Below are 50888 nucleotides of genomic sequence, written 5' to 3' on the forward strand. Positions count from 1 at the left end.
TACATGATTTAAAAAAAAATTATATTACCTCTACAGGCTAATGTATCGGAGATTTTAATTTGATAACGCGAAGACCAATCGGGGGCGCCGTTCGTGACGTGACGTTACAATGTTATGGTTTGCACGCTGGGTTTCCCAGATTATGTTTTTTAATCTCTCTATCATTCCGCTGATAACTAGATCAAATGCAAAGATTCACATGCTCACAAATCAAGAATTTCCACTTTTAAGTTACGCGAGGATATTATGTATCATGTAGTATTCAAGTTGCATATGTTTTATGAATCTTATTTGACTAAAACGAGCTTTTATTCTTACCTGTCAGCTTTCAAAAAGTTCGGGAAAAATAAACCGGAAATGATATACGGATTACTTCCCATGAAACTCGAATAATCTCGCGAAATGTTTCTAAAAATAACCGGTCCGATTTTGGACCGGTAACATAAGCCTGTACCGATCCCTATATAGAGGGTATGCGATAGATAAGGGGAGGTAACCAATCTACGTTACTGTGTGGCGTTGCCGTCACTTCCTTTTTTTGTTAACTACTACTACTATACTACTACTACTACTACTACGTCTACTACTACTACTAATATTACTACTACTACTACTACTACTACTACTGCTACTACTACTACTACTACTACTACTACTACTACTACTACTACTACTACTACTACTACTACTACTACTACTACTACTACTACTACTACTACTTCTACTACAACAACAACAACTATAACTACTACTACTACTACTACTACTACTACTACTACTACTACTACTACTACTACTACTACTACTACTACTACTACTACTACTACAACTACTACTACTACTACTACTACTTCTACTACTACTACTACTACTACTACTACTACTACTACTACTACTACTACTACTACTACTTCTACTACAACAACAACAACTATAACTACTACTACTACTACTACTACTACTACTACTACTACTACTACTACTACTACTACTACTACTACTACTACTACTACTACTACTACTACTACTACTACTATCACTTCTACTACCACTACTACTTCTACTACTACTCGTACCACTACTTCCACTACCACCAATAGTACTACTACTACCACTACTACGATGTCTGCGATTACCACTACTGGTACAACAAAACTAGCGTTAATCACATTGTTTATAATACAAGGCGATGGAAAGCAACATTTATCCACTCACTGAGAGCCCGACGGTCCGCCAGTAGGACAACATGATGCACACTCGTTTCGTGCGAAGAATCCTCAGTGATTCATGCTCTAATTAGTGTATTTGAGTCTATCGCCAAGCAATTGTAATAGAGGCCATGACAACTTCAACTAATCAACTGTTTCAAACAAACATGCATGCAGCCAATGCAAAATAATATTTCTTTGCGATCTAGACCAGTGAGATGCAATATCTACAAAAACAAAAGGAGACACCAAACCCAAGATTTCAAGTGTTTATAAAACGTTCAAAAAGGTACTCATTAAATCGATAATCATCATCATCATCATCATCATCATCATCATCATCATCATCATCATCATCATCATCATCATCGGATACTTATAAAAAACAGCCTTTAACATGTTATCTTAATGTAAAGCTTTTAGCAATATAAATAGCACACATACTTATGTTTAGTTTAGCGCATGATTTATATAGTCCCCAACGTTATGTATAGTGTATAAAGATGATGACATATACGTAGTTACGATGATATTCGTAGTTACGATGATCGTAGTGGTTATGATGATGATGTTGATGATTATTCTTTTCCTGCTTCTTTTGCTTCTTCGTCTGTTGATCATGATAAGGGCTACTTCATCTACGACGATGATGATGGGGAGGAGGAAGAGATAGAGAAGGAACCATAATACAATTGATAAAGTTTAATTTTAATTTATAACTTCTTGATTATTTCAATGTCTTTGTTGAAAAAAACTAAACAAATACAGAACCTTTTTACGGCAGACGACTTGTCTTGTTGATATGCGAAACATTCCCGTGTAATATATATACAATGTCATAGTACTGTTTGTAAATGCTGGCAAACAGAAAACAAACAAAGTAGAACTCACAGAGTGATCATTTGATCAAAGTGAGCAAACACAAAACCACGGTTTGATAAGCCGATTTATTTGCCAAAATAACAAGGTGATATACCAAAATATAAGCCCGTCGTAAAAAATGGACCAAAGTGGATAAAATTCATTTTTGATTGTTTTGAAATTAAATTTAAATTATATGTAAAAGAACAAATTTGGCAAGTTTGGTTAATATTCTGTGTTTTGTGAAAATCAAATGCGTTTAGCGATCTAAAGAGATCAATTGTTTTGTATAGTGAAAGTGCAATAACTCTGAAGTGTCTTGCGCGATATGACTGTTTATCGAATTTGACTCCATTTTAATTCGATTAACATTTGTCTAACGTTTGTTGGAGATTCGATAAAAACTGTACGACATGGAAAACAGAAATGGCGAATAATGCATTACTTTATATTTTAACAAATGGAAATTATTCAGAAGTAAATGGTGAGTCTTGGCTTATTACCAAATTTAGGCTTGATATATCTGGATTTAAGAGCTTTTTTAACAAATCACATAACATATGTACAATATATAGAGGATATTTGTTGGATTCGATGATATTTTATTTCACGAGTGATCATATAAAATAATATTGTATGTATTTTTTATGATCACGAGTGAAATAAAATCGATATACCATCGAATCCGACAAAATTTCTTTTTATTTTATACTTTTTTGAAAGTTTATTTTAATTGTAAAAATGTTAAACTGGATAATTTCGCAGGATTTATGACGTCATTTCGTCGAAAAAGTGACGTAATTATACAGTAAAACAGTAAAAATATCGATATTTTTCACTGTTTTTTTTAACTGTTTAAAACAGTGAAAAATCAGTTTCATTTCACTGATATTTCTCTATAAACCACCGAAAAGCATAAAATAAAAATAGGCATTAAATTATTCACTTACTTTAAATAAATATAACATAACGATACACAGTTCTATACAAGAATAAACGAACATATTATATTTTCCGCTGCAGAACTACTTTGTTCATGCATATGTACACGTTCAAATATTCTTCGTCGCCGAGATTAGTCAATAATACAATGATCAATGTGGTCTGTTAACCCTTTGCATGCTGGGAAATTTTTCGTCTTCTAAAAAGTCGTCGGAAGAATTTCTAACATTAGCATTTTCTTTGATTTTTTTTCCAAAGAATACTATCAGAATAGCAAATAGTTTGAATCCTGATGAGACGCCACGTTCTGTTGCGTCTCATCTGGATCCGAACTGTTTGCAAAGGCCTTTACAATTCGGTTCCAGTGCTGAAAGGGTTAACGACCATTGTCAATTCCAGTTATCAGTGCAAATGTCGACCGAACCAATCCTCGCTGTGTACACAAGCAGGTATAAGAATTTTGAGCTGTTCAACTTATCACTAAATACGTACAATGCATACATGTTTATATAATAATACACAGATTATAAACAAGATAAAACATCACAGCATCATTTTCTATACATCGTATATACACGTTTACGCGCAATGATTTAGCTTAGCAAACGACTTTTTCATGGGCAGGTACTTGTTTTAAACGTTCCCGTATCCTTCCGCGCTGCACGCGGAATAGTGTCAATGCCGCACGAATGCATAAGTCACATTAAAGGGGCCTTTTCACAGTTTTTGGCATGTTTTGAAATAAGTCATTAAATGCTTTATATTGAAAAATGTAAACATTGGATCTTAAAAGCTCCAGTAAAAAATCAAGAATAAAATTTAAAATAGGAAAAAAAAGTAGCCGCAACTGGATTCGAACCAGTGACCCCCGGAGTTCTGGAGTAACCTGGAGTAAAAATGCATTAGCCCGCTCGGCTATTCTGCCAAGCATACTTGTTTAAAGTATTTTGTGCATTATATATGACATCTTCGTAGATTCACAAAATTTAACGACAACAACAGAACTCTCCAAATTATTCAATCGTTTCGCGTTGCAACGCTTTATAATTTTTAGGTTTTTAAATCGTCAAAAGATGAATATATTGGCTATATTAGACCATGGTAAATGTTCAGTAATACTGTTTCCTCACTAATATCATAACTAAAACGAAAATTTGCGAATCTGAAACAACTTTTTTCAATTTTGTCAATTTACCAAACCGTGAAAAGATCCCTTTAAGTCCCCCACTGTCGCTCATCATGTTCAATTTAAACTTTCAGAGTGTGCTTATTCGGTTTACTTCTATAGACATTATTTGAAAATAGGCTAGGGGTAATGCACACTCGAAATTTAACGTACGAAAGTGTATTTTCACTTTCATTGTTTTCCTCATACAATCTGTGCATAACTAAGTAAACATTAGTATGCAAAATAGACGTTCATACATTGTAGACAATGGGCAGTTTTCTTCAGGGTATATTTTAGCTAATACGCATTCAAAGCCTTCAAAAACCAAATAACTTTGCAAATACTACTTTTGGATTTCCATTGACTTTGAAACTAGGTTCGATAAGGATTTTATCAATGAAAGCAGAGTTTTTCTCTCTTGATCTTGTTCTCGTATGAACTCAACGATCAATCGTTGGACAACAACGTCTGGAGATTCTGTTAAAGTATCAGTACCATCCGAATTGCCGACGTCATTTCCGTTCTCGCTATTCGAGATCACTGCCTTTGAATCTTCCGGTTGAAAAGCCTCGTTATCGCCGTTTTCGTTGAAAGTGTAAGGCTTTTCCTGTAAGCGAATTAAAAACGACTGAAGGCAAATGGTACAATTATAAAAATTAACGACAAATTTTGGCACATGCAGATTTCTACAATTATAGAGGTTGGTGGGTTATGTGTGCGTTAGTTACAATAACGACCTATAGAATCGTATTTTACATCAAAGATGTCATAAATACTATACATTTATCCAATGTTAATAAGTACGATATATCACTTAAATAAATTTTTGTTTCTAATACGTTCATACTTTTGGTACAAAACAATTCACGGACATCGATGAATTGACATAAGTAAGTTTATCATGAAAAGTGTAACCACAAACATGACGTAATCAATTATTCGAGAACTTGTTAGACCCAACATGTTAGTCCTATAATTAGGTTGCCATTTATTTGGATGCTATTAATGCAGATAACGCTCCATATACGTGATCGTAATTATTTTGGTAATATACACAATTTATTTTACCATTTCTCTTTATGACAACTTGCATTTAAAATCAGTATGTAAGTCTACGTGTATATGTACTAAAATGTTTAATATTCGTTCGTAAAGAAACCAATTGAAAGATAGCGACTAAACGTTTACTTACACCATCTATATATTTACAAGTGATGCAACATTTGTCCCGTTGGGTGGAACAAAGTTGCATTCGGCTTGCGTAGAGGTCAGAGCCAATACGTCGTAGTTCGCTACAAGTCACTGTTAACTTTCCGTAAGTTGTGAAACTATCTGTGCATTCTGAAAATGACGTGTACTTTTGAAATAGCTGTAAATGAAAAACAACTAAAGAATATTCTGACCTATTTTATTGGTAACATAAACGTTTTTATTTATCCATAAAAATGCCGTCATAATCGGTTTCATAAATATCATTAGTAAATTTAGTCAAAGTAAACATAAAGTGAATATAAACTGTTAACACCAAATAAACAAATAAGTCGCGTTCTGAGAAAACTTGGCATAATGCATGTGCAGTAAAATGTCATCCCAGATTAGCCTGTGCAGTCCGCACAGGCTAATCAGGGACGACACTTTCCGCTTTTATGACATATTTTGTTTGAATTAAGTCTCTTCTTATAAAAAATTCAATTTATGCGTAAAGTGTCGTCCCTGACTAGCCTGTTCGGACTTCACAGGCTAATCTGGGACGACACTTTACGCATATGCATTATGCCCAGTTTTCTCAGAACGCGACTCAAATTATTTTAATTGTGCATTATCTGATCGGACACAGTTTGGACCGTCCGACTCTCCGACAAAGGATACCATCAACATAAATTCGTACGTAACCAAGATGTTCCTGTTTAAGACCTACCTTCGCCTTCGCGTGATGATGGTGTCAGGATGTTAACTATTGCAACTTCATGAGTAGCTACTGTTTGTTCCGTTACAGCCTTGAATTGATTAAAACATGATTGGTACAATTAAAGTGAACATACAAATATAGCTATATACAGATGCCGTTTATAAAATCTTTATATATGAGACTCACTCTGGGAAAAAAAAGCTTAATGCAATGTGTAAAGTGTCGTCCCAGATAAGACTCTGCAATCTGCACAAGTTGATCAAGGACGACGCATTCCATCTAAACTTGATTTTCATGAACACAAAACTTCCTTTAAACATCATCATCGTCATCATCGTCATCATCGTCGTCATCATCATCATCATTATCATCATCATCATCATCATCATCATCATCATCATCATTATCATCATCATCAGCATCATCATCATCATCATCATCATTATCATCATCATCATCATCATCATCAACATCATCACCATCATCATCATCATCATCATCATCATCATAGTCATCATCATCATCATCAGCAGCAGCAGCAGCAGCAGTAGCAGCATCAGCAGCATAAGTATCATCATCATCATCATCATAATCACCATCAGCACCATCATCATCATCATCATCATCATCATCATCATCATCATCATCAGCAGCAGCAGCAGCAGTAGCAGCATCAGCAGCATCAGCAGCATAAGTATCATCATCATCATCACCATCACCACCATCATCATCATCATCATCATCATCATCACCACCACCATCATCATCATTATCATCATCACCACGACCATCAACATCATCAGCACCATCATCATCATCATCATCATCATCATCATCTCATCATCATCATCATCATCATCATCATCATCATCATCATCATCATCATCATTATCATCATCAGCATCATCATCATCATCATCATCATCATCATCATCATCATCATCATCATCATCATCATCATCATCATCATCATCATTATCATCATCATCATCATCATCAGCATCATCATCATCACCACCACCACCATCATCATCATCGTCATTATCATTACCATCGTCATATCATCAACATCATCACATCATAATCATCATCATCGTCATCATTATCATCATCACCATCATCATCATCATCAACATCATCATTATTATCATCATTATTATTCCCTTGACCGGTCTGGACGTTAGGGGGGGGGGATGAGGGACGACGAGACAGAAATCCTTCTCCAGTGTCAGATTTGCTATGTGCTGCTGAGGGAAATTATCCATTTAAGTTTATACACATTGAGAATCCTTTAAACAACAACTTTAAAAAGAGCGGAAAGTGCCGTCATTGATTAGCCTGTGCGGACAGGATTGACTAATCTGGACGACACTTTACACACATGTATTACGATCTGTTTTGCCAGAGCGAGGCACATATGAATGCACGACATTATTTTTGAAGGCTTACTAAAAAAGGTATTATCTGTACAGACAAGTACCTTATGTCAATTGTCTAAATGGATGAATTTTAGTATTTTAAGCAAGAAAAATAATAATGAATTACATTTGTAATGGTATTATATTAAACAAATTGGTTTCCTGTGGAAAAATGTGTTAAAATGTATTGATTACTATTTCATGCATTATTATTCACTTGAAATTAAATATTTTTTTATCTCTAACATAGTAACTTGTTCAACAATCATCATCTTGTATTTCATACCTATTTTTATTTTGACAAATATATAACCATGTAGGCAGCAATAGTTTATTTTCATTGAATGCCAAATCCACTTGCTCAAGTACGACCGTAACTAAATATCATTTCACTTATATTTCTCAACTACGTTTAACCCATGATCACTAGTGTCCTTGATTTTATTGCTTGTTAAAAGGGCCTTTTCACGTTTTGGTAAATTGACAAAATTGAAAAAAGTTTTTTTCAGATTCGTAAATTTTTGTTTAAGTTATGATATTTGTGATCAAAAAGTGATACTGAACATTTACCATTATATGCATCTTTTGACGATTTGAAAACCTGAAAATTATAAACCGTTGCAACGCGAAACGATTGACGAATTTGGAAAGTTCTGTTGTTGTCGTTATATTTTAGGAAACTACCAGGATTGCATATATAAGTAAAAAATACATCCGCTAATAGCATGAGCACGGATTGTCGAGTGGTCTAAGCGATAGACTTGTTACTGCAGGACTCCAGGGGTCATTGGTTCGACCCAAGTTGGGCGTTACTTTATTTTCCTTTTTTAAATTGTATTCTTGTTTTTTTTACTGGTGCTTTTTAGGTCCAATGTTTAAAATTATCAATGTAAAGCATTTAATGACAGGCTTCAATACTTGCCAAAATTTGTGAAAAGGCCCCTGTAAGCATTATGCCGTATCAACAGAAGATCCTTTGTTTGCCAAAAAAATGTTATTTTAAGCAAGATGTCCGTTTCAGTACGTCACCTGTACATGAAAATAATTGGTTTGGTCCAGTTTGTAAAACAGCTCACAATAGTTATTTGCATGCCCTTAAGCAATTCAATTTAGATAAGTCGCAAGAAAATCGTATATTTTTATGTGAACGTAAAAAGCATTTTAAAGGTATTATTCGGAATAAGAAAAACGCAAGTTACAAAAGGAAAATGAATGAGACTGAGGATCTTAGAAGAAAAAAACGAGAGATTTTTGGAAACACTTTAGAACAAAAACAAAAAATATACCTTTAGATGATTTTCCCGACTTTTTTTTAAAGAACTTAGGAGGAAATTTTTTAATTGTGAAAATGATGAATCTGAGTTTTTTAATGAACATAATAATTTTGATTTGCCGAATAACGTTTATCCGGAGCTTGATAGACCTATCTCTGTTGAAGAAATTGTTAAAGCCGTTAAACTACTCAAGCGGAACAAAGCCCATGGACTTGATAATTTGTTGAATGAATACTTTATAGAATCTATTGACATTTTAGCTTTGCCTTTGAGTGATCTGTTCAATAAGATAATAGACTGGAGTTTTCCCCGAAGCGTGGACAGTCGGTATTATTGTTCCATTGCACAAAAAGGGCTCCGAGTCAGATGTAAACAACTGCAGATGTATTACACTTGTAAGCTGTCTTTCTAAACTGTTTACCTCAGTTATTAATAAGAGTTGAACATGTCTGCCATGAATATAACATTATTTCACGCCCAATTCGGATTTCGAAAAGGACGTTCTACTGAAGATGCAATATTTATACTTCAGTCATTAGTTCAGAGCTATATGTTGGAAAAATAAACGTCTGTATGCTATTTTTGTCGATATGTTGAAATGTTTTGATTCTATTTATAGAAACGGTCTTTGGTTGAAAATATATAAATTGGGAATTCAGGGTAAAGTTTTACGAGTTTTTAGAGATATTTATAACAATGTTAAAGCATGTGTTAAGTCATTTTCTTCATTTTCTGATTATTTCTTATACACAGTTGCTTGCGCCAATTGCTTGATGCCTTTGCTGGCTCTATTATCAATTATGGAGCAGAAGTTTGGGGATATACTTAGTCAAAAGAATTAGAAAGGCTGCATCTAAAATTCTTAAAACGTCTATTAAAAGTTAGACTTAATACATGTAATAATATGGTGTATGGCGAACTTGGGAGATATCCGCTTTATATACATAGATATGTACGTATACTGAAATATTGGTTTAAGCTGCAGTCAAGCGACAACATCATTTTAAAATATGTATACAACGAAGCCGTTAGATATTGTGAAAAGGGTTGCACACATTGGGTATATAATATTAAAAAGATGTTAAATGATTATGGTTTTTCAGATGTATTCGAAAATGTGCATGCTTTAAATATGAAATCATTTTTGTTTGTATTTAAATGTAGAATTGTTGACTCTTTTAAACTTAAATGGCACAATGCTGTGAACGAAAGCTCTATGATGGATATGTATAGGCAGTTTAAAACATCTCTAGTATATGAATCTAAATATTTTACCTAAATCATTAAGAGCATATGTTTATACGTTTATGTAGATTACGTTTATCTGAACACCCTTTGAGAATTCAAACGAGTAGATACGCTAGAAATGTAGAGGAAAGATCTGTAAGATACTGCATGTTCTGTGTTTTAAATGACCTTGAGGATGAATATCATTTTGTTTGTGTATGCCCTATGTATAATGATTTTAGAAAAAAATACATAAAAAACAACTATTTCTGTGTTTTTTTGTATCTAACATATTTTTTCTGCTTATTTATTTTTTGTATAAAATCACGTGACAATATATACGTGCGATTGTCTATATATAGACGATGTTCTTTGTATAAGTCTTGAATAAAAAATCTGTCTGTTTGTCTATCAACAATCGAATCCCCGTACGAGAAGGCACACTTAGACTTACATCCGAATTAACCGCCTTGCAGGAGGCGCAACAACGCGTGCTGGAGTTGGCGCACAGGCGTTCCCTGGCGGCGTAAACGCCCCATATCTGGTCCTCTGGGTAAAGGCTGGTCAGGTACTTGCAATCACGTGACCCGTCAGCGATCCACACACCCTCGGGCTGGTCCGTACATGTTTCTGTCATACCAATGCAGTCTCAATTTTATTTAATGTATCAAAGAGAAATGTTCTTACAGTTGAATATTTACGGCACAAATTAGCAACTGACAAACGATCTTTAGCGATATAAAAGCTTAACTTAAACTTTTTTCTCGGCTTTAAGTTCGAAATACTTAAAGCCTCTATAACGCTCAAAGTCAACGAAAATTTCGTAAAGTATTTCGTAAAATAAAGTTAACACCTAAACAATCAGTGTTCCTTATAGCAATAGCCACAATATCAATGATAGATGTGGTATGATTACATAGATTTGTGTAGATACAAAATGCTCGTTTTTATTTATTTGTGACCCAATTAATTCCATTATTATTTCCCGCGAATATAAATATTCATACGATACACGAACACTAAAATGGTACCATGTTAGTGTTCATGTGTCGTATATATATATATCGTTGCGGGAAATCAAAATGGAATTAAATATGCAAAACAATAATAAAAACGAGCATTTGTATCTACAAACATCTATTTTACCAGACCACATTTGGCGTTGAAATTTCGGCAATTGCCATAAGGAACACTGCTTTTTAATAGTCTAACTTGATTTTACGAAATAGTGTATGAAATTTTCGTTGATTTTGAGCGTTATAGAGGCTTTAATATATTTATCGTAACCACTGAATTGATATCTGCCTGGTATAACGCGGCCTGATATAGTTTTATCTCACGTCAACATGAAGTTATTATGTCAGCAAATATTCGGAGATAAGTCACATTACTCGAAGTTAACTTTAAAGTCATCAGTTTTAGTAAAAATATAATCTGTTTCAACAAATTAAAAAAAAATACCAATACCTTATATATTTTACAGATATAACTCGTAAGTGCTCATGCGTCATTATTAACGCGTCAGACATAATTTTCAATCCCGCTAAAATGCATCACCGGAGCGATTGTGTCATTATTTCTTTAAAAATGGGGACGTACAGGTCTGTTGATCAGAAAAACAGATTACTTCCCTATCGTTGTGTAATAGTATAGGCTCGGTACTAATAAAACAATAACTCGGAAAGCCTCGCCGTTATTTCATCCTAAGCACCACCTGATATATTACATAATGATAGGGCGTTAATATATTATTAAAGGACGAAAAATCTTATTGAAATGGTTGTGACGATATTTTTTTATTCAGTATAAACTGAATTGCATTATAGATATTTGTCTGCCATTTAATAAATCACTGGCACGCATGCGCGCATTGCCGACTAGGGACATACATTGCACCATGGACAAAAATTGCCCCTGATATTCAATTCAAATACCGAATAGCAGGGACTGATTATTGTTCTAAAAATGAACACCAAAGCACATGTTTAATATCAAACTTAAAAATGTCTTCGATCTAATATAAAGCACATAATAAATCAGAAAACTATTTACACTCACCTGCGGTGACAGTTGGGTCAGACGTGGGTTCAGTGACAGCCTTTGTCTGAAACTATCAAACAAATCGGATCTAATAACGCGTTACTACAAAAGAACAAGCGATTGTAAATGTATTATGTATCGTGCTTATTTTTGATGGGGAAGTCTCGACAAGTTCAGCAAATGTTCAGAATATTAAAGAGAATAAATAGCTTTTCACAAATGGAATTCACAAGTTTAAGATAGTAACCTTAGAATAACTGATCAATAAAAAAACTAACTAAGTTTATGAGTGCCATTCTTGTATACATTTTAGTACACACATCCTTTTTGCAAGAGTGAAATTGTATCGCGTGCTCATGACAGCACTTGCAGTTGACCTGACATACATCCTGGAAAGGGCTTGATGTTGATGACAATGCCGTTGCTATGCCGCTATTTTAAGCGTTACTAGTCTAACACATCCAAGAGGTGGGGCAAATAAGGTTATTGGTTTGTAAATTGGTTTCGCAAAATAGCTGTCTTTGGCGTCAATGCTTAGTATCCTGATTATTTTGAAAACAAATGAAGTTGTTATTTTAGCAGCTATATGTCTTGTCATGACTGGCGGACTATCTGAGAGTATATGCATGGCTTTTACCCGGTTGAAACATGAAATTCTTTACATCGAAGGTGCCGAGGTACCGATCTTATTTCAAATTAAAACATTGTTTCATGTTTTATAACTATTGTTGTGTTTTGCATAAAAATGGGTGGTAAAACGTTCACATATTTCGTCATCAAAGGGAGCTTAATGCGAGTGATTAAGTAAGTAAATCTACGGCAGTTGTCTTCTTTATTTATTGATAAAAACACAAGGTGCTCCGGAATTGTCACGCAGTTAACCCGAAAAGAAACAGCTGCAAACTTTGAGACTACAAATACAATTTCTCTCAATGCTTAATTCTAACTGTTCGTTGTCTATAGTCTTCATGTATAATGAACGGGTTTATTTTATATGTGGCCATGCGACGGTATCATAAAAACTTGTGAACAAGTTACCGCATGAGTTTGTTGGTTAATAATTTTACATAATTTAGGCAATTAAACGAACCACGGGACAAGCAACGCAAGAATATCCATTATCGGATCTCGAAATTATAAAAGTTGTATTTTTACGGAAAATTTAATTATACCAAGAGAAGCAATATTCTGTTGGTAAACATAATGGATTATAATTGAGCTATATTATCTAAAAGGATCTTTATTAATATTTTATCTTCAGTCTGAAAATCATTTTTTATTTTACTGTTTTTATCGTTATTTGTGTGTATATTTTTCATTATCGCTAATGTAATTTATTGACAACTGCTTGAAATCATGTAAATCGATAAAAAACACGACGAAGGTTTTAAATATTACATATTTACACTTTTTCTTAAATTGAAACGTATAATTATGTCTACAGATGTTTCAATCAACACGATCCCTGAATAAAATAATTAACTGCTGCGAAGCATGTGTATTGAATGTCACTGTCCGGTTAAGATTCCGTTCTATTGACATATTTAGCGATATTCGAAACAATCTAAAGGTCCACGTGCCAGTATGTTTTTATAGATGAGAATGGCTCTCTTGGATAACGGGGAAAATCCACGTGCGTAAAGTGTAGTCCCATATTAGCCTGTGCAGTCAGCATGGACGACAGACACTGTATGCCTGATATGGATTTTGGATTAGAAGAGACTTGGTTTAAACAAAAAAATACAATAACAGCAGAAAGTGTGATCTCTGAAAGCTTATATGGGACGACACTGTACGTGCGCGCATAAAGTCCCGTTTTTTACAGAGCGCTGCTGGCATCTTTATTTTCTAGAAAATAACTAATGACAATATATTTCTTTTTGTTTTTTCACTATTGAATTGAAGCACACTTCCTTATGCCATTCTAGACATGTTTAAGATTCAAAGTCGCTTACCTTAAGTTTACTACAGCTTTTCGCGCATCCACTAGCAAATCCGTTTTCGCAGAAGTAGCTGGCACTCTTCAGTGTTAGTCGCTCCGCGTCTAGTAACCAGGCACACGTACTTCCGGGAACAGTGCCGTCGACGCCGCTGAGACACTGGTCTGTGCATGTGTCTGAAATGAAAATATTTAAATCTTTGCGCATGTTTGACATAAGTTTAATATAATATGCAAAAATATAATTTAATCAAACACTAAGCGATATACATGATAGTTTAGTATGCTAGACTTGTATCGAATTTCTACTTCACATGAATGGTTTTACGCTGTGCTTAGAAGAACAGATTAATCAGTTAAGGTAAATTATAAAGTACCCGGTCCACTGAATTAAATGCATAACGCTGATAAGGTTTCATTTCTTATGACGGAAAATGTGTTTATTTTGCTTAAAACTATTTCGTTTAACAAAGATTTAATATGATAATTTTCGAAAGCTCTTGGGGGGGGGGGGGGGGGAAGAGAATGTTTACTGTACGATTTAGCTGAGATGAATAACATGTTATATCGTGTATATAGACAATGCGAAATAAACCACTACAATGCTAATCTTTACCATAAGTCCGCTTTTCATGATTTACGTTAAGTTGTTCTTCAGACAACGCCTCTGGTTTTAAATGTGTTGAGTGCAAGTGGACTTGGACTTTGAGATGCGAATGACATACCGATAAAACGACGTTCTGACAATTGTAAGTTACCTCGGAAACTGACTGGAAAATGAAGTATGATTAATGTATGGAGAAGCAAGCGACTTCATTGTAAAATATACTTTCAACTGAATTTTACCTTGCAAAGACGGACCATTTCTGGCGCTCGTCTGAGGCGAAGGAGGAATGGCAGCCGACGTATATTCAGGTGTTAGCGCAGCCGACGTAGATTTAGGTGTTAGCGCAGCCGACGTGGATTCAGGTGTAAGGGCAGCCGACGTAGATTCAGGTGTTAGGGCACCCAACGTAGGTTCATGGGTTAGGGCAGCCGACGTAGATTCAGGTGTTAGGGCAGGCGACTTCTGAAGATACGTAAATGGCTTTATTTGAGATAATTTTCAACCGACACACGATCAGGTTTTCAAGTATCTTTATCGAGATAAATATACATGAATGGTATGATTATGAATAGCTTGCTTTAAGATATATATTTCATTACGGGTTTAGAAAACGCTTTTTAAAATACGCTTTTGTCATCTGAACTATATAATGTCGATACCAGGATATAAAAATTTGCAGGGGTATAAATGCTAAATTTTACAAAATACAGTCTGATTATGTATCGCAAAAGAAAAATCCGATCGTTATTTCACCACATGATAAACAACGCAAAAGAAGACCCGATCTCAAGAGCCAAGCCTAGTAATCTATTATTTTGTATCCGTTATTGTGATCATCGTTAGATTAACAGAATTTACATTCACATTAATACATGTGTGCATATGTTCTTTCTACAATTAAAGTAAAATATGACACATCATATATAGTGGGAAATTTAAACGTTTCAGCAATATCCTCCTTATAAAGGGATCTCAACTTCATTCCCAGCCCTTCCGGTTCACTTACCTCGCCCCCAAGAAGGATGCGACAGGAAGCGCAACACCGCGTACTGCGATCGGCGCACAGGCGCTCCCTGGCGGCGTACACGCCCCATATCCGGTCCTCGGGGTAGAGGCTGGTCAGGTACTTGCAATCACGTGACCCCTCTCCAAGCCACACACCCTCTGGCTGGTCTTCACACGGGGTTGCTACAAACGATCAATTTAATTGAAATTTATGTATATATTAAATAAGTAACATAATAGTTTGTCTGTGGTATATCGGCTACATGCATCATTTCGGAGTTTTGAGAAATGTGAAGAGGGATGAATAGAGTAGTTTGAGGCGGCTGTATATCTGGCAGCTCATAGATTGATTCTTGACATCGTATAAAGCAAGGATTCAGTCTTAGGATTAAAATTGTTGGGGTGTTAAGAGCTGTTGCCCGCGTCCGGTAGCCAACCCTGGCAGTCCGGATAGCAGGCAGAGCGTCTGGTACGCGCACTGAGAACCTAGGCGACGCGGCTACAATCCATGTTCCCGGAAGCTTTTGTGTTTGATTGATGGTCATCATGCCGGACAGGTCGAAATTCCTCCCCCGCACTCCCGCACCCCCCGCACCCCCGCACCCCCCCCCCCCCCAAACAGCACAAGACCACGCCAAACATTAAATATACATTTCAATATATATATATACATAAAGCTGGAAAGTATTAAAACAATCGTCCCAACTTTCGTGAGTCGCATTGTTAATTTGGAAGGAGTGCTGGCAAACGCTCCTTGTCCTTATTTTCTGCAGCCACAGGCGCGAAAGGACCTCATAAACATCGATATACACACACTTGATAAAACTTGTGCAATAACTAACAGCTGCAGCATGAGTCCGCTGGCCAAACAAAGTTCGGATCTTTACAACCCTAAATAGTATAAAGCAGCTGGGTAATACATTGGACTTGATTAAGTCTCCTTAATCAAACGACTGTTACTGTGTATACATATTCTAGAATATTGTCCAACAAGCATGAATATTTGTCTTTAGGCGTCTGTCGCAAATGAACTGCCGTTAAAAGGCTGCATTTCTATAAACCGATGAAACCGTTAGCCATATCAGATTAGCAAGTAAGAGGCATTAAGTAAATATGGAACAAATGTTGACCAATTGCACATTAAAGTATACTACTATGATGAATTAGATATTTAACTGAAACGATGGTATCAATAAAGGAGCAAACGACGATTATCGTATATAACTTCTCGTTAAGTCTCTTGAAATTCAAAAAGGTATTTTCCGCGTCGATTTGTTTTCAAGTTTCTACCTTTCGTTACCTTTATCAACAGCCAAAACGGAGTTTCGAGACATTTCCCGCCAGTAGGCCCGAACGAATAAATTATATTTCTGCATTGGCCATTTAAAAAATCATAAAGACTCGTTTAGCAACGATGCTAATCAAACGACGAACATGTAGCTATTGAATATAATTACTTATTTATAAATACACTTCGAAAGGCTGTATACTGGCTTTTTTAAATGTTCATTTAGTTTTCACATTTAGAATTTATAATTTTCATTTTCACATTTCTTGTGGTTTTAAGCGCAATCTTAAGTTAATAGACCGTTTATAGGTTATTTTCCGAATAATAAATAAGACGCGACTTGTTGACTTGATCAAATCAAAAGTTACCTGCTTGTCATATTCCGCTGCTTCTAAATAGTTTAAAGTTTTATATAAACTGTGTAAATAATATGCGACAACATTGTTCGGGATGGAAATTAACGTATTATGTCCGAATATGCGGAGTGCACAGGCTAATCTTGGACGACACTTCACGCATATAGATAGATAAAATCTGATAATATAGCAATATGCTCTTTATTGATTCAAATATGTGTGTGACATTATATGTTTTGCAGTTTTAAATGGGTTCATAAAATATATCAAAATTGTCTATACCTTAACATAAATTAAAACATTAAAGCCTCTATAGCGCCCAAAATCAACAAAAAATTTGTGGAGTATTTCGTAAAATAAAGTTAACACCTAAACAATCAGTGTTCCTTATTGCAATAGCCACAATTTCAACGCTAGATGTGGTATGATCACATAGATTTTTGTAGATAGATGCTTGTTTATATTTGTTTGTGACACAATTACTACCATTTTAATTTCCCGCGAATATATCTATTCATACGACACACGAACACTAATACCATTTTAGCGTGTATGTGTCGTATGAAAAGATATCGTTGCGGGAAATTAAAACTGAATTAAATATGCAAAACAATAATAGAAACGAACATTTTGTATCTACAAACATCTATTTTACCAGACCACATCTGACGTTGAAATTTCGGCAATTGCCATAAGGAACACTGATTTTAATAGTTTAACTTTATTTTACGAAATATTGTAAGACATTTTCGTTGATTTTGAGTAGTTATGGGGCTTTTATATACTTTTTTCATTACTATTATTCGTTAATTTTTCATTATATATACATGTATTTTATAAAATCAAATCATTTTTTATAGTTCTATTATATTTAAGGTACTTTCATTATTTTTTAACTAAATTAGAATAATCTGACATGTAATAAAACAATGAATTGACTTACGTGATAACGATATCGCCGGAATTAAAAGCAGACATATCATCCCTTTCCCAATCATGGTTAATATAATCTGTTAAATTTAAATTTAATTTAATTTTCGTAGACGAGTTTTAGTTTCTCTCTTCACCGAGCACGTTTGTTTAAACAGCCAGAGAAGATTTGTAAATGTTTGAACACGTTTGGCTGTTATATAGACACGGGACTTGTCCGCTTTTGCGTAAAATTTGCACACGTCGCGCAAATTTATAGCGACGCACTTGTTATTTATACTAGCATAATGCGACCTTGCCCAGTGGCAAATATCGACATTGTAATGCAAGTTTAAGCGGCACATTATCCCAGAGTAATCTTCGTCCATGTGCGATGTAGTATGAAAAGCAGTCTTTTAGCAAATAATTATTTAAAACACAAAACATTTACATGCAAACATAATTGCCATAACGATCACGCTCAAAAATATCGAATATTACGTAAAATAAGCTAACCAATACAAAAATCATTGTTCCTTTTAGCAAAATGCACAATTTCAACGTTAGACGTTGTCTGGTAACATTGATTTAACGAGATACTAAATATTTGTTTTTATTTTTTGTATCACAAATAATTCCATTTTTATTTCCGCGAAATATCCGAACATTTACGGGCGAACGCGAGATTGGATTCGGTCAGCGTCGGAAGCATGACGTATACGACTTCTTTCTTATCAATGATATTTTCCCTGTTTTTATGTTCATCATATTTTTAATCGCGACCCTTATAGTATGAACAATATTTTTTGTGCGCATGCCATTGTAGAAATTCGTTCAACCATTCTAGAATAAGTCGAACAGAAGGTATTGAAATAAATAGCGGCTGATACCGACTTGTTTAATTTGAGCGTAATTAATTTTGCACTGTTTTAGCAAACACATTTTCTTCAACATTTTTTTGTACCACTTTATTTAAAACAATAATTATAGCAACATATTACATATGCGTATTAGTAAAATAATTTTATTATTTTTATCGTAACTAAAATATAGACTTACAGAAGTTCGTAGGGTATTGTTTTAAATGTTTAATAATTTGAGTCATTTTTTCGATGAAGATCTGTATGTAACATTATAACAATTATACTTACATTTTATTTAAAAAATATTTAAAATTAAATCGTGATGAACAAGGCTAAAGATAACTTAAAAACGTCCCTGAAAGCAGCAGTAATATTTAGGTCAATTTCATCAAAATGGGACACAAGTTGCTGCAAGCAACCGTGGTTTTGATATTGAAGGTTAAGAAAATCTACGTAATACTCGCGAATAATGTAATGATTACCGGAGTGAGCATTGTATAAAGATATAAATGTTTAACGAGGCTTAAACCAAGTTGACCACGTGAATGTGCAATCACGTTTTTAAACTTCGTTTAAGTATACTTTATCAGCCGGAACATTACTTTGTCAAGTTTAGTTGAATTCCGTAAAGGGACATCAGTAACGTTTTGCCTAATGTATTTAGACAGAACATACCCTTTAAATTCCATCAAGCGAAACGCTTTTTATTGATAATAGGAAAATTTTTGTATAAACATAGCGTTTGAAATAGGCTGCTTCTAAAGTGACATTTTTACTTTTTGGTAAATTAACTTCATTGAAAAAAGATTCAGATTCGCTATTGTTCGTTGTATTTATGATATATGCGAGGAAATAGTAATACTGAACATTTACCTTTTACTCGTGGCCACGAGTTAACTAAGTCGGGATCTCGAGATAGCTAAAATTCTCTCCTCGTTTGTTTAATGCGCCCTTTTTACTTACTGCATTGCTCTTTTTAAATTGCACTCCTCTTTTATTTAGTTTTGCACTCCCCTTTTTGTGTCTCGTGGCCTCGACCTAGTACCGCGAGGCCACGACATAGCTAACTCATGGCCACGAGATAGTAAGTCGTGGCCACGAGATAGAAAAAAAGAGGAGTGCAATGTAAAAAAGAGGAGTGAATGTCACCTGTATGCCACCGTGCGAATCGACTGAATAATTTGGAGTTCTGATACCGTTTTAATTTGTAACATTACGATGATTGCATATATCAGGTATAAAATACTCTACTCACTGCAGGAGCGCGGATGGTCGAGTTGTTCAAGAGCTATACGTTTACTCCACGAGTCAGTGTTTCAAGCCCAGTTGAATATTACTTTTATCTTTCTTTAATTTAATTCTCATTTTACTGGAGCTATTTGGTTGAAAGGTTAACATTTATTAATTTAAATTTTAAAGCATTCAATGACAAACTTCAATACATGCAAAAGTCTGTCAAAATTTTAACAAAACCGTTATAGTTTTAGTGGTAGCGAGTAAGATTTACTTTGAAAGGTTCAACTCCCGGGAAAGACTATATTTTCCGTTTACTTGTTATTCTTGCTGTAAGTAAGGCTGTTTTAAATATTGTATATGTGTTGGTAAATACAATTAATTGCATTTATCAAAAGAACAATGATACAAAACTGTGCGGATACACCCATTTAAAGGGACTGTCAACCACGACGACGAAGAAAGAAAAGTTTGAAAAATACCGTATTTTTTACAGTTATTAGTTTATATTGATTAAAATATCACGACTGGTATATGCCATTACTTGAAAATAAATTGTTAAGTTTTCATATGTTCAGTATATTCGGTAATAAATTGTACTGGGTATGTCTACAAGGTAACTATCAGTTAACTATAAATAACGCCAGTAGATTGATCATCATCGTCACGTGGTAAATTCAGGAATGCATATTAGTTTAGTTTAAACCTATTTATTTTAGCTCGATTGCGTCGAAAGCCTTAGGCTTATATAAACGCTTTCGAGTCCGTTTCCTGGGCCTAGAACCAGTACTTGGTGTCTTTGGGGGAGATCTAAAGAACGCTCCCACGGTGGGGATCGAACCCGTGACCTCCCGGTCGCAAGGTCATGAATGCATATTGTGCATGCGTAGTGAATTGTATATATTTTATAGTGTTATTGCGTTATTTATAGTGTGTATATCGTTATGTAACCTTTTTTCGCGCTGTACTTTCGATTTCACATCGCGAAATTTTATTACCGAATATACTGAAAATATGACTTTTCTTCAAGTAATGTATTATACCAGTCTTGAAATTTTAATCAATATAAACTAATGATTGTAAAAAATACGGTATTTAAGAACTTTTCTTTTTTCGTCATTCGTGGTTGACAGTCCCTTTAAATCAAAAGTCAAGTATACACGTGAATATTTTTTCTACAACTAGTATAAACGTGTTACTACTTTGAATATCAAGTTCAAGTTTAATTCTCATTTCATCGCCCCCTGTCGACTAAAGCATCTCACGTGATAACATTTAATAACCAAACGATAAGAAGGTTACGCGCTACTCTGAGCATGAAGATCACGTTTATTTCTTATTAGTTTGATCCCCGTCGACAAAAGCATCTAACGTTATCATATTTCATACCATTGGACACAACTGTTATTCGCTACTATGAACATCAAGGTCAGGTTTAATGCTCATGCGCTTGATCCCCGTTGCTAAAAGCATCACCGGACAACGCCTGTGCATTACATCCCTCATTATAGAGCACCCAACTGTGGCTATTTCACGGCGACAATCATTAGTGAAGTCCGGTTAGCGCAGTGGTTGGCGCTTCTCGCCTAACAACCCGGGTTCAATTCCCGTTCCAGAATGCATTTGATTTTGGTAAGTGTTCACAAAACCGGACAGGTGGGGTGGTCATCGGGTACTCTGGCTTAAAGGAGCCTTTTCACGGTTTGGTTAATTGACAAAATTGAAAAAAATTGTTTCATATTTGGAAATTTTCGTTTTAGTTATGATATTTGTGAGGAAACCGTAAAACTGAACATTTACCAAATAGCCTTTATATGCATCTTTTGACGATTGTAAAACCTGAACTTTTTAAAGCGTTGCAACGCGAAACGATTGAATAATTTGGAGAGTTCGGTTGTTCTCGTTATATTTTGCGAAGCTACGAGGATCGCTTATATGAAGTATAAAATACTTCACGACTTTTAAATGGAAGGATGGCCGAGTGGTCTAATGCGCAGACTTTTTACTCCAGGACTCCAGGGGTCAGTGGTTCGAGTCCTACTAAGGGTAACCTTTTTTCGTTTTTTAAATTGTATTCTTGATTTTTTACTGGAGCTTTTTAGATCCACTGTTTACATTCATCAATATAAAGCATTAAATGACAAACTTAAAAAAATACCTAAATCTGTGAAAAGGCCCCTTTAACCCTACGCCCCACCCCTCACAGCACAAGACCAAACACACAATCGTCCAGTTAAAACGAATGGCTGGAAATGTTAGCTATACTTAAAAATGTGTCCCAACTCTCGTAAATCAAATAGTTGATTCCATAGGAATACAGCCTCAGGACATTTTATTAGAAAGAATTTTCTTCTCAGCAGTAAGGATGCAAAAAATTGTACATTAATAGAGAAAACATGGTTTGTGTCGCGACGGAGAAAAATCATCCTGTGTTGCTTGTACATCAACCCATTTATGCCTAGCGTCTAGAAAAAAATGCATTGGCAAACAGCGTAGACCCAGATGAGACGCCGCATGATGCGGTGTCTCATCAGGGTCTGCGCTGTTTGCTTAAAGGAATTTCTGTATGAAATATTCTAAATATAGAAATAAATATACTAGACTTCCCTATTTTTGTAGATAAATTGATCCAATTTAGAAGGATGGGAGAGTCCACTAGGCATAAATGGGTTTAAAAGCTTCAGGAGTTTAATTTTTCGTCTTCGTGCTGAGTCGGATGAAGTTCTTCCGTCCGTATCTAATCTTTATCCAGTTTACCGCCCGGTAAAATACATCTCTTATTCTTCAAATCACCTTAGTATGTTTGGTCTTTAAACGATACTAAAATGGTATTGTGTTCGTTTTTATTTAGATCATTTATTATTTATTTGCACTCAGAACTGATTCTACCACTATAATAAAAATGCAGTAGTCGCAGGTTTATCGTGGACGACACTTTCCGCCTAGAATGGATTTCAGTTTAGTGGAGACATCCTGTAAATGAAACATTTCATAAAACCGAAAAGTGTCATCCATGATTACCGATCGCGCTAAGTAATATGTTGGTAACTTCTGAAACAATCTGGCCTACATTTTTTAGTGAATTAATTTTACATTTCGCCCCTTGAGTACGATAAATTGTACAACGTCATTCACAATGTATGGAAGATATTTAATTTTCAATTAACGACGCTATGCCGTTATGACAAACTTTTTTCATACCGACATTTAAATCGCGTTCACGAGTACAATCATGCGAACAGATGCCGCAAAAACAACTTGTTTTCAATAGCTCCTGACCCATTTAATGTTTAGAAAAATACCGCCCTAGAAAGTATACAAAACATAATTAACTTGAGATCATATCACTTATATATATATATATATATGATTTTATAAGTAGGCATAACTTTACAATAAAAGATTTAGAGCGCTTTAAATGTTTTTATATAAATTAGATGGTTACTTTGAAAAATGATATCGTAACACATAAATTCGCGAGGCGTCCCGTTTCAAACTCGTTTTTCTCAATCGTTTTTTTGTATTATAGACTTCGCACCGGACGTTAAACGGTGTAAAAATAGTTAATTATGTTAACTGAACTTCACAACTCCTTTATCAAAACGTGGGTATGCCCATTAATATTCGCTCATAAACAAAGGACAAAGAATCGACTTGGCCTTCATTGGTAGACGACAGGATATTCGTTTTTTATGACTCGTCTAAGTTCGTTATCTTTTCTGAATGTATGAAAGATGTACACAAGTTTGTATTTTGACGTCATTTTAACCGATATTATTTTTATGTATACGATCATAGTATCATCCTTTTATATCCATATTTTTCAACTAATATGTTGCGCACATACAGAAAACATCATATTTGGTACATAACATATTTTGCACATACAGTTTTAACACACTTAAACAGGAATAGGAATTAGCAAGGGTCAACTAGAATATGTCACTACGTGTTTAATAACCCCTAGATTTTCTTCAAAAACACCCAAAGTATTTGAGAAGAACTAGGGTTGTAAACTATAGTCAACATGTTAGTTTAAATCCAGGTGAGGAATTAGCGAAGAATATGTTCTCATTGAATCTCTTAAATAGATAGGTACATATGCCTGTGAATGAATTATCAGGAATACAGAAAAACAGGTGAAGAAACCATACATGTGAATAACATTATTTAAGGAAAACATAATCATAGTGAATTAAATAGCATTAATACTTATGTTACTATATATATTAACAAAATTTACTCGAATGCATGTGATTATCGGTCAAAGCAAGGTGATTATCACGTTTGGCCCTGCAGAGCTAAATGAGGATAATCGATAATCGGACCCGAAGCTACATTTTGTAAAGCACGTGCCGTTATGGCCAACGCGTTACGAAATAACAAAATGGCGTCCACATTCAGTCTCAGCCAACGGTGATCAAAACAATTAAACACAAATCAACGAAAGAATCGAACATAATGTTCACGACACGTAGCACACAGTTTGGATAATACGAATATCGATTGAAACTGAAACTCTTCTGTACATTAGATATATGCCTCTATTTGTGCAGCCTTTAACATGATTCATCGAACAGCAAAATTGATAGTTAAAGAAACACTTACCTCGACAACTAAAATCCGATGTTTATAATAATAAAATAAAAACGATGTGCTATTAAGTCCTTTTTGTTATTCCATCCGTAACTTTATATGAGACATGGCTAAGATCCACGATGTCCGACGACAGGCTCTCAGGATTATGCATGATGAGAGTTCACAGGGATCTTATCAACACCATCAAGAGTATGGTTATTCAAACAATCATCGAGAAATTCGGCAGAGACCCACGTCGCCTTCACTTCCTATTTAGGAACTGAATAAATGTTAATTGATTGACATCTCCCCTCGATTTCGCACGAATGAATCATGTTTAAATGGTATTTGATGTTCGTGTGAAACTAACTAGGGGTCATTCTGACCCAAATTGTTCAAATCAGGAATCATAATTGTACACGTATAGATTTTTCCATATTCAACTTTCCTTTTCGCTCACCGATTTTCCAGGAAGAGGGGGTGGGGGGGGGGTCAGCTGACCCCATTTGCCTTTCCGTGCGGACGCCAATGCTCTTGGAGAAGATTGTTCATCGCTACATTGAACATCAAGGTCAGATTAAATGCTCATGCGCTTGATCCTCGTTGCCAAAAGCATCACCGGACAATGCCCCTGCATTACATTCCTAATTAAAGACCACCCAACTGTGGTTATTTCACTGTGACAGTCATTAGTGGAGTCGTGTTCTTAGAAAACTGGGCTTAATGCATGTGCGTAAAGTTCCATCCCAGATTAGCCTGTGCAGTCCGCACAGGCTAATCAGGGACGACACTTTTCACCTTAACTTGATTTTCGGTAAGGAGGGACTCCCTTGAAACTAGAAATACCATAAAATCTGAAAGTGTCGTTCCTGATTAGCCTGTGCGGACTGCACAGGCTAATCTGGAACGACACTTAACGCACATGCATTTTGCCCAATTTTCACAAAATAGGACACATATACATCTTCAGAGCAACAATTTTGGGTGTGTTTGGGAGTTTATGAGGTCTGCTGCACATTAGGGTGCATTGTGTAAGGAACCAGACTGGGTACCGACACTCCTATATAATTTACTTTTTAGGGTCAAGAATTTTGTATTTTAATTGATTTTCCTGGTATATGTATTTTTACTGAAATAATTTTTTTGCGTGGCCATGCACTGTGTGTGGGGTGGGAACGGAGTTTCCGATGGAAAACTCCGCCTGTCCGGTATGGTGTCCATCGACCAAACTCACGTGCGTCGGAAACGGGGATCGACTCCGCGTCGCATTGATGATATGTGTACTAATCTCTTAGCTAACTGGACAATTCCTCCGAGAAACTGTCCGTTCAACCATTGGTAAGTCAGGTGAGAGAAAATGATGTTAATTTTGCGATATTGTAGGACAGAATTGTGGAACCTGGTCATTGATCTTACACAATGACACCGACCACAACTTTTAATGGGATACCTGTAGTAGACACGATGTTTTGAACTTTGAGAGAAAAAAATACAATTATGCTAAATGCCATCTCAGACGCCGAAAACTGATCGTGCCCATTAACAACAAAAACAACAACATGATACTATAGTTACAGATAGTAACTTTATTATTAGCAAGAAGACAAATCATGCACAATTGTATCGATAAGTACGTGTTGCTAAGCATAGTGTGGTTGGCATTTACTATTTGAAGCATCTTTCCGAAACAATTATTAATGCCAAAGTGCGTGGTAATAAATGTGGAGTAATTAATATATCAGTCAACTTTAGCAATTATTCAAACAAAACATTTTATAAGAAAGAATTTTCTTCTGAGCAGTTAGGATACAAATCAAAGCGCTGTAGGCACTGAAGGCCTGGGGCTTGATTTAGTGTGACGTAAAATGCATTTAGGATGTATTGTCCGAATTTCTACCTTGGTCCGAATATATACGGACTGGCCTTATCGGTTAAGTGAGAAGGTCACAATGTACCAAAAGATTCCCTACATAAATTCAATGTAAAAGCAATAACTTTAACAAAAAATAAAGTCAAACTTTTGCGCGTAGACACCCCCATAACCATACCTTTTCTTAAAGAGCATTCCAAGCCGCAATGATTTAAACAATAAAAAAGATAGGTTATCCAGTATATAAGAAAGAACTCATTGCGAATCAGCGGGCACTGTTTTATGGCCATCTTTTTACCGGCATCACTCCAGTTGAGGATGGTTTCCCGCCAACTGTCAAAGTCTCATGTAGTCTCCAACCTAAAAGCAAAACAGTGAATGTGTAGTATACAACAATGTTTTCCCTACCACATGAACACAGAAATATTCAAAAATAAAGTCATGGCAAGTGCCCGTACAGAGAATTGTGTCATCAAATAAATGAAGTTTTTGTTTTTAGAGGGTATAGCATTGAACACCAAAAGTATTTAGTATATTGTAACCAGGAAGCTCAGAGACTGTAAGAAAATACAATATTTGTGTATATACTACAGTGTACATAGACGGCGGAGGACGACACGATACTGGTGGTGGGAATGATAACCTTTGTTCAACTCTACAGATCTGGTAGAGGTTCGTCTACATAGGCGCCTTTAGGCGGTGAAGATTTACAACAACAACACCAACAACAACATGGCCGAAAAAAACTGTTATTGTTGTCGTCAAATAAATCACGTTCAATGGCCTAAATGAGCTTTCTATTACATAAGGCCCAGTCTCACTATGATGCTGGGGCTCTACCGGATGAACCGGGGCTCGACCGTAAAGATATAGATGAGAGCACAATAAAACTGAAACAACCCTGTTTTATAAGCAATAAAATCGGACAAAACCGACTTTAAGCCAGACAAATCCGGAGCAATGACGAGCAGATTTGCAAAAAGCGAGCCAAATTAGGCCAGTGAAATAAAAAATAAAACTGGATGAAACAATTAAGACAGGTTTTCAATGATCCAAATGTGTTCGACGGATTAATAATTTAAGTCCTACGATACCGGTTGTATAGTGGGAAAGGATTAAATGACACAACACGCTGTTTTAAACGGTAAAAATTGTGTTTACTTCTATAAACGTCGGCGAAAGATTGTCTTTAGGTCAAAACCAGTTTTTTTTATTTGTTGTCTCGAAATTAGTTCAAAATAGTAAGGACTTTGGGTATTTAATAACGACCGATTGAAAACTACTAAAGGGACGAATACAGTAGCGCAGATTTATGCAACAAAAAACGGCCATTACTAGTTGTGAATGGTTTATATTTCTAAATTAAAACAAGGTATATCAACAGATCAGCAATTTTATTGACATATCTGTGGTTAAAACAAACATCAAAATATGTTTTAATCGTCCCATTTCTAAAGTATATTCCGTTGTATTTCCAGAATATTTTTTCCAATTATGCACGAAGTGAACAGATGCAGCAGCCGGAAGTCATGGGTTCACAGGTTATGTCATTAACGGATAGATACCCTTATAAACGGGGCATTCACTAGTGAAGGAAGCAAAGGAAAAACATTCAACAGAGGTACCGGTATATGTACTTGTTGCTAGATGGGCATAGATGGGCGAGACAAATAATTGAAAACATAATTTCCCGCAAGTGCTCTGATCTAGTTCAGAGCAAAGAGCAAATTCCAAAGTACGTACATAACTACTCAATGCAAAACGGAAGAACACGTCATCCGACAAAGTACAAATAAATGTTGACGACAGCTATATCGTGCTCTTTTACAAGTGAATTTCCCAATGCCTTACATATCGCGTTTTGTTGCAAATTTGTTACCATATATGGTTGTGTATGATAACAGTTTGTTTTTCGTATGTAGAAAGTTTATTTAAATTTTAGTTTAAACAGTCCGCACAGGCTAATCAGGGACGAAACTTTCCGCTTTAATGGTATTTTTATTTTAAAGGAAGTCCCTTTTTACCAAAAATCTAGTTTAAGCGGAAGGTGTCGTCCTAGATAAGCCTGTGCGGATTGCACAGGCTAATCTGGGACGACACTTAATGCACATGCATTATGCCCATTTTTCTCAGAAAAAGACACATTCTATTCAATGCGCTCAGATGTTATCAGCCGAAAGCCGCACTTTGTTGAGTCCGTTTTCTGGGTAGAACCAGTACGAAATATGTCTTTAGAACGATCACTCGAACTTTCAAAATTAGTGATTGCTCTATGATCACCAAAGCCTCATTTTCCGACATCTGGGCCTATTGTATGTGCGTAGTGTTAGATTAGTCTGTGAAATCCGCACAGGCTAAACAGTCGTCACTTTCCGTGTTATGGAAATTTTGTTTTAAAGTAAGTCACAGTGAAATCAAGTTTTCGCGGAGATTTTCGTCCCAGATAAGCGTGTGCAGTTACGCGCACAGACGCACATATATAGTCCAGTTATCCCAGAACTAGGCTTAGGTGATCGCATGGCGGACACCACAGGTGTTGGGCGCATGGCCAAGTCACACACACTATTAATATGTCTTTTAACAACTTATTTTTCATCACTTCGACAACAAAATTATGATACAATAGCTCATATATATTAATGATTTTTTTTGTGTAAAAGTGATGAAAAATGTTTATGACATTGATAGTGTTTTCATGGTTACGCAGATTGACATACTTCTAGGCGTTTATCCCCAAAGTTATGTTTAGATTAACGTCAACATGTAAAACACGCTATTGAGGAATAAATATCTGTTGGTATCGACGATCTATTAAAGGGGCCTTTTCACTGATTTTAGCATGTGTTGAAGTTTGTAATTAAATGCTTAAATGTAAACACTGGATACAAAAAGCTCAGTTAAAAAGAATAAAGTTAAAGAAAGAAATAAAAACACCTCAATCGGACTCGAACCACTGACCCCTGGAGTAAAACACCTCAATCGGGCTCGAACCACTGGCCCCTGGAGTAAAACACTTCAATCGGACTCGAACCACTGACCCCTGGAGTAAAAGCCTGTCGGTTAGACCACTCGGCCATCCGTGCTCAGAGAATCAGTGATGTATTATAAACTTTATATAAGCAATTATCGTTGTTTCACAACAGAAATCTACAAATCATTCAATCGTTTCGCGTTGCAACCCTTTTATAATTTTCAGGTTTTCAAATCGTCAAAAGATGCATAATATGGATATTTCAAAGCATGGTAAATGATCGGTATTACTATTTTCCCCACAAATATCATAATTACAACGAAAATGTGCGATTCTTAAACATTTTTGTTATTTATTAAATTTACCAAAACGTGAAAAGTTCCCTTAATTTGTTTATTTATAGATCTTTGGTTGGAATATGTTCCTGGTACGGAATCCAGATAGGGCCAAGTTGAGTGTCGTCTGTCGACCTTCGAGGTCGACACACGACATTCAAGCGACATTCTCTCGACGCTCTCTCGACGCGCGACAATCATGCGATAATCAATATGTAAGTGTCGCATTTCGCGCTGAGTTTTAGAAAGAAAAATATCGCACAACATCTTGACTGTCGACTGATTTGTCGCGCGTCGTATTGTGCGTCGAGATAATGTCGCTTGAATGTCGCATGAATGTCGTGTGTCGACCTTAGTGTAAACATATTTTATTTCCAAAATAATCACAAAACTACAAAATATACCTAGGAATACAACTATTTTGAAAAAGGGTAGGACCTTAAGTTCTAACAACATTATAAGTGGTCTTTCCCTGTTTTATTATTAACATTACATGTTCGTGACGATAGCGTGATTTTGTAAAGCTCTATATTATATGGTCAAAAGTACATTTGTCATAAGACAACAAAAAAGGGCACAAGTAAAAAAAATTAAAAAAAAAATTATTTGTAAAGAATTAGAAATATAACTCTTTTACATAAAGTACAACCTTAAGATAGTGAAGTCCTGTCCAAGAAGAACAAAAAACACTATGCGCTACAACAACATTATGAAAAAACGCTTTGTCGTAATAAATATCTGAACATTTTTAAATATGAAGCAGTTGGTGTCATTATCTAACTTGTTATTACCAAACAGCATTGTATTGCAGTTTATTTGTTCAATTGCATGAAGGCTTTCAAAAAGAGTTGTACGTTGTAAAGAAAAGCGTGGACAATTAAAAAAGAAATGATACACCGATTCGACTTCTACAAATACACATACAGGTGAAGGTTCTAAGTGATTAGTTTACAAGTGTAGTTTCAAGTCGCTACAGTTATTCCTTAGTCGAGCATGTAAAATGGACGATTTTCTATCACCTACATGAAAATATAATGGAGTTTCGACATTTGGGAGAATTAATTGTTTCAGTTTAATTTTGAATCTTGATAGAGAATCTAATAATCTTATGTCGCGAGGTAAGTTGTTCCATAGATCGATAGCCGACGGGATGAATGAACGTGAAAACAGTTCCGTTCTTCTAGTAACTATTACATAATCATTTGCGTTCCTCAGGTTTCTAGCACAATGTTGAAAAACAGTTACTGGTAGTAAATTTTGTAAGTAGTCTGGAAATAAGCCATTGTTAGTTTGTACATATGTATTAGTTTGAGATACTTCCTACGTTCGGCTTAACTATGCCAGTTGATTTCTGAATACACGTTAGACAAAGAAACAGATTTTATGAGACCCTTGACTATTCTTGCCGCTTCATTTTGAATTTTGTTTAACATTTCTTTTTCATAAAGCGCACAGCCATCCCAAACGACACATGCATACTCAAGTACTGGTCGAAGGTGAGAAATATATATTTGATTTAATGTTTTTCTAGAGACCATGTATTTAACTTTTCGCATAATTCCAAGTATTATTGATGACGATTTTACTATGTTAACGATATGATCGTGCAAGTTACCGTTTGAGCTAAGCGTTAGACCGAGGTGTTTGTGGTTTTCTACAAAATTGACCGGTACATTGTTAAATAAAAGATGCGGTTGAGGAACAGCATGGTGTGATGAAAATAACATAGCCACGGTTTAATGTTGATTAAAATATACAAGCCATTGTTTTGCCCAGTTACTAATAACTTGTAAGTCATGGTTCAGAACAAGTTCAATGTTAGACATATTTGAGGAAGTACAAGAGAGGGAAGTGTCATCAGCAAAAAGGCGGGCAGTACATTCAAGGTGCTTGACTATGTCGTTACATAAACAAAAAAAAAATAATGGGCCTAGAACAGATCCCTGTGGGACACCGGCATTTAGCTCTAACGTTTGAGATATTGATGCACCAACCACGACTTTTTGAGTGCGAATCCCGAGATAACTTTTGATCCAATTGAGTAAATTTCCATCAAATCTATTTTGTTTTAGTTTAAAGAGTAGTCCAGTGTGCCAGACGCCGTCAAACGCTTTGAAAAATATCACAGAATACCATGCATGTTAGTTTCTTTTCATCAATACCTTTCGTTATTGGATAAAAAATGTCGATTAATTGAGAGACTGTGGAGTGACCTTTTAGGAAGCCCGACTGGTTGGAGTATATCAGTTTGTTAACAAGCAGATGGTTATATAAATGTTTATAAACAACCCTCTCCATCAGCTTGCCTACGCAACTTAACAATGATATAGGACTGTAGTTGGATGGATTATTCGATTCCCCTTTTTTTAAATAGAGGCATTACTATCGCTTCTTTCCATTGAGCGGGATAAGTACTTTCGTTAAGTGATTTGTTAAAGAGGATACAGAATGGCTTAGCTATAGAATAACACGTTTTTTAAGGACAATATGACTTATAAGGTCGCCACCGACGGCTTTATTGGTTATTAGGCATTATATAACGCCTATAATTTCTGATTCTGATATGGACAGGTTATATAATTTTGCGTTAGAAATATCAATGAATTGTGGAAGAATACCGGTCGAGTCATTCAACGACGCAATAGAGGCAAAGTATCTGTTTAAACAGTTGGATTTGTCAATGTCTGACAAATAAGGTTACCGGCAGAGTCCGTTGCCTGTAAAGGTGGTTTCGAATTCGGATGAGAATTTGTTTTTATAAGTTGCTTAAGTGTTTTCCAATATTTTTTTGGGTTTGAAGTGGTCAGTTCATGAAGAGATGTTTCTAGATTTGAATAAAACTGTTCTTTTGCATGTTTTATCATGTTGTTAACCTTATTTCGAAGTTGCTTATATTTATTCCAGTTAGCAGTAGTAGGATTGTTTATAGATATATGTTTTTGTCTATTTCGTTTACGAGCAATTGTTCTTATAGATGAGTCATACCAGGGTTTGTCATTAGGGCGCACTGTTACAAGTTTATTTGGTATACAAAGTTTCATCAGTTCGATAAGTTTGTTTGAAAATAGAACAGTTGCTTCATTGACATTAGAATCATGGATAAATTCCCAGTTTGAACATGTAATAAGATTGTTAAGTCGCTCAAAATCGGCATATTTTTACAACCAAACGTTTCGTTGAATCGGTTTGCTGTTTATTAAAGGAGTTGTAACATGAATGGCAGTAGCATGGTGATCACCTACGGTTTGAGGGATAGGTATTACTTCACTGTTCAAGCATGAAATGGTATCCGAGATTATTATCGGATCAATTAGTGTAGCCGTATTTGCGGTGACCCTTGTCGCTTGAGAGATAACGCTGTGCATATTATACAGGAATACTGATTGAAAGAGGTTAGAATTGTGTTTAAATTGGTCTTCGTTAATGTCCCCGAGCATAATGACGTTCTGGTTTAAATCAAGCGCTTTATCAATCATGATTTCAAAATCATTCCAATAAGTAACATCAGAATTAGGCGGTCGGTAAAAGCAGCAAACCATAGTAATGAAATTATGCAATTTAACTTCTAGCCAAACTGAGTGTAAACGAGGATTTTCGAGGTCGAGAATACGCCTCGATAATAATGATTGTTTTACATAGACAATTAGGCCGCTTGAATGACTCGAAAAATCCTTACGAAATAATGCGTGATTAAAATCATCAATTAAGATCTGCTCGTCGGTGATAACATCGGTTTCCGTAAAACACATTATGTCAAAATTTAGTAAATTATCTTTGATAAATTCAATTTTGTGGCGTATCGGTCTTATATTAAGGTTAAGTAGACCCAAGGTACCGTTATGAGGGCCTGGATTAGGTTCGACATCACCAGACTGAAGTAAAATAAAACTAATAACATCAGCGCATACAGCAATAATCGCATATACTTACAACGACTTTAGGTATTTGTTAATTGCTAACTGCGAAAATCTTAGCAGACTCGACAGAAATTGTATCATTACATTAGTAAAATTAAAACTGATAGTATATTTATGACGACAAATCCTTACACTTGAATTAAAAATTCCAACAGCCACTCGGTATTGAGTAACATCATTACCCATTTGGAAGTAAGGTTAACAATACAGGGGTTTTAACCAATCAGGCTGTAGAACAAGAGAAGTTGTAAGCGACATAGCCCTAATAAATCACTTGGACATGACTGAGAAGAGAGCATAACATACTAGAAAAATGGTGGTTAGAAAGCAGAATGAAATGTTAGAAAATAAAATGAGCTTTGTAGTGCTACTGCTACTACAACTACTGCTACTGCTACTGCTGCTACTGCTGCTGCTGCTGCTGTATTGCTGCTGCTACTGCTGCTGCTACTGCTGCTGCTACTGCTGCTGCTGCTACTGCTGCTGCTGCTGCAACTGCTACTGCTGCTACTCCTTCTACTGCTGCTACTGCTGCTACTCTTTCTACTGCTGCTACTGCTGCTACTGCTACTACTGCTGCTACTGCTGCTACTGCTGCTGCTGCTACTGCTGTTACTACTACTACTTCTACTACTACTACTGCTACAACTACTTCTACTACTACTACAACTACTACTACTACTACTACTACTACTACTACTACTACTACTACTACTGCTACTGCTACTACAACTACTGCTACTATAACTACTGCTACTACTGCTACTGCTACTACTGCTACTGCTACTGCTGTTGCTGCTTTTACTGCTGCTGCTACTGCTGCTGCTGCTATTGCTGTGCTACTGCTGCTACTGCTGCTGCTGCTGATGCAGCTTCTGCTGCTACTGCTGCTGCTGATGCTGCTTATGCTGATGCTACTGTTGCTACTACTGCTGCTGCTACTGCTGCTGCTGCAACTGATACTGCTGCTACTCCTTCTACTGTTGCTACTGCTGCTACTCCTTCTACTGCTGCTACTGCTGCTACTCATTCTACTGTTGCTATTGCTGCTTATCCTTCTACTGCTGCTACTGCTACTACTAGTGATACTGATGCTACTGCTACTACTAGTGATACTGCTGCTACTGCTGTTGCTGCTGCTGCTTCTACTGCAGCTGCTACTCCTGCTACTACTACAACTACTAATACTGTTACTACTGCTACTGCTGCTGCTGCTTCTACTGCTAGTACTGCTGCAGCTGCTGCTAGTGCTGCTACCGCTGCTGCTGCTGCTACTGTTGCTGCTGCTACTGTTATTGCTGCTTCTAGATGCCGCTATTTTTACTAAAGCTAAAACAGTTACTGTAACACCGCGCTTGTAGATTAAAAAATTACTCCCACACCGGTCGACACACGACAACCAAGCGACATTATCTCGATATATCGCGCGAGTGTCGTATTGAGCGTCGAGAGAATGTCGTACGTCGAGAGGATGTCGTGTGTCGACCTAGTTATTTTTAGGTCAACAGGCGACATTTTCGCGATATATCATATTGACTGTCGACTGGTTTGTCGCGCGTCGAGAGACTGTCGAGAGAATGTCGAGTGTCGCGCTCGAAGGTCGACATACGACATTCAAGCGACATTCAAGCGACATTCAAGCGACATTCTCTCGACGTTCAATACGACGCGCGACAAATCTGTCGACAGTCAATTTTTTCTGCGATATTTTTTTTTCTTAAACCCAGCGCGATATGCGACACACAAATATTGATTGTCGCATGATTGTCGCGCGTCGAGAGAATGTCGCTTGAATGTTGTGTGTAAAACCTCAAAGGTCGACACGCGACACTCAACTTGGCCCTATCCGGATTCCGTACCAGGGACATATTCCAATCAAAGATCTATAAATAAACAATTAAAGGGACGTTTTCACGTTTTGGTAAATTGAATAAATAATTTTTTTTAAGAATCGCAAATGTTCGTTGTAATAATGATATTTGTGGGGAAATAGTAATACCAATCATTTACCATGCTCTGAAATATCCATATTATGCGTCTTTTGACGATTTGAAAGCCTGAAAATTATAAAAGGGTTGCAACGCGAAACGATTGAATGATTTGTAGAGTTCTGTCGTGATACAAAAATGATTGCTTATATAAAGTTTAAAATACTTCACAGATTCTATGAGCAATGATGGCCGAGTGGTCTAAGCGACAGGTTTCTACTCCAGGTGGTTCGAGTGATTGAGTTTTTTTCTTTAATTTTATTTTTGTTTATTTTTAACTGAGCTTTTTGTGTCCAGTGTTTACATTTATCAATATAAAGCATTAAATTACCGGTACATCGTCGATACCAACAGATATTTATTCCTCAATAGCGTGTTTTACATGTTGACGTTAATCTAAACATAACTTTGGGGATAACCGCCTGGAAGTATGTCAATCTGCGTAACGTCACTTGCTGAAAGATCGTTCGGATATCACAGTGATATAAACCAACCACGAAATATCAATGAGAATGTTTATTTATAGATCTGTGTTACCGACAAATATTGACGTTAATCTCTCGCGTATTGTTCCCTTTTTAATTTACGTGTATACCTATAAATCCATAGGCGCGATTTTTTCGTTTTCGATATTCATAGCAGCTGATGGAATTTAACCCGATTAGCAAAACCAAAAATAGTTTAATCTTATAATATCAATAACACTCAACTTGGCCCTATCCGTATTCCGTACCCTGATGTACCCGAGCGATCTGATTGCAAGTGACTTAATGTGTACTATGTATGCACATAAGAGGATAATAAAAAGTATTGGTAACGGACAGTTACTGGTACATAAGGTCATAATAGGTCAAAAGGTAATTAGGTCATAATAGGCGCCACGGCTAGACGTTTCTTTCAAGTCTTTATTACATGCACTAGTCTGGTCAAAATCTTTAGCGGGACAATTAAACGCCTAAAGGCGTAAATGTTATTGTTAGTTTGCTAAAATCAAGTCTATAGTTGATGTGCTATTTCAGGGTGCAGAATCAACGGGGTTTTCAGGGGTTTACACACGGGCTGGACAAAATGTAATCACACCGTTAAGAACTTTATTTTTGCAAATATCTCAAGTTATTGAAATACATGTGCACAAATCTTTAGTCCATAAAAGACAGTTTTTTTTTGCACTTTGTGCCTATGTCTAAAGGTATAAGAATAAATTATTGAATACGTCAAAATCGTTGTCAAAATTTCACGTTCCGCGAAACATAACCGTGCAGAACAAATTGAATTTTGAACAAGAACACAGGCTAATTAAATAAAGTAATTCTGATGTTTTTCACATTGCCATATGCAGCATAAAACCTGCCTTTTATGCACAAGTTGAAATTCTTAAGAACAATGGTTTTACAAAAGTAATTTGAAGGAAAGCACCACCAACCGTCGTGTGTAAATCCATTAAAGTTAAAAGGGGGAACGTCAATCTGAACGCATCGGACAGTGGGCTACATCACACCGTCTCTCTGATGTACGTAGGCGGTCGTCATATTGGATTTGGAACTACTTTAGAAAACAAGATGGCGGCCCCCTCTTAAAGAGGAAAAATTAAAATGTGTGTTTTTAGCTCGTCTTTTTCAAGATAACATTCTGTAAGTAGTAATTTAATGTAGATCTGTGAATTCCCACAACGTACTTAAAAACTTGTTAAAATTTTAAGATGCCATTACTGACATACTGATAGGAGTACGTTATAGTATTGACATCGAGTAAATTTAAAAATTAAATCGACTGTTTTCGTTATATTTTGTGAGATACGAGGATTGCTTACATAAACTTGATAAAGTATGAAACACATCACTCATTGTATGAGCATGGATGGCCGAGTGGTCTAAACGGTAGACTTTTACTCCATGGGGTCAATGGTTCGAGCCCCTTTGAGGGTTACTTTTATATTTTTATTCAATTTTATTCTTGTTTTTTTTTATTGCAGCTTTTTAGATCCAATGTTTGCATTTATCAATATAGCATAGAGTCTATAATGAAAAAAATAACTTGGGGAGTTTTTATGTTATAGTTAGATTGTGTGACTTATCAATTTAAAGTATTTAATAACAAACTTCAATACATGTGACGTCTAATCTGTGAAAACGTCCCTTTGAAATTGCTAGTTTTCCTCTTAAATGCCCTTGTATTTTAAGATAGAATACTTTCCTCTCCAGAGGAAAGAGGCATGGGTTTGAATCCCATCGGGGGCTTCAGAGGATGATTCATTTTGAGACAAATGTTAATATTTGCTTTAGTGTATCCCAAAATTAACTTATATTAAATATATAACTGTGAAAGATAATTCAAAATAATGTTTGTTTCTATATACATTGTGATCCATGGACATGAACATTCAATTATGCAAGAAACATGTATGATTTTAGGGAAGAATACGACAGCAAACTTAGAATGAACATTCATTTTAGATTGTTAAGTAACTAAAACTATAAATGTTGTAAAACTTGTGTATGCCGTCCTTGCTTCTGGATAGCAGAACAGTTAAGGCATAAATAATTACTCTTTTTCTTTAGAATCAACATTGATGCATTATTACTAAAGCAAAGTTGAACTTTTTAAAAACTCGAATTGGGAACTGAATTTTTCATGTTCGTTGCTTGCAATTTACCGGTAGTGAACATTATGTTACTGGTGAACAAATGCCTTCTCTCTTTACACTTAACAGGGAGATGGTGTTTTTCAAAAATATCCAGGTTAATTTGTATAAATACTGGGTAAGTACTCGTAACATATTTATACTTTATATACATGTAAGCAATACATTTATGATGATGACATTATGTGTTTCGCTGTAAATTTACAGAGAAAATTTACTACAGCCGCATGTCACCAGAGTTGTTAAAAGGGCATTTAGACAGTATTGTCCCTGACTTTTGCCCATTTTGACATATTCTTATAAACAAGAGGGCCACGATGGCCTTGTATCGCTCCACTGCTGAAAAAAGGCTGAAACAAATATTCTCAGCATGTGCAAATACTTAAATATAGGCCCTATTTGAGCACATGAACACTTTTGTGACCCCTGGGCTGGGTAAAATTTAACCCCAGGGGCATAATTTAATCAAACTTTGTAGAGGACTTCGATACCTCACTACTTACAAAATGATGTAGCCCTTGGTCCTAGAGTTAAGGATAAGAATATGTTAACAGTTTTCACAAAATAAGCAAGATATAAGCGTATAAAATGTTCAATTTTGTGACCCCCCCCCGGGGCAGGGTCAAATTTGATCCCAGGGATAAAATTTGAACAAATTTGGTAGAGAACTTTAAGATGTCACTACATACCAAATTTGGTAGCCCTAGGCCCAATGTTTATTGACAAGAAGTTTTTGTAAGCTTTCACAAAAAAAGGCTCCATATAAGCGTATGTTCAATTTTGTGACCCCCAGGGCAGGCTCAAATTTGACCCCAGGGGCATTATTTGAACAAACTTGGTAGAGGACTATAAGATGTCACTACATACCAAATTTGGTAGCCCTTGGCACAATGGTTATGGACAAGAAGTTTTTAAAGTTTTCACAAAAAATTAGCCCTTTATAAGCATATATTCAATTTTGTGAACCCCGGGGCAGTTTCAAATTTGACCCCAGGGTCATAATTTGCACAAACTAAGAAGAGAACTATTACTTGTCGCTACATACCAAATTTGGTAGCCCTATGCCATACAGTTATGGACAAGAAGTTTTTAAAGTTTTCACAAAATAGGCCTTATATAAGCATATGTTCAATGTTGTGATCCTCGGCGCAGGGTCAAACTTGACTCAAGGGGCATAATTTGAACAAACTTGGTAGAGGACTATAAGATGTCATTACATACCAAATTTGGTAGCCCTAGGTCCAATGGCTATGGACAAGAATATATTTGAAGTTTTCACAAAATAAGCACTTTATAAGCATATATTCAATTTTGTGACCCCCGGGGCAGTTTCAAATTTGACCCCAGGGGCATTATTTGATCAAATTTGGTAGAGGACTATAAGATGTCACTACATACCAAATTTAATATCCCTAGGCCCAATGGATATGGACAAAAGATGTTTAAGGTTTTTACAAAATAAGCAATTTATAAGCATATATTCAATTTTGTGACCCCCAGGACAGGGTCAAACTTGACCCCAGGGGCATAATTTGAACAAACTTGGTAGAGGACTTTATATGACACTACATTCCAAATTTGGTAGCCCTAGGCCCAATGGATGGACAAGAAATTTTTTAAATTTTTACAAAATAGGCCTTATATAAGCATATGTTCAATGTTGTGACCCTCGGGGCAGGGTCAAACTTGACCCCAGGGGCATAATTTGAACAAACTTGGTAGAGGACTATAAGATGCCACTACATACCAAATTTGGTAGCCCTAGGCGCAATGGTTATGGACGAGATTTGTAAAGTTTTCACAAAATAGATCCTATATACGCATATGTTTAATTTTGTGACCCCCGGGGCAGTGTCAAATTTGACCCCAGGGGCATAATTTGAACAAATTTGGTAGAGGACTATTTGATGTCTCTACATACCAAATTTGATAGCCCTAAGCCCTATGGTTATCGACAAGGAGATTTTGAAAGTTTGCACAAAATAGGCCTTAAAGAAGCAATTTTCAAATTTGTGACCCCCGGGGCAGGGTCAAATTTGACCCAGGGGCATAATTTGAACACATTTGGCCAGTGGAACTTAAAACTGATTCTTTGTTTAGCGTGCAAAGGGGATGGAGGAACATTTGTTGGTGCCTTTTAAAAAAGATGTTTCATTGTGTGGAAAATTGAGTTTAAAATGTATACATAATGCCTAATATGTGGCAAATTCCAACAATGTCTGTGGTTTTTCATGTAAAAACAAGAGATGTGTTAGTCAGAAACATAATGCCCCCTATTGCGCCGCTTTGAAGCCGTATATTTGACCCTTAAGGATGACCTTGACCGTTCAGTACTCAAAATATGCAGCTCCACGAGATACACATGTATGCCAAAAAATCAAGTTGCTATCTTCAATATTGCAAAAGTTATAGGAAATGTTTAAGTTTTCGGACAGACAGTTAACACATATAAGTTGGTTTTACAAATTCACTGAGTGTAAACATTGGGCACTTATATAGCTCAAAGTGACATGGAAACAAATTCTTGTGTTCTGATTTACATACATGTATTTACACTTGCAAAATTCAAAGTAAAGAATGGTAATTGTTCTCTTATTGCCAACAACTGCATAAATCTTAACATTGTAAACTGGTTGTTTTGTCTTTATTACTACTTTTGTACATTCTTTTGTATTGCCCTCTTTATATTAACTTTCAACATATATATTATATCCAGTTATTGTAGATATCAGATGTTTTGTGATGTAAATGTGTAGGGTTCTTGTTACTTGTCACACCCATTTCCATTTCATAATGCCTTAACACTGATATAGGATATTAGTGATTTTTGATTATTGTATTTATGTAAACTTATTCTTTATGCTGATTAAAGTGTCATCCTTTATTTTCACAAAGATCCTAGTATCCTCAGAAGTGTTTTTTGTAAAGAATTTGAAAATTGTATTAAATGGTTAGTGGATAACAAATTGTCTTTACGCCTTGGAAAAAATGAATGTATAGTGTTTGGTTCCAAAAGGAAATTATCTAAACTTCATAATTTTTATGTAAAATGTAATGATCACACTATTGTTTCTCAATCATCTGTTGAACATCTTGGTTCAATATTCAACACTGATCTTTCTGCTACATCTATTGTTAATAATATTATTAAAAAGGTGAACTCAAGAATAAGATTCTTCAGGGGCGTAGCTAGCATTTTTTGAGCTGTAGGCCCAAATATGTTACATAAAAATAGGGTGTGTGTGCGGGGGTCCTCCTCCGGAAATTGTTTAAATCCTATAACGCCTGTGGTGAGATTTAAAGCATATCTAGACAAATAATAAGGTTAAAAAAATATAAGACTTTGGCCTGTATTTCTTTGATATTTTATTGTTTTGTCTCAATGTCAGAGAACTAAATTTTACTGTATTATCTTTTTACCAGAGAACTAAATTTTAAAACAATATGGAACAGAGACCCATTTAAAATTGTAACACTCACTTATTCACAAGTCAAACCTTGGGAATTCTTTCCAATAATACTGTCTGCACGTCTATACAGAAAGAAGTAGAGTTGATAATTGGAAGATATGTCCTTTGAACAAGACCAGAATCCATTGCCTGAGGATCATGTCAATATGAAATGCAAATTTCTTACACCTCACCACCTTCAGGGTCAACATTTTAATGCGTTTTTCGAGTTGAAGCAATTTTAATTTTCTCATGTTTCCAAACAAAATTGTAGGCCCGGGCCTGCTGTGCCTAATAGCATCTACACCCCTGTTCTTGTATAGACAAAACCACTGTTCAAATATGGAATTAAGAAAATTGTTATGTAACTCATTGGTTAAATGCCATTTTGACTATGCTAGCTCTTCATAGTACAATGGTATTAGTAAACAGTTAAAAAGAAGATTACAAGTTGTATAGAATAAAGTTGTTAAATTTATTCATGGATATGACTCTAGAACATCTTTGAAAGTTAAAGTTTTTAGTAGTATTGGTTGGTTAAATGTTCAAAACAGAGTTATGCAAATAACACTCAACCATGTTTATAAAATTGTTAACAAGAAATGTCCTCCTAACATGACCTTTTTGTATAATAATTTTAGTTTAGTGTCTGATATACATAGTGATAACAGTAGACATAGTAAAGATAACTTTTATTTACCTCAATGTCCTCAAGTGAATGGTTTTACCAGCACTACTAACCGGTATATATATATATATATATATATATATATATATATATATATATATATATATATATATATATATATATATATATATATATATTACTGTTGTTAAAAAAGTCATCAATAAAGTATTTGTACGTACATTTAAATGTGATGACAAGATAGTAGTATACATTGTGTAACTAATGCTCTCTAATAATATATGCTAATTACTATTTGATCTCAAGACTATAGTCTCAAGTTTAAATTAATGATATTTTTATGCGTATTAATGCCACCATTTTTGTACATTTTCCACCCATCTATAGGGCCCCATTGGAAATAAGTTGCAAACCTTTCATGGGACATCCTGTGGTATACATATCATGTCTTGATTTCAACATCTTGTAACTACTTGTTATTTCAGATCTCTGCCAAATACACTGACTATTTACTTGTAACTGAATATAAATGATTAACTTTGAATGTGATATTCAAAATGTGATATATCAATGCATTGTGATCCAAAACCTGTGATAATTGTTTTCCAATTGTTAAATGTTGTAAATTGACTGTATTGTATGATCTGTACTTGTATGACATGTATATAAATATGCATGAATAAATCAATATTTAGAAAAGTGTGACTGACACTGTTTCCAGACATATTACAGTTAAATTACTTCATGTCAGTAATGGCAGTCAGGGATGGAAAATATCTTTTTACAATTGTTGCCTGCACTGTCGACCATATTTAGTGTTTTTGTTTCCTATCTAAAGATTACCGAACCAAAACCATGGGCATGCCTGTGATAAGTATCTTAACAGGCCCGTACCCAGGCACTGGGCCCAGGGGCCCGGGCCCCCCAGCTGGCTGTCGAGTTATGATTTTTTAATAATGGGCCTACTGCAAATTTTCTCACATGAAAGGGCCCACAGTACACTTCCCTGCAATACAAATGTGCAGATGTGTTTTATTGCCCCTGATACACACGGGGATTAGCGCTAATTTACTCGCCAGTGGAGATAAGCCCCTAGGCAATGTTTTCTTATCACCTTGTACACACATCCCCGATCTGTCAATTACCCATTGTGCTCAATGCTTCATATTTTGATGGTGGGTGTAACACGTCTTTTGATTGGACAAGGAAAGAGAAACAGCGAATGGATGGAACTGATACAGAAGGTCGTAGGTCTGAACGATAATAGTGTTTTCTCTTTTGAATTCAAACCTCCTCTAGAGTCATAGCTTAGTAAACATTTCTGTGAAAAATGTCTTGTAGATGATAAACATTTAATAATGAATGTACTTTGAAATTTTATATAGAGGAGGTTTGATTTCAAAGAGAAAATACTAGTAGGTTATATGTCAGTTACTGACATATAACAATAGTAGTATTTTCTCTCTGAAATCAAACCTCCTCTACAGTCATATTTTATGTTACATTTCATTATAACGGTTTTTTAGTTTCAAATGTTGCTTTTACTTCTTTATAAAGTGTAATACATTTCTGAAATCTAAAGCTTTAAACATGTGTGCGAATTTAACACCAAGGGGTCGTTGATAAAGCATTTCACGCTTTTTTTTACCATTTTTACCCCGGCATGTCACAAACTGTTACAAAATCTTGGACCCCCTACCCTAAAGTACGTCACAAACTTACACTTTCGAACTTTTTTTTAAAATTAATACTTAATTTTAATTTAATCTAAAACTCAATTCACTATCAAACCGTTTTAAAATTTCACTTACCGGTAAAAGAACTTTCACATTACAGGCTTTTATAATTGTAGGGTTGTTACGATGAGCAGTATGAATATTTATCCACGTGTTAACCTCTAATAAAAACGAAATTATAATTTAGATTTTCTTTTAACCCTTTACTAACTAAAAATGGAACAGTCCAATTATTTCGTCATTGAAATCTGTGTGTTGGTTGTGCCTATTGAATAAGCCGGCCAAGCCAAGTTGCCTATTAAACATACGAACAACAGAATCAGGAAATACGCAATTCGTCTTATTTTGACATAAAACTAATTCAAATGTTTTACAAATTTTTGAAAATTATTTTAAAATTCTACTAAAGAAATGATAAATAAATTATACAATTTTTTTAAAATATATGTGTGACATCACACATGGCCTGACTCCCCTCCCCCATGTCACAAACTGTCACTTTCTTACTCACGCGTACTCGGCCCGTTATGGTTAAAGCTTTAGACTTCAGAAAGGTGCTGATTTACTTGTTATATATCCATAAATTTATAACACAACATATGTTTCTATATGCATTAAAATTCACCTTGAACAGTGCCTAATAAAAAAAATCTATTCGGGAGGGGCAACCCCTCCCACACCCTCCCCGTTTGGGCCCCCCCAGTCAACATTTCCTGGGTACGGTTAAAGTTTCTTAAAAGATAAATAATATAAATTTTAACAACACCACTGCTCAGTTTTAACATTTCCAATACAGTATGTCTTATTTTGAGAGGCCATTCTGAATTGAGTTCATTTCCAAGGGCAAAGTTAATATATTAATATTACCAAACTGAACATTGTTACACTGTCCCTAATTTTAATGGCACTGGATTGTTTAAGGCTTTGAAAAGCTAGTTGCCTCGCCGGGATAACAACATCTGGAATTAAAATGCCTAGGATAAAATATAAACAATATCTGCCAGAAGTACTGTATGGTTGCCATAATCAAATGTACAGAAAGAATTGTTTTTCAAATTCAATCAAGCCCCACTCATTCCATTCCATGAAACCTTTCAGGTGTCTAAATACTGATAATAGCCCCACTGAGGGCTGTATGGCTATGGTCCATATACAGTTTGTGACTGCCTGGCTGGTCACTATAATGGCATTGGGACCAACGTGGAGTTTACTATTTCTTATATTACACCAAAGAGTTTTTTCTGTAACACTGTACAGTGTTGTACGATTGTTTATGGTATAGAACATAAATATTGATTAAATCTCAAAGTTTGTCGCCTGCAGCCGAACATCAGCAGTGTTGCAATGATTATAATTTAGGAAATACTGATTCTTTTAAGTTTGAATAATGTTGCTGTTTTCACTTCAATAAACAACTAATTGGCTTTCTTAACATTTTATTAAAATTTGAATATTTTGCATGCAAAATATCTAATTTCAAACAATAACATTAATGAATATTCTATTATATTACTCCTTAAAGATATTGGTCCTTATATATCTATATTATCAGTTGATTTAGTGCAAATTTGTTGGTGTGTAACCCGAACTATATTTTCGGTGTAATATCTTCCGCCTAGAGGCGTTAGACATATCCTTCCACCAAATACACCCGAGAGACGATCGCCGATATGGCGGAATTGTCCGAGGTGTCCCGATTGGGGGGAACGTCGCAAAGTCACGTGATCCTGCACCCTGATTTCTATGCACTAAATAATACAGTTTCAGGCTGATATTTTTTAAAGACATTTCTTGATATGGTATATAGCAAAACAAAATTGTCGACGACGTGGTACACATTGAAACAAGTTTTAATGTAATGTATTATCATACAGATACTTTTTAACTATTATCCATTTATCTCGATGATTTGAATATGTTTTGACACGGATATTGGCATACTGATTACACGGTAATTTACTACATACTTTTAATGTGAAGTTCATATATACCCAGATGCTCCCACCTTTTTGTAACAAAAGTGATATTCAACGTGCAAAGAGATAAAATTGGTATCATGAACATCAGTTTTTTTGACAGCATGGCCATTTAACGTCTAATTGCTCTACTAGAATGTCTGTCTGTCTGTAACATTAATCTGAGTAAATCAACGATGCCACCAACACCTGTGAGGCATGTTTTAATTGACAAAGCGAGTATTTATCTTCATTTATTTCAAAACAAAACTCGTAAACTTATTAACATAATTAAGTGTAGGAGTGTTTTTATATAATTATTTTAGGGTTGGGCAAAAACATAGAAGTAAGTGTTTGAGCTGGTAATACTTTATCTTTAATTTAATTTTCATTTCTCTTAAACTTATTTGTATTTAAATTCATTTATTCATGTTTTTCAGGCGTGATAGTTCCAAAAATTGTGTACACAAACTGCTTCATCTCGTCAATACCCTACAACCAATAATTAAATACAAATATTAATGTAATCGATACTACGCGAACGCGGCGCCATACACATTAATTGATGAGCTTTTTAAATTGCGTTTTCTAATCTATATGCTTTTACGATGGGTAAATACACACTAAAGTATACATTTACACATTATTTACTTATATCAATTTCTAATTATATATTTTATATATCACGGACATGATACGTTCGCATATGTGACCAACATAACTTTTGTTTTTAATGAGAACAATGCTGGGAAAAATATGAATTTTTAAAGTAAACTGAAGAGCATTTTAAAGTTGTTTTTAGTGAACCTGTTGGGGAAGGATGGGTGTGTGTGTATGTGGGGGGGGGGGGGGGGCGGGCTATTTTACAACCAGGAAGCGTTTAAAAACACAACACTGAAAAAGTGTTGGTATGCAATAGGCACAAACTCTATGCATTTATTGTTAATTGTTGCAACAAACGATCACAAGTTATGCGTTAAATAAAGTGAGCGTGATTGAACTTAAGTCGAATCATGGAAAACCCTCCCTTAATGGGGCATTTTCACATATTTTGGCATGTATTGAAGTTTGTCATTAAATGTTTTATATTGATAAATGTAAACATTGGATCTAAAAAGCTCCAGTTAAAACAAGAATACAGTTAAAAAGGGAAAAAAGTAGCCCTCGACTGGGCTCGAGCCACTGATCCCTGGAGTAGGTCTAACACTTAGACCACTCGGCCATCCGTGCTCATACAATTAGTGATGTATTTTATACTTTATTAAAGCAATCCTCGTAGGGTCACAAAATATAACCACAGCAACAGAACAAATTATTCAATCGTTTAGCATTGTAACGCTTTATAATTTTCAGGTTTTTAATCGTCAAAAGATGCAAATTATGGATATTTTAGAGGATGGTAAATGCTCAGTATTACCGTTTCCTCATTGATATCATTATTGCAACGAAAATTTGCAAATCTGAAACATGTTTTTTTAATTGTGTAAATTTACCAAAACGTGAGTAGATCCCTTTAACCTGCCTGATATATTAAGCGGGAATGGTTTAAAAACTGAAACAGTGACCGGTCTATACTTGAGTACTCACGATTTGTTTGCCTATATCCATTTTCTAATGAACCGAACCAGCTATATACATACAACACATGAGACAAGGTACACAATTAAATGAATAACTAATCATTTTATTATGGTTCAATTAAATAAGAAGACGCGTTTTGAAATTGATAATGTACTCAATATTATTAAGCTGATTAAGACGAAATCTGAGAAAATTACTCGTAAACAATTCCAGTATTTTTTATGATAAATAATTTACTATGTAAATTTAAAGTCTGCGTAATTAAACATGTTTTTTGTGAACATTTTTTCTCAACATATACCGGTGTTCATCAAGCGGCAAATAATAAGACGTTTAGAGGATTAATGAGGTACTATGTGAAAATAAACTTTGCAGAATAAATACCTGGCCAACAAAACAACATCGACAACAACGAACGCAAATAAAAACCAATACAAAATATGCTATTTTAGTATTGTGTCGGTGTTTCTGCAAAATATATGATGACGCCGACGGCGCTCAGGTAAACAAGCAAGTTGCAGCAAGCAGTTTTGAGCTTGGTCTTTATAATATGCATTGCATTACACTAAGTTCCCCCGTCGAGACGCCGACACAACATTTGAGCACATTTGCTAGGAAACATTTGAACACGTGTGCTAGATAAACATTTGAACACATGTGCTATGCAAGGACCTCATTCCACTGAGGTTGATTGTCTTGTCGGAACTTGTGAGGCTCGATTGGTCATTGTCGGTTCGGGTACTACTTACATGTACCCCGGGTACCCTCAAGTATACTTACATGTAACCCGGGTACGGAAAACATACTAAAATGTACCCGGAAATTTTTACGCTAAATCGGTCGTTGTCGGCTATTTATTTAAATTAATTATACTCACATGTATGTCAATTTTCTGTTAAATGGCCTCTGTATTATCGGAACTCATACTCAAAAAGCATGTTGATGCAGTTGTTTTTAAAGAGAAGTTTGTTTTAGATAAACAATTACGTTTTACGCAAATCGGTAGAGCGTTTTACGACATCGGATTTTGGGCGGGAAAACAACTCGGTTACAGTCTAATATCGACCGGGTACGTCTAAGTATATTAACCGTACCCGGGGTACATGTAAGTATACTTAAGAGTACCCGGGGTATATGTAAGTATACTTAAGAGAACCCGGGGTATATGTAAGTATACTTAAGAGTACCCGGGGTACATGTAAGTATGCTTAAGAGTACCCGGGGTACATGCAAGTAGTGACCGAGCCGTCAACGACCAATCGAGCACTTGTGAGCCTGCAGGAGAAGGTGTACGGAGGATCTGCAGAAGACCATCCGTTTCTTTTCTGCCTCCGGGCCTCAAGCGTCGCGGCGATCGAGAAGACAAAAGAAAGAAATCAACATTGTTTTTTTTTAAATATTGTCTTACGTTTTGTTAGACTGAATCGTCGTTAGAGACCTAAACATATTTCAAAGCATTTATTGCTTTATTTGAAGTATGTAAAGGGAGATAACTACAAAGTATTAAAACTAAGTGTTTCACAAGGCAGGCAACTCGTGATGTAACAAATCGGCAGTTAGCAAAATGTCGCTGTTTATTATCTCGCTTTGCAAGAGTCTAAATAGCGTTTAAAAGCACTTCTTTTCTGATTGGATTTAACAGTCCACAATCATGCAATAAAAGATATTATTCTTTAAAAGGGCATTTTCAAGTTTTGGTAAATTGGCAAAATAAAAAAAAGTTTCAGATTTGCAAATGTTCGCTGTAGATTTGTGAGGAAACAGTAATTCTGAACATTTACCATGCTCTACAATATCCATTATATGCATCTTTTGACGATTTAAAAACCTGAAGACTCGGGTGCAACTGAGGACGCTGTTGACTACCTCTTTTATTACGATGAAAGCAACTCAGTGGCGATGTTTAGAAACCCGTCCAGCTAAACCATATTCTATGAGATTCGTCTATTGATGTTCATGTTCCATTTCCCCGAGGTATTAATTTTGTCGCAAACTTGATCGAAATTATTTCCAGTATTTGACTTATCCCATCAACCATTAAAATCGGATGCGCGGTCGTTGTTATTCCGTGCCACGATCGATTCGACTTGGATTTTTTTTCATTTTAGTTGGCTAGAGTCTTCATTGGTGGCGCGAAACGTGCCATCCCCTTTGCTTCGTTTTCCGACCAGCAGAAATGGTTATTTTTGTGTAATTGGGTCAATGTCCCTGAACAAGAAGAGAAAGTTGATTACCAGGGGAGAAACAAGCAAGCTTATCTCTACGCTGAATACCACATACCCACTGTTTTTACAGTATTAACATGGGGTATTATTTTTATTGAAAAGGTTAAGCCTAAAATTTGAAAATAAAAAATAAATAATTAAACAAACATTTATTACGCACTAACAAGAGTTCTCCTCTTCCTTTTTCTCAGCGTCTTATACTTGGTCAGTAGATTCGAGCTTTTTCTGCATCGATTTTCTTACCTTGACTTTTCAATTCTATATATAGTCTACTGCTGTTATCAATAAATTACCCTGAACCATTTTCTAATCGATTTCTTTTATCTTACACAAAAAACTTACTTATAAATAGAATTAAGAATTTCAAAAGTCGATACTTGTGTTGGAAATGACACTCTAAAATGACAATATTATGAAAATAAAATGCGTGTTTCTTGCATACACATAGTAATTACGTGCAGTGCTATCGACATGTATCCACCAATGAATTACATATTATTCGGTTTTAAAGAAATGATTATCGTTGGCAATTTATCAAGTCTGTATAAAAATGCCATGTTATCTAATGGGTAAACTCTGAAATGATATCACAATATGAGATAACCGTGATTATAAAACCATATGAACATTTCTAATAAAATTTTACCACATCTTAATATATGATTACGTCGTCGTAAACAATGTGTTATACTGCACGATATATATAAATAATACATTATTTAATAAAAAGAAAAAAATCGTATTGAATA

At 35.4% G+C, this 50888-nt stretch overlaps 1 protein-coding gene across 1 annotated transcript; it reads right to left on the bottom strand.

The window, feature by feature from the left end:
* Positions 1 to 4227: 4227 nt before the first annotated feature.
* LOC127838808 (uncharacterized) lies at positions 4228 to 18317 on the bottom strand. The gene is made up of 7 exons (XM_052366801.1): positions 18186 to 18317; positions 15600 to 15781; positions 14833 to 15055; positions 14003 to 14163; positions 12066 to 12117; positions 10462 to 10637; positions 4228 to 4786 (listed from the first exon to the last, which is right to left on the bottom strand). The coding sequence occupies exons 1-7, from the start codon at positions 18238 to 18240 to the stop codon at positions 4523 to 4525; spliced, it is 1113 nt and encodes a 370-aa protein (XP_052222761.1). The 5' UTR covers positions 18241 to 18317; the 3' UTR covers positions 4228 to 4522.
* Between the last annotated feature and the right edge of the window lie 32571 nt (positions 18318 to 50888).

This window comes from Dreissena polymorpha, chromosome 7, assembly GCF_020536995.1.
Source record: "Dreissena polymorpha isolate Duluth1 chromosome 7, UMN_Dpol_1.0, whole genome shotgun sequence".
NCBI lineage: Eukaryota > Metazoa > Mollusca > Bivalvia > Myida > Dreissenidae > Dreissena > Dreissena polymorpha.

What these genes read in the sequence shown, in the direction of transcription:
- LOC127838808 (XM_052366801.1), bottom strand. Translation starts at nt 18,240, where the DNA reads ATGATTGGGAAAGGGATGATATGTCTGCTTTTAATTCCGGCGATATCG. An exon ending in GCATCCTTCTTGGGGGCGAG is followed by an intron (nt 15,056 to 15,599) that starts GTAAGTGAACCG and finishes ACGTATCTTCAG; the next exon opens with AAGTCGCCTGCCCTAACACC. An exon ending in AAATGGTCCGTCTTTGCAAG is followed by an intron (nt 14,164 to 14,832) that starts GTAAAATTCAGT and finishes TTTTCATTTCAG; the next exon opens with ACACATGCACAGACCAGTGT.